Below are 70509 nucleotides of genomic sequence, written 5' to 3'. Positions count from 1 at the left end.
TTTTATTCTCCCTAAAATCTCTTCAAACAAACACATTCTTAGCTTATGTTATTAACTGATTCAAATGTTACCATCAAAGGAAAAAAAAAAAAAAAAAAAAAAATGGTTCATTTGTTAAATTTTCAAGTTTTTATGATTTAAAGTTGTGTATGAAAAATAAGTCTATTGATCGAATAGTAAATAATATCCAATTTGAACGAAATTTGATATGTATGCTAAGAACATAAGAAATATGAAATGCAACTGTTAGATTTTCAAAATTCAAACCCAAAAAAGAGATATATGATAAATTTAAAGAGTTTCTATTCAAATTAATTTGAAGAGAAACTTTATTCTCTGTGTGGTAGGTACATACAATGTACATGTAAGTCGGTCACTCTACCTCATTCATGGGTTAGAGGAACGTAATGAATTCCTTTGGTCCATTCAGGAGAAAGCTGCAGTGGTTGTAGAGTGGTATCATGTGAACATGGTGTTGTTGTACTCATTAGTTCCACGATTAAAATTCAGTTTCTAACAATTTTAAACAATGTCGTAATATACTAATATCATTTTAAAAAATTAATATCTACTAGCCTCTAAGCACGTACGTGAAGCTTTTCTATTTTTTTGAGAAAAAATTAATAATTTGCATCCATTATAATTTGAGATTACTACATTTTCTAATCACAAAAAAACCTAGGAGTGTGATGAAAAATTATTTCACCTGCAAACGCATAATACTCATCACACCCCTAGGTTTTTTTGTGATTTGAAAATGTAGTAATCACAAATTATAATAGATATAAATTATTAATTTTTTCCCAAAAAAATAAAAAAAGCCTCTGAGCGGGGCTAGTATTCATTATTCATATCATATGACAAGGTCTTCCTTTGGAACCGGAACCAGTAATACAATACCGTCACTTCTATATTTGTTCTATGCTATAAATTCCATTTGACATATAGATTCATAGTTACACACACCTATAGTAGAATTTTATCTTGTATCAACTATCAAAAAAAAAAAATGCGTCTTTTTATTTTAAGTTATTTTTCGGGTGAAAATATAATGTTCCATACTAGCAGAGAAAAAAAAAAAGGCATATTATTAATATTTCCAACAATGTCTGCCATGTGTTAGTTCTAATCAAAATTGACCCGCTTCTTATATACTAGTTCAAATGTATTGATTTTGGATTTATTAGTGTAAAGGTCATCACCATAAAATATAAATGCATCTAATTTGACAATAAGATCCGAGAAGCTAATCACTCACCAAATAAAATTATTCCTACCAATTATAACCATTTGAGCTAAAACTATCCCATGTTCTATCCAAAAAAATACCTACCTGGCCACCTTTTTTTTTTTTTTTTTTTTCAGATTCAAAGTTTAAAAACAGTACAAATTTGTGGATAACTACACGTTTAAAAGTTTATCAAAAAAAAAAAAACTACATATTTAAAAATTTCGGATTAAACTATTTTTTTTTTTTAAATCCCACTATTTGTTAAGTTTAAAAACAATACACGTTTGTCGATAACTACACGTGTAAAAATTTTGGATAAAACTACCCGTCTCCCATGTTTGCTTAATGTATGATTTATACATGTGGGTTGAAATAACACTCCCCACGTTAAAAACTTCTCATTTAATTCTAAAATGTTGTGTTTTAATCCTAAAATTTAGTCATGTACTACACATCCATAACAAAAAGTTAAAATAACATATATTTAAAATTTAGCAACTACCATTTTTTTTCTTTTACGGCAAAAGGCTCAATTTTAATCCTAAAATGTAGTGTTCTAATCCTAAAAGTTAGCCACTTACTACACATCCATAACAAAAGTTAAAGACTTTAAATTTCAAATATATTTCTTTTACTGTAAAATGATAAATTTTAATCCTAAAATGTAGGGTTTTAATCCTAAAAGTTAGCCACTTACTACACATCCATAACAAAAGTCAAAAAGAGTTTAAACATTATAACATTGTTGAGGTACAAATTTTCGGGCTTTGATTTTATTAGCCCACTCACAAAATACCCACATGAGCCCACACATTATTCTAAACCCACATAAATATTCCCATATATATATTACCCAAATATTCTCTATGCTATTGGGACTTCACAAATACTCCATACACAAGCCTATAAATTGCCTTGGGCCATCTCACAAATATTACCCATTATTTCCCACATATTACCCAACTAGAATTTTTCACAAAAATACTCATCATGTTACTTCCAAAATCGGACCACAAAATTATGCCATCCCCACAAAAAATCCCAAGCTCATTTACCTTGTGGGCAAAGCCCAAAAAATGGCCCAACAATATCATTTACTAAGTCTGTTGTGACATGGCATCTCTAAAAGCCTGTTGCTACACGGAACCTTAAAGCCCGTTGCTACACGGCACCTTAAAGCCCGTTGCTACACGACACCTCTAAAACCCGTTGCTACACGACACCCTAAAGCCCGTTGCTATACGGCACCGTAAAGCCCGTTGCTACACAGCACCTTAAAGCCCGTTGCTACACAACACCTTAAAGCTCGTTGCTACACGGCACCTCTAAAGTCTGTTGCTACCCGGCAATACTTTACAAAATCTCAAAATCATTCTTACAAAGCCCAAATACTTATTTGGCACTATTTTTACAAAGCCCAAATACTAATTTGGCAACTATCTTTACACTATTCCATAAAACCCAAATATTATTTTGGCAACTCTTTCACAAAGCCCAAATATTAATTTGACACTATTTTACAAAACTCAAATACTAATTCGGCACTATTTTACAAAGCTCAAGTACTAATTTGGCAATTATCTTTACACTATTTTCATAAAAGCCCAAATGCTAATTTGGCATCTATTTTACAAAGCCCAAACATTAACATTCGGCACTCATTTTACAAAACCCAAATTCATTTTAGCAATTAACTTACAAAGCCCAAAATAATATTTTGGCAAAAACAATCACTTTATACTCAAAGCCCAAATGTTAATTTGGCACTTATTTTACAAAGCCCGAATATTCTTTTGGCAACTATCTCATAAAGCCCAAATGCTACTTTGGCACATATCTACTAAATTTAAATATTATTTTGACACTTGTTAAATCCCTAACTCATGGGAAATACAAATTACTCATCTCTCAAAAGAATATTTCTTTCACAAAATTTTATGGGAACTATGTCTATTATTTCCATAATCAACTAACTATAAAGCCCATGAATATCACCAATGGCAAAACTACTCATCTTGTAGGGTTAACTAAGCCCAAGCAAGCTTATCTACAAAGCCCAGCTAGGTCAGGCCAACCCACACACAAATCTCAGCAACTGGAAAACACGTGAACTAGTCAGCCAAATTTCAGCAACAATTGTACAGCTGGAGCCCTTTCCTATCAGGTCCCAACTTGTCTAATCAGATCAGAAAACAGACACGTGTCCACCAAGGGATGAATCCTTTCCCCATAAGTTGAAATCCTATCATTTCTTAAGTGACATAAAGTTGAAGGTAGTGTGACAGAAAGCTGGGAAAGCTTTTGCCAGCTGTTACTTCTTTCTCCTTCAACTCATTTAGTCAAGAACCCAAAGCTGCCATGACTAGACCAGTGAAGCTCCTGAAACAACACAAAATCAACTCATTTTCATACTAAAAATATGTATTCTCTAGTTCATGAACCAAGCATATGAACCCCAAATGGGGAAACTTAGGGAAATGTGGTTTGAAGGGCACCAAGGGGATCCCAGCAGAGTTCCCAACAAGGGCTCCAAGGTTGGCACCTAGCTTGGGGTGGTTCAATCTGTCCTAGGAAACTCTGATTCTAATTGCAGCTTAACCAAGATCATTAGCTTAAAGCATGCTCTAATCCCATCAACCAAGGCTAATCAGCATTCAATACTAAAGCCAGAAACCCAGCTGTCATTACCCAAAACAACAAGAGCCTTCTAAAGTTAAGCTCACTACTCTTAACTAAAAATATTAAGAATGATTCTCTAAGGATTTTCTGGAGATTGAGGAAGATTTAGCAAAGATTATTTGCTAATCACCTCTTGAAAACCCTTATATAAATAGAACTCTCCATTAATGCTTAGGGAACTAACAATACACTAAGACATACACCAGAGAGATTCTTCCTTAACCTCTTTGCTTAAGCTTTCTCCTAGCTTTGAAAAAGTGTCTGAATTCTTAGTTTCAAGCCTAAAAACTAAGTTCCCTAGCTCTTAACTCACAATTTTTTTCTTATAGCTCTATTCTTATACACTTACTTGCCCCAGCAGAACATTCCAGCAGTACTACTATACACTCTCACTCATTACTCATACTACTCACAAATGATTCTCTCTACTCACTACATACACTATATTCACAAGCATGCTATGACACCATAATGATCTTGCTGCGCTAGCTGGGATCTCTCTCTCTCCCTTCATCTTATACTAAGTCTCTCTATTATTTGTTATTATGAAACCCATGATATTTACTTATTCATTTACTATCAATGGTTATGATGTAACTGTTACTATAGAGCTTTTCCCTCATATTGTTGTACTAGAAGACTCCTCTCCAGAGTTAATGGATGATGAGTCTGAAAATGTAGATATTTCCCTTAGTCTGTAAAGTAACTAACGGCTGGAGACCTATCTTGTTTTGTTTTACTTTACTGCTGGGCTATTTTCTGCAGGAACACCTTACCGCTGGGCCCTTTTTTGCAGAAACATTTCATTGCTAGGTTATTTTCTTGCAAAAACACTTTACCGTTGGGCTGTTTTCTGCAAAAATACTTTAACGCTGGGCTGTTTTCTACAGAAATACTTTATTGCTGGGCTATTTCTTACAGTATGTTTTTCAACCGTGCTGACGTGTTCGCTGTAGGGATTGTTCATGGGTCACTCTTGTCAATTCCAATCTGAGCCCAAGGCATAAAATATAGTGGATTTCTTAGACCTTCACCGATAGCCTTTGGGCCATGCATCGAAGCCTATCGTCGAGTTTCGGTTTAGACCTCCAACCCAACTTAAATCTTATTTGTCGAGAAGGAAACTTTTTTGCCCCCAACATTTTGGTGACTCCACTAGGGAGTCTACTGAAGCCAAGAGTTCACCATGCCTCTTAAGTTGCAGAACAGCCAGCAAGAGGGGACTAGAAACACCAGTCTCCCAGTAGCACAAAGCCATCACAGTCATGCTCCACAAGGAGATCAAACTGACCAACATAAGGTCAACCAAGAAGATTCTGACTGCCGATTCTCTTTTCTCTTGGAAACATTACAAGGAATGCAGTAAGCTCAATTCGAACTCGCTGAATCGTTAAAGGTCTTAAGAGCGACTCAAGGGTCAACGCCCCAATCATTACATGAAGAACCAGATCCTAGAACACAGCAGGAGAGGGGATCAGCCGTTGGGAATCCTCATTTTGGTGAGCAAAATGCCTCTCTTCCTTAATTTGTTACATTATCTGATCTTACTACTTTGCTGGAAAGGGAAAGGCTTAGCCAGCCAAAGGAACCAAGGCATTTTGTCCGTAGGCCTCCCTACCCAGCTGGGTTACTAAGCAAGCCATACTCGAAGAAATATGAAACTCCCACCTTCTCTCTTTACGATGGGAGGAAGGGAAATGCAATCGAGCATGTCAATAAGTTCCTTGATTCTATGGGACCTTTTGCTGGAAATGGTGATCTTTGCTTAAGGGAATTCTCAAAATCTCTTACCGACTGTGCTTACACATGGTACTCCACTCTGCAGCCAGGTTCCATTGCCATATGGGATGATATGGTTGAAAGTTTCTGTTCAAAGTATTTTTATGGAGAGGAAAAGGTTATCATCTTCACTCTTCACAATACCAAGCAAAATTCCTTTGAAGGACTCCTTGATTTCATCCGGCGATTCCGAGATTCTGCTCTTGATTGTTATGGGCAGTTCAAAGAGCAAGAGTTGGTTGAGATTTGCATTGGCAAAATGTCTCATGAGTACCGAGCTTATCTAGAAAATCTTGATATTATTCAGTTTGCCCAGTTGCTCCAGAAGGCTTGTAAGACAGCCGTATCAGTCAAACCTTTCACAGTTGAAAGGCCCCAGTCAGAAAAGAAAAATGCTCCTTAAGCTCTTGCAGTCTCCACCAATGAGCCAATAGTTGGGGAGAAGCAGAAAAGGGAAGAGGAGGAAGAGTATCCTCCCATACCATGCACTGATGAAGAAATGAACGCCGTCATTGACAAATGGATGGTTGATGGAGTACTTAGGCCCTTCAAGCCTATCCGTGAGCCTACTCAGGAAGATATGCAAAAATCCCTTTATTGTCGGTATCATTGATATGTGGGTCATGGAACTAGAGATTGTAAAGCAATCCGGAGAACATTTCATAAGAAAATTTCACATGGCACTTTGAACCTCACTTGTGAACAAGAGGTCCAGCGGAACCCACTGCCTCAGCATCACAGAGGGAAAGCTACAGCCACTGTACTTTTTCATAACGGGGCTGATGAGAATGAAACTGCCAATGGTACAAGCATGCCTCTAATAACTATCTCCACTCTTCAAAGAAGCCCTACCTTTCGGACTTTGTTCAATCAGTTGGGGCTCAAGGAGGAGTCAAGGAGATCAGCGACCGAAGCTCTTGTATCCATTGCTACTAGTTCTAGAACCCACTACCTCACAGCTGAAGCTCATGCTAGCCGTGCCTTCCTAGAGACTACTAATGTCATCACCTTCACCGACGAGGATATGGAGGTACAACACCCTGATCATAGTAAACCATTATATATTACTGCTCAGATTAATGATGTTCATATAAAAAGAGCACTAGTCGACACTGGTGCATCACTTAATCTTATTCCAGCCAGCATACTCAAAGCAACTAGGATCCCACTCAACAGAATAGCTGGGGCTCCTATTGAGGTTTTTGGTTTTGCTGGAATTCATGAATGTACTATTGGGAGTATACAGCTAGTTCTTAAAGTGGGGCCCATTGTCGCTCTCACCATATTTCATGTTATCGACTCACCGGTTTCTTATCATGCTCTACTTGGGAGGCCATGGCTCCACAAACACAAGCTTGTGCCATCTACTTACCACCAATGTGTCAAGAGGAGGTTTAATGGTAAGCCTATACGCATCCCTACTAATCCTACACCATTTGATCTATCCGAAGCACACTACTTTGAGGCTACTTTCTATGATGAGTTCACCCCAAGTGGGGAAGATTCTACCTTAAGACCGGTTGGGATTCCTTTACCTAGCTGGCAAGACATTGAGAATAATTCCGAAATAGACATGAGGTCTTTCCTTGATCAAAGAAAAAAGAAAAGAGAATGTGGGGAAACCTCCAGCGGTGCCTCACAGCCATGTTGTGTACAAGTCCAACTGCTGGATAGTCGTTTGGGGTATTGTTTATGACGGTATGCGGGGCCTAGCTGTCTCAAACAGAAGTGTCCCAGACTGAATAAAGCAAGCACTACACCAACATGTTGTTATACTCAAGAAAAAGAATCACCAGTGATAGAAGAAAATCTGCCCAGCAGTCTGGTAGAACTGTTTGAAGAGCCCCTAGCGGTAACTAATTTCTCACTTGATGTGGAGCTAGAAACCATAAATCTCAGTGATGATCCTAATGTCCAACGACCAACTTCAGTAAATGCAACTTTGCCACCACTGGAAAAGGCTCAACTCATTTCACTATTAAAAGAGTGCATTGATGTCTTCACTTAGGAGTACCATGAGATGCTCATTTTGGATCCTAACCTAGTAGCACATGCTCTTAACGTGGAACCAAGGGCAAAGCCAGTAGTACAGCCCATGCGGACCTTCCATCCTGATGTTGAAGCTCAGATCATTCAAGAAATCCAGAAACTTCTCACAGCTGGGTTCATCAAGCCTATCAGCACCCAAAGTGGCTTTCAAATATTGTACTGGTCAAGAAAAAGAATGGGCAGATACGATGTTGTGTTGACTTCCAAAATCTTAATAAAGCATACCCCAAAGATGAATTTCCACTTCCTAACATGGATATGCTCATTGATTCAGCTGCTGGGCATGCTCTGTTTTTATTCATGGATGGCTTCAACGGCTATAATCAGATCAGAATGTCATCCAAAGATGTAGCCAAAACAGCCTTTCGAAATCCTATTGGTAACTTTTATTACACCATCATGCCCTTCGGTCTCAGAAATGCCGGAGCTACATATCAAAGGGCTATGACCGCAATCTTTCATGACGTGATGCACAAAAAGATCGAGGACTATGTGGATGACAATGTTGTGAAGTCAAAAACCAGAGGAGATCATTTTGCTATCTTATGAAAGGTTTTCAAAAGGTGTCGACTTTACAAGCTTCGCATGAATCCACTCAAATGTGCTTTTGGAGTTATGGCTGGGAAATTTCTAGGATTTCTTGTACATCAAAGAGGTATAGATGTTTGAAAGTTCAAAAACGTGTACAAAAACACTTTTGAACGTTTAGACCCCCAAAAACCAACTTAATCAACACAAGCAATATGTTAAACAACTAGTGTGCGGAAACTTAACATATGCTATAATATGGAATTGGTTAAACAACTATCTAAGCCACAACAAAATAAACCACAGCAGATAATGTAAAGGCAGAGATAGAAGGAAGGAAGATGCAAACACAGAGATAACACCAGATGTGTTATCGAAGAGGAAACCGAAGACCTCGGCGAAAAACCTCTCCGCCGCCCTCCAAGCGGTAATCAATCTACTAGAAAATACAGTTGGGATACAAGGACAGCAATAGACCCTCCAAGCCTAATCTACCCAATGCACCTAAGCCCTCCAAGCTTCTTGCTCCAACGAGGTTGCGCCGAACCTTTTTCTTTTCTAGCTTTCCGGATTCCGCTACTACACCGTAGCATCAACCAATGAATATTGGCTCCTTCCTAACTGCTTCCCAGAACTCCAAACGACTGTCTCACAGAGATGATAATGGTGAGAACCAGGTTTGGTATAATGCCTCTCAAGGATTTGACAATGGAGAGGAAGAGAGTGAGGGAATTTGATGAGACTCTAAGGTAGAGATTGTGGGTGAAACAATCTGGTTTTTCTTTAGGGTTTCTCTCTCAAAATTCTCTCTGGAAGCTCTCTTTCAATCGTGGGTTAAAAGGGTATTTATACTGGAGTGAAGAGGAATGCGAAACGTCAGGTTTTTCCAAAACAGGGGTGGCTCGCGGCTTGACCTCGCGGCTTGACCAAGTCGCGAGATCCAGTCGCGAGTTAACCGTATGGCCAGTTGTCCTGTTTTGTCCTGTAGTGCTCCAGCTAGCATGACTGTTCATCTTCCAGCATGCTTGGCACGTGTGCATCTTCTGGCGGGTTGAAGCCGCGAGTCCACCCGCGAGTCCCAGCCGCGACACTCTGTTTTCTTGCACACTCTTGAGCAAACTTCACTCTATCTCACTCACTACCCTTACAACAATCCCACCTAAATACAGGGTTACTAAATGCTGAATTACAAGCAAATTTGGCACGGAATAAAGCCAATTAGATGGTTGAATAAATTCAACCTTACAATCTCCCCCTTTGGCTATTCCGTGACAAAACCCTAAAACAGACTCTAGACTTAACATGTGAGTTGGGAACAGTTGAATAAAACTCACTCACACCTAACTCTAGAAGCTGTGAAGCACTTGAATCATATGAACATAAACTCCTGAAACACAACAATACACCATGATCATTGTAAGCAGAAAATTATAAATGCATATGAAACAGGCAATATGAGATCAAGCAAAAATGGAGTTAATAAACAAACCATGGCTTGATCAACCAAGTGAACACCACAAGGTAGTGATCACAGTGCTCATTCACACTTGGAATGAACACAAGGGCATACAAGTTAACAAGCACAAGGCAAGACACTTGTATGCTCAACACTCAACCAATGCATAGTACACAAGGCATATGCATCTAGGAACAATCCTACAAGGGCACAAGAGTGACAGTACATAAACCAAAATGCAGAACATTTAGATTAAGGTACTGATTTCAACATAGCATAAAGGCTGCACTTAAGCAAGGTACATACCATAAAGCCTACAAACTATGCATAACACAATAACCCTAAAAGCTTACAAAAGCACATGGGTATAAACACATTATATTGAATAAAAACTTAAACAATATAAACTAAAAGTGCATAAAGTTTCTCCCCTTCAAAGTGATGAGAAACTGTGATGCACTTGGAACATATATACTTGTAACCTGAAACACTTGCACAAAACACATTAGACCCTCAAGGTAAATCAAGTAATAAAAGGACAAGTATAATGTAACAAGCAAATTGCGATCAAGTAAACATGATGTAAAACATATGAGCAACTTGATCAAACACCAAAACAGTCATATAGAAATGACTACAATGATCACATAGCAAATCAATTGATCATCCGAACATGCATTCAATGAAGCACAATAGCATAAGGAAGTATGCATGTCCAAAACAAAAGCATGATGCGAAGAGAATCACAAAACATAACTCAAAGCACCATAAAGCCTGTGCTTGTTCAATACAAAGTTTTCTTATTATCTCAATGTCTTCTCCCCCTTGGTATATGCATCTCCCCTATGGAATATCTCTCCCCCTACAAATGTGCATGAGAAATAGAATTTCTCCCCCTAAGGATGTGCACAAGAGTCATATAGAAATGACAAAACACTCCGACATACTCATTAGAGTATACTCTCCCCCTTTTTGTCAGGAATAGACAAAGGGTCAAGGAGAAACGAGGGCAAGAGATGAAGGTACGAACAATGCCAATGATGCATGAGGGGAAAAATGAAAAAAAAAATTTGAAAACAACTTTGAAAATAACCCTCAATATGCAAAACACGCGATTTTCGCGACTTGATTAAGTCGCCACACAGTCGCCAGCTCAAGCCGCCAAAGCACTCAAGAACAAAATTTTGAAAAATTTTTCTAAGTGTTTTTCGCGACTGGAAGGTCTACCCGCGAGTGAGTCGCGAGCTGAGCCGCGAAAATCTCTGAGAGAACCTCGCGACTGGGCCTTCCACTCGCGAACAAGTCGCCAAAAATGACCCGCGAAGACGCGACTGAGTCTTGCGACTTGACTTACCCGCGACTGGGTCGCCAAAACAGGGCAAAACTGGGTTTCTTGAAAAAATTCAGATTTTTTAACAAAATACTTTCCAAAAACACCTAAAACACTCAAAAATCTTTTTGGCTTGAATTAACAAAGATTGAGCATGTGAAAACACATTTCATCAAGTACAATCACACAAATGAATATGGCATTTATTGAACATAAACTTGTGTGTTGTGTGTGGATATCAACAATGAAATAGTCCTTAGTCTAATGTGAAGCTTCAATGATCAATTCAACCAAGGCATACACAATTAGCACTAGATCAAGTGATCCATCTCAATTATAGAAATATGTATATATGACCTCCCACAAAACTTGATAACATATCTTGGAGCTTTACATTTGACTCCATAACATTTGATCATTTTGATCTCTTGAGACAATCGCCTCTCATTGTGAGAGTGATATTTGATATTTCACTTTAATGAACAAGCCTTTGGCTTTTTGAATAAACATTCTCTTTAATATAAGGTCGCTTACCCTTTTTCCTAGTCGAATACTAGAATGTGCGACAGGCTTTTGCAGCTCAATATCTCTTTTCATTTGGAGATTTCCATTTGGTGAGCTCTTCTTAGCAAAAACAAAAATAAAGAGTGGGAAGATATATAGACACAAGTCTATGCAAGTTTCAAGATCAACATAACCATTCACTAATCATTCATGACAAGTTTGAAGATCTATTTACAACAATCACATAGATTTCAAGATTTCTTCCACAGTGATATGAGTGCAAAGAAACAAGCAATGCTCGAAAATGCACAAAGCCATTAGCACAAAGGTACAAGGCAAAACAAGTTTTGAGACAAAACTCAACAACGTCGATCAAGCTTTTTGATTTTTTACTTTTTATGTGGTTTTGGATTTTTACACACACAAACCAAAGACATAAAAGTAAGATCAAAACAAAAACAAAACAATGCATATAAAGATATGCATGATGCACAAATGCATGACAATGAAGCATCTAATGCATGAAGGGTCCTACAAAGATCGAAAGAATTAGATCAAGGATCAAAGGAGCAAAAGCTCAACCATAGGAACCCTTCCTCATCCAAACAGAACAATTGTTTGGAATGAGTGTCTCATGAGAAGTGAGACGAGGGTTGGAAGAATGAGAACCGGAGATGCACATAGACAAGGAGTTAAGAGCATTAAACACTTTCTTTAACAACATGCTATTATCACTCAAATCCGGTTTATCCTTTTTAGCACAACTTCCAAGAAGCTCAAGTTTTTCTTTTCTTTTGATTCTTTTAAAAGCATGAAACTTAGAGCATTGAGGTCTTAGATGACCAAAGGCACCACAATGGTGACACACAATGTGTTTAGGTCCACTAGGCCTTTTGGGAAGGGATCTAGCAATATGGTTTTGTTCCCTCTTCAACTTATGACATTGAGGTCTTATATGACCAATCACACCACAATGGTGGCAAGTTGGAACAAACTTAGATCCATCCAGAGCCTTAGGTTGAGACCTAAATAGAGGCTTTGACTTAACAGTCTTTCTCTCCACCTTTTGATTTCTTTTATGTGGAGGAATGTACACCGATTTGTCCTTTAAGGTAGAACACACACTAGGCACAAAATCGGGTATCACAACATGATTGCAACAAATATTTTCATCCTTTTTAACAATAGGTTCAGCAATCAAACACTTGGCATGCATCTTAAGAGATTCATTTTCACATTTAAGATCATCAACAAGTTTGTTAGACAAAACAAGTTTAGCATCCAAGTCCATATTCAAACATTCAAACTCTTTCAGCTTTTCAAGAGAAATTTCAGCAAGTTTTTTATATTTCTCAACCAATTTGTTGGATTCATTGAGCTTAGCAATCAAATCATCCTTTTCACAAAATAACTTGTTCAAATTCTTTTGAAACTTCTTAGCATTTTTCTTCAAGAGTTTGTCAACAACACCCATAGATTCAATTAACATGTCATCACAATTATGAGGATTAGCACTCATAGAGACATTTTCACAAACACGTGGCATGTTACATTCATCACCAACCAAATCATGCAAAGAGGCATACAAAGCACAATCCATGGCAAATAAACAAAAGGGGTCAAGGATCACACTTAGGTATTTAAACCACAATAAGTGAACCTGGCTCTGATACCAATTGAAAGTTCAAAAACGTGTACAAAAACACTTTTGAACGTTTAGACCCCCAAAAACCAACTTAATCAACACAAGCAATATGTTAAACAACTAGTGTGCGGAAACTTAACATATGCTATAATATGGAATTGGTTAAACAACTATCTAAGCCACAACAAAATAAACCACAGCAGATAATGTAAAGGCAGAGATAGAGAGGAAGGAAGATGCAAACACAGAGATAACACCAGATGTGTTATCGAAGAGGAAACCGAAGACCTCGGCGAAAAACCTCTCCGCCGCCCTCCAAGCGGTAATCAATCCACTAGAAAATACAGTTGGGATACAAGGACAGCAATAGACCCTCCAAGCCTAATCTACCCAATGCACCTAAGCCCTCCAAGCTTCTTGCTCCAACGAGGTTGCGCCGAACCTTTTTCTTTTCTAGCTTTCCGGATTCCGCTACTACACCGTAGCATCAACCAATGAATATTGGCTCCTTCCTAACTGCTTCCCAGAACTCCAAACGACTGTCTCACAGAGATGATAATGGTGAGAACCAGGTTTGGTATAATGCCTCTCAAGGATTTGACAATGGAGAGGAAGAGAGTGAGGGAATTTGATGAGACTCTAAGGTAGAGATTGTGGGTGAAACAATCTGGTTTTTCTTTAGGGTTTCTCTCTCAAAATTCTCTCTGGAAGCTCTCTTTCAATCGTGGGTTAAAAGGGTATTTATACTGGAGTGAAGAGGAATGCGAAACGTCAGGTTTTTCCAAAACAGGGGTGGCTCGCGGCTTGACCTCGCGGCTTGACCAAGTCGCGAGATCCAGTCGCGAGTTAACCGTATGGCCAGTTGTCCTGTTTTGTCCTGTAGTGCTCCAGCTAGCATGACTGTTCATCTTCCAGCATGCTTGGCACGTGTGCATCTTCTGGCGGGTTGAAGCCGCGAGTCCACCCGCGAGTCCCAGCCGCGACACTCTGTTTTCTTGCACACTCTTGAGCAAACTTCACTCTATCTCACTCACTACCCTTACAACAATCCCACCTAAATACAGGGTTACTAAATGCTGAATTACAAGCAAATTTGGCACGGAATAAAGCCAATTAGATGGTTGAATAAATTCAACCTTACAATGTTGATCCTAGCAAAGTGCAAACCATTACCACCATGAAGCCAACTGTAACACTCACACAGCTCAAAAGTTTCCTTGGTAAACTCTCATACATCCGACGGTTTATTCCGGGTCTTGTTGCCTTCATAGCTACCTTTGCACCACTGCTAAAGAAAGGAAAACCCTTCCACTGGAATTCCAGATATCAACAAGCATTTCTCTAGCTGCAGCAACTCATGACCAAACTGCCAACCGTATGTGCGCCCGTACTAGGGAAACCACTCAAGCTGTATTTAGCTACCAATAACGAAGCAATAGGAGCACTCATAGCCCAAGATGATCAAGAAGGGATTAAGCGACTAGTTTATTATGTTAGCAGAAAGTTAAAGGATGCAGAAACCCGCTACCAAATGGTTGAAAGGGCTTGTCTTGCTCTAGTATATGCTGCCCAGCGACTGCGCCATTATCTGCTAGCTCACACGGTACAGCTTTTAACAAAATCTCATCCAATCCATTCACTCTTAAGGAGACCGGTTCTTTCCAAAAGGTTAGCACAATGGCTCTTGCAATTATTTGAGTTTGAGATCATAACAATCACCCCAATAGTTGTAAGGGGTCAAGCCATCGCTGATTTGTTGGCAAATTTTCCTGGCGAAGACAGCTGGGACATTACTGATGATGTACCTGGAGAACTGCCAAGAGTACTTGAGAAACAGTGAGTATGTCATTCAAGCTTGATTTTCCATGCACTAACAATATGGCTGAATATGAAACATATCTCATGGGCCTAGCGGTAGCTCGTCAAATGGGTATCAAACACTTTCAAGTAATTGGAGACTCAAATATGGTTGTTTGCCAAGCTAGAGGAGATTTTACACTCAAGGAACCATCTTTAGCTCCATATAGAGCTATGGCTCAAAGGTTGGAGGACTCTTTTGAAGAATTCAATATTGAACACTCTCTAAGGTCCGACAATCGCTTTACTGATGCTCTAGCCACATTGGGATCAAAAATCATATTTGAAGGTGCAACTACAGATGTTACTATTGTGAAAAGGCCAATCCCAGTGGTGCAAATGCTGAAGGAAGAGTTCTTTGATCAACCGCTGGGACATACAGACTAGCGGTCTTCCATTAAAGAAGCACTATTATCATCGGATGAGAAGGATTATTTGAAGGTACTCAAAGATTATGCTCTAATGGCAGGGGAATTATACAAAAAGCTACCTGGAGGAGTTTTAGCTAGATGCTTGAGTCTTGGTAAGTCCACTAAGCGATTAAAAGAAGTTCATGAAAAATCTTGTGGCCCTAGCAGTTCTATCAGTCTCTACAGACGCCTCCAGCGATTAGGCTATTACTGGCCAGAAATGGCAAACAAGCTGCCACTGTCCAAGAGCAATGTATTGACTGCCAAAATCCTCTTGATAAGATGAAATCATGTGCAGCCTTTACCACCAGTGATTGGTATGTACCCTTTCTTGAGTATCTCATAGAGGGCATCTTGCCAAACAATCATGAAGAGGCCTGCTGCTTGAGAAAGTTGGCCACTCGCTATTTTGTGGAAGGAGGTATTCTTTTTAGGAAAGGGTTCAATAGGGAGCCTTTGAGATGCTTAGGGCCCCCTGAAGCACAATCGGTTATGCAAGAGGTGCATACAGGTGAGGGTGGTAACCATCAAAGCAAAAGGCGACTTCTCCAGCAACTGCTCAATCTGGGGTATTTTTGGCCCACCATGAAGCAAGATGCAGCTGAATGTGTGAAGACATGCCATACTTGCCAAGTCCATGGGAATCTCATACATACTCACCCCACCAACCTTCAAAACATGATGACTCTTTGGCCATTTCACACTTGGGGGCTCGACCTAATAGGCCCAATCAATCCACCATACAAGTGTCATATTTGGATATTAGTGGCCACTGAATACTTTACAAAGTTGGTTGAAGCCATCTCCCTAAAGAAGGCTATGTCCAACTGTTGCCAATTTCATCTGAGAGCACATAATCTACAGGTTGGGTATTCCTCATAAGATTGTTACAATAATGGCACTCCCTTTGTCAACAAAGATGTTCGAAAATTGCTAGACCATCGCCACATCAAGCATTGCAAGTCCACTCCTTATTATCCACAAGGAAATAGTCAAGTGGAAACCACCAACCGAGTGTTATTAAGAATTCTTAGCAAGATGGTGCATGAATATGAGGGTGGCTGGACAGAACACCTATTAGAAACTCTGTAGGCATACCGAAGCTCAAGCAAAACAGTCACCGAACTATCACCATTCTCTCTTGTATATGGTACCGAGGCTACAGCAAGTCATTGAAGGAGTACACGATATGATTGCAATTGGACATATTAATGCTGGCCTCTTGCGTGTGTACAAAAAAATCAACTTTATGATTCAACACTTCTGTCAACTGTGGTTATTTTGTTTGCACGTAATTTTGAATAGCATTTTCCTTTGAAACTGGTGTACTCCTTCAATGACTTGCTGTTTCAATTGATCTCTAGCGCAACCCAACTACCCCCCCACCAAAAAAAAAAAATTTGCCATCAAGGTATTGGCATCCATAAAGATTTTATGTCTGTTATTTATTTCTTTCTAGCAACACATTGCAACGTGCCAAGAGTTATTCTAATGTGATTTCTTGTATTTGTGAAGTCAAGTTTGCTCAACACCTCCACTTCCTATGTTTTTCCGAAATGATTGTAAAGGCTAGATAAAAGCCATGCGACCATCTCTCAATTTCTCATGCTCTTTATTATTTTTTTGCTTTTCCTTTTGATTGACATGAAAAAGAAAAAGAAAAAATACAAGTCAGTCGCTCCTACAAACTTGATACTCACATTTCCTTAACTATAAATTGCATCCCACACTAATGGCATTAACTAAGTATAACTATTGCGTTATTGATAAGGTTCAGAAAAACCCATTGAAAAAAAGATGTAGAATTCATACAAATGTTCATATGCGGCAACATACTTGCCAAGATTAAAATAAAAGACAAGTGCAACATTGTCAAAAACCTAAGATTAAAATAAAGGCGAAAAGCACATTTTAGTCCCTACATTTTCAGGCTATTCCCATTTTAGTCCCTACATTTTATTTTTACCGCTTTTAGTCTTTATCCTGAAAAACGCTTCCCGTTTTGGTCCCTGCCGTTACATCAGAAACGGAGAAAGCTGACGTGGCAAACGACAAGAATAAATAATACTAAATTAATGTACACATGGCTAAATTAATAATAAAAAAAATATTTTTTGGCAAAAAATGCCACATCAGCATCTAAATTAAAAAAAAAAATTTATTAATTTTAACTAAATAAAAAAAATTAAAAACAGAATTAAAAACTAAAAATCATATGAATTGAGATATAAGTATGTCTTGAATAAGAACAACAAGAATACAAACCTAAATCCATAAACACAAACACAGAAATAAATAAAAAATAAAAATAAATAAAAATAAAAACCACGGCCACAATTCCTCAACAAACCCAAAAAAAAACCCGGATCCTCTATGCTTCTCTCTTTCAGATCTGGATCGATAGACCACCCAATCACTACCGATTGGCCATGGGGTTAAAGAGAGAGACAAAGATGATGAGTTAGAGAGAGAAAGAACTAGACATCAAGAGCTTGAACTAAGAAGATGAAAGATCTGGGTTTTAATCACAGAGCGAGATCTTGGTGAAAGCTCTTCGGGACTGAGATTGTAAGAGCAATCCATGTTAGCAAACTCTCATCCTAAAGTTCTCTCTATTTCTCTAGAAATTTTCTTGCTTCTGGATATTTTCTTGTTTCTAACACTCTCATTCGTCCCTCATTTCTTTATTTTATTGTCTTTGTGGGACATTTACACTTTGGTACACAATGCACGCACCATCACAGGGTCACAGCACACATTCTAATTCTAATTTATATGCATGCTCCGATTTTTGCTCACCTGAACACAAAGCACACAAGCACAAAAACCCAGCATTTGAGCAAGTGTTCTTCACGCGCTTCCACCGCCGCTGTGGTTCGTGGTCGGCTCGTGAGGCCTTTAGCCTTCACACCTTCATTATGTGGCTCATGCGCCGAGTATGGATCTCCTAGGTAGTAGATCAAAGCTTGGAAGTTTGAGATTGTGGGTTTAAGAGAGTAGCTTTTGGTTTGGGTAGAGAGAAAGAAAATGAGATGAGAGAGCTTTGGAAGCCATCCACGGGTGGTGGTGCTTGATGTTTATCGTGGAGGAGCTGCTTCATTCCGTTTAGATCTGAGTGTTTGCAGAAAGTAAGAGAATCGGTCTGAGTGATTGGAGTTTCTGTGTTTGGACTTTAGATAGAGAAGGTGAGAACCACCTTCGTGGTGGTGCTTGCCATTTGGATTAGAGGGACAAAATGGGCTTCTGCCCTTTTTGGGCAAATTAATTAGCATTTTGCCCTTCTTCTCAAACTAAATAAGGAAATGTCCCTCTTTTGGAAATCGAGTTTCTCAAAATCAAGTTAAAAAAAAAAAAAAAAAAAAAAATCTAAAGCCCTATAGTGACCTTTTTAAGGACCTATAGTGATGTTTTATAACTTGATATTCATGAAATCGAGTTATAGGCAATAAAACGTCACTATAGGTCCTTAAAACGTTACTATAGAGCTTAAATCGATTTTGAAAAACTCGATTTTCAAAAGAGGGGCATTTCCCTATTTAGTTTGGGAAGAAGGGTAAAAGGCTAATTAATTTGCCCAAAAAGGACAGAAGCCCATTTTGTCCTGGATTAGAGCGAGATCTGGAATTTTTTTTTTTTTTTTTAATTTCTAAGTTTGTGTTCTTGGATTTGAGTTTGTGTTCTTGTTGTTCTTGTTCAAGACACACTTAAATCTCTATTCTTTTGACTTTTAGTTTTTAATTCTGTTTTTAATTTTTTTTATTTAATTAAAATTAATAATTTTTTTTTTTAATTTAAATGCTGATGTGGCATTTTTTAATACCAAAAAATATTTTTTTATTATTAATTTAGCCACGTGTCCATTAATTTAGTATTATTTATTCTTGCCGTTTGCCACGTTAGTTTTCTCCATTTCTGATGTAATGGCAGGGGCCAAAACGAGAAGCTTTTTTCAGGATAGGGACTAAAACCGGTAAAAATAAAATGTAGGGACTAAAATGTGTTTTTCGCCTAAAATAAAAGACAAGGTGCACAATTACCTTTTGGTACAACCGCTAGCTTTAGGAACAATTTGTTGAATGCAAAATTAACCATTGCTACATCTCAAAACAAAAGTCTGATATGCTCTACTAGGGGCCAAAATTGTGATGTATACAGTATACCTAAATTGTCTCAGCAAATATTTTCTGGTTCCCAAACAGCTCAATTGAAAAAAACCAATTGCTAGGAAATTTGAACCAGAAATACCAGTTCAATGACACAAATAATTGAACTGTAATATATGGAAGAGCATCAAAAACAGATCATTTTACTTCTGATGAATCACCAAAAATGAATAATTAAAAATACATCTGCTTGTAGAAGAGTACGATTATGTTTCTGGAGTCTCTCTCTTAAGATTGGAAGCTGAGGCAACATCTGACTGGGCCTGACCAAATACTGACCTGCATGATGTCCAAAGCCACAACTATAATCAAGAGAGGCAAATCAATGATAGAACTAACCTCTCAGAAATGCAGAGCAATTATTGTTTGTTTTTCCCAAAATAACTATTTGGCAAATTAATGATGTCCAAGGCAGAAATAATTTGATTCACCTAGAGAACTATTTTTTTGACACCAAAGATCAAGAATAGCAATCTACAGTGACTGTTTTCTCTTTTCTTTCTTTTTATTTTTGGCTAAGTTTGCACCAAAAACCCAACCACTAATTCATTTTAACTTACCTTCAGGTTGTAAAGCATTTCTTCCTGCAATGAAGTCATGGTATTTTTTCCATCCATGCTGTTGTCAACCATACTCACTTTATCATGCAGTTCCACAGTGGCCTAACTAAATAATATACTAACAAATTCTCCTGTCCCCATCTCAAACTCTTGAAAAAAGCCCAACGTAGAAATTCATCACAAACTGTAATAGGCTTCACCATCCAGCTACTGGCAACCCCCATATCCTATTTGGAGAGCAGAAAAGATTTCTCACTCCCTTGAACCCTCAAGTCTGATGATTCAAGACCATATCTCAGGCTTAATCAGAAAGATAGCCTTTTGCAATAGCATTAAGGATATCCTCATAGCAAAATATTCTTTTAGTTTCTTTGTGATTTTATACTTAGTCTGGTAAACTATCACTTGTCCAAAAAGTTTAGATTGTTAGGAAATGGTGAATTTAATTACTTAACCATTATTCTAACTACTACCAATAGGTTTAGTTTGATTATAAGCAGTGACACTATTGTAAGCAGCATGTCATAAACATCATAATACAACTTAAAATATGATATATCTACTCACCCACAGGTTGAACATTTCTTGTGATGCTTACAGAATATGGACAAGCATACAGAACATATGTAGCCCATGTCTATTGTCTTTTTATGGCAAAAGCACCTGCAAGTTTCATAGTCTCAATAAGGTGCAAGGAATTCAAAAGGTGGGTGTGTGAGTGTGCATGTATGCTAAATTATTGCTAATACATATTACATATGGGGAAAACAAATTAAGATTTTTACTGCTTCAAAGTGATAGCAAATGAGATTGAAGGCTTTGCTTTGATTAAGAAAACAGCCTATCATGACTGATATTTGTAACCCAAGGGTTGTTTCATCACTTCCTATGGTCTTATGGAAGATGTTATATTGTGACAAAACTACATATTGTGACATTCTAGTATGTTAGCTGTATCCACTATTATTAGACACCCAAACAAAATCATCAATCTAGATCCAAAAGTAAAGTTGAGAACTACCCTCTAATGTTTAGCTTTATGTAAAAAAAAATACAGATAATCAATTGGCTCTAAGAAACAGAAGCAATGCACATGCATATATAAATTGGCCTTGCCAATTGCTCTGATCAGGCCAGCCACATAAATCAATCTGGATGATAATTCACATGAGTTTGGTAAAATACATGTCAACTTTGGATGATAACGAAAGCTGTTTAAGTATCATATCACCAAGAACATCACAACAGGTCAACATTCGTAATAAATCAAGAGTTTGTAGAATCAAAAAAGAAAAAATTCCGTTTAAGGTCTTAATGGCGCTCGCATTCATTGTCAATAATTACACTTTTTAGTGCATCAATGACCAGCATCATCTTTACATAAATTTTTGCAAAGGCAGTAAAGAAGGAAACATAACAAAAACACTATAGGAATCACTAACGGATAACTGTACTTTTTAGTTTTTACAAACCTGAAAAAGGCTGTAGTAGCTATTAACATATCACATATTTTCTAAAGTTGTTTTGTCAAATAATAAGATTATTATAGCACATGCATATCATCTTGGAAAACAAAATCCCACAGCTCCACGATACATGGGCAGTTAAATGAACAAAATAAATATCAGCATCCCAACTTAGCAAAAACCGTAAGAATTAAAAACAGGGACGAACCCAGGAGGGGGGCAAAGGGGGCTCAGGCGCCCCCCCCCCCCCCCCCGGGCCCAAAACAAAAAAATTTTAGCAGCTAAAATTTTCCAAAAAAAAGAGAAAGGAGCTTGGGCCCCCCTTAGTTTTAGCTTAGGCCCCCTCCCAAAAATATGAACCCCTGTCCATCATCTGGCCAGCCCATGACCCATGTAAATCTAAAAAAAAAAAAAAAAAACTCAGCTCTCAGCAGTCCAAAACCAAACCAAACGGAGAAAGCAAAAAAATGAAGGAAAAAAAAGAAAAGAAAGGAAAGTGAGACTTGAGAGCTGAGAGGCGAGACAGAGAGATCAGAGATAGAGAGGCGAGACAGAGAGACCCACCCCGAGACACCGTCGCCGCCACCCACTTCAAACCCACTTGCCGCCGTCGCCGGTTGCTCGAGACCCACTTGCCGCTGCCGCTCACAAGTATTTACTCTTATCTTTTCCTTCAAAACTTAATAAATATAAAATGTTTGTGATCTGATTTGAGAATCTGAGATTCACAGCAACTGTGCTTGTGCCTTGTGGACTGGTGGTGATTCATGTTTGTGTTTTTACTGATGAACTGAACTGATGTTGGTGATTGACTGATTATGAATTGAATATGTGCTGCCTGTGGTAATTTTTTTTTTTTTTTGGGCTTTTTGGCTGTGTTTGCAACTCTCTATATAGATAAGAGAGAGAGAGAGAGAGTAGAGCTTGTAGTTGTAGAGATTAGTTTTTTCTTTGTGGACTGGTAGTTGGGCATAATAGGGACAAGTGGAGTTGGGCAACGGACAAAAGGTAAAGTTACAGTCTTTAACTTTACCCTTTTTTTTTTTTTTTTTTTTCTTTTGGAAGCTCAATTAGTGTCGGTAGTGGCCAGTGGGATTCATTGGGTTAGTGGGTCAATGTTAGAAAGAGGGAGACAACACAAAGACATAAATAAAGGCAGACCAAACACAAAAAGAAAAAAACAAATCATATAATATAAAAAATTGTCACACAAATTTAAGAAAATAATGGTGATTCTTATATGATTCTTATTTTATTGGTAGATCATGAAAAAATCAATTACAATGCTTGATTTTTTCAAAAGAAAAGGTTCAACTTCAAATTCTTCAAAAGTCAACATGGAATAACCAATCAAGGTGAAAATTTCATAGTGATATATATTTTTGAAAAGTGTTGCCAATGAAAATCTCTAGCTTTGTAGTTTTGAATGAACATTTCATAATTTGAACTGTTGCCATACTTCATTATGTTGAAAGTTATATAATTTATAATGTTGAACTTCATGTTAACTTTTTGTACCATTTTCTAGTCGCTCACATATGCTATCTTTACAATTACTATGGAGCAAAAGAAAGTTGCACGCTTCGTAGCCAGAGTAACTAATGAAGACATTGGTGATGACAACATATGTGCAAAACTGCTTCTAGTGGATCTCGCTGGTTCTGAATGTGCAAAACAAACGGGTGCAAATGGCAAGCTTCTTGAAGAGGGTAGTATGGTACAGACTTGGTCTTGGGGTTTCAATTTGTTACAATATGGTTAATAAAATAGTGGCAAGATGAACATCTATAGCTTTGTAGTTTTAAATTATAAAATAGCCATCTGTTGTGAATGTGATATATGGAATGATAAGTATGTTACATCATTTAAATTGGAGTTTTCCCCATTTGTGTTTGTTTTAATAGTTTATTTAATGTAGGAAAACATATCAATAAGGGTTTATTGGCACTTGGCAAAGTGACAAATGCCTTGGGAGATAAAAAAAAGAGATCACGTTCCGTATCGTGAGAGCAGGTTAACCCGCTTGTTACAGGCAAGTGAATAAATATTTATTTTTCTTATTTAAATTGTAAGTATAATTTATCAGAATTTGCTTGTACCAATGAAATTCGATTTGGTCATGGATTAGTACATTATATTTTACATAACACAAGAACACATAGTAAGAAGTTGTAATATGGAGGCTGCCATAAGTACCAAAATAATGGAATAAGGGTTATTATTTACATTTTTTGGTATTTAAAGTGAAAATTTGACTGATTGTAAAAAATTCTCTCATTCCAACTTCTTACAATCAGTCAAATTTTCACTTTAAATACCAAAAAATGTAAATAATAACCCTTATTCCATTATTTTGGTACTTATGGCAGCCTCCATATTACAACTTCTTACTATGTGTTCTTGTGTTATGTAAAATATAATGTACTAATCCATGACCAAATCGAATTTCATTGGTACAAGCAAATTCTGATAAATTATACTTACAATCTAAGTAAGAAAAATAAATATTTATTCACTTGCCTGTAACAAGCGGGTTAACCTGCTCTCACGATACGGAACGTGATCTCTTTTTTTATCTCCCAAGGCATTTGTCACTTTGCCAAGTGCCAATAAACCCTTATTGATATGTTTTCCTACATCAAATAAACTATTAAAACAAACACAAATGGGGTAAACTCCAATTTAAATGATGTAACATACTTATCATTCCATATATCACATTCACAACAGATGGCTATTTTATAATTTAAAACTACAAAGCTATAGATGTTCATCTTGCCACTATTTTATTAACCATATTGTAACAAATTGAAACCCCAAGACCAAGTCTGTACCATACTACCTTCTTCAAGAAGCTTGCCATTTGCACCCGTTCGTTTTGCACATTCAGAACCAGCGAGATCCACTAGAAGCAGTTTTGCACATATGTTGTCATCACCAATGTCTTCATTAGTTACTCTGGCTACAAAGCGTTCAACTTTCTTTTGCTCCATAGTAATTGCAAAGATAGCATGTGAGCGACTGGAAAATGGTACAAAAAGTTAACATGAAGTTCAACATTATAAATTATATAACTTTCAACATAATGAAGTATGGCAACAGTTCAAATTCTGAAATGTTCATTCAAAACTACAAAGCTAGAGATTTTCATTGGCAACACTTTTCAAAAATATATATCACTATGAAATTTTCACCTTGATTGGTTATTCCAAGGTGACTTCCATGTTGACTTTGGAAGAATTTGAAGTTGAACCTTTTCTTTTGAAAAAATCAAGCATTGTAATTGATTTTTTCATGATCTACCAATAAAATAAGAATCATATAAGAATCACCATTATTTTCTTAAATTTGTGTGACAATTTTTTATATCATATGATTTGTTTTTTTTTTTTTTTGTTTGGTCTGCCTTTATTTATGTCTTTGTGTTGTCTCCCTCTTTCTAACATTGACCCACTAACCCAATGAATCCCACTGGCCACTACCGACACTAATTGAGCTTCCAGAAGAAAAAAAAAAAAAAAAAAAGGTAAAGTTAAAGACTGTAACTTTACCTTTTGTCCGTTGCCCAACTCCACTTGTCCCTATTATACCCAACTACCAGTCCACAAAGAAAAAACTAATCTCTACAACTACAAGCTCTACTCTCTAGGTGAGTTTGGTTCAGTTTTTTGAAAAAGTGGAGTTTTGTAAAAGTGCATAATAAAAAAGTGGAGTTTCAAAAAGCTGAGTGTTTCGTAAAAACTGTTAAAAAGTGCATAATGAAAAAGCTGAATGTTTGGTAAAAACTGTTAAAAGTGGCTTTTTGAGGGGTAAATGACCAAAAAGGACAATGTATATATAAGGGAATTTATTTCAAACATTTTTTTTTTTTTTTTTTTTTTTGTGGATGTGAGTTTATTTCATACTTATTAAATCATCTATTTCATATACTTACTAAACAATAATAATAATAATATTAATTAAATCTAAATAATTTCCATCAACATGAAGCACAAAATAAAAATGTAAAAAGATGATAAAATATACACCAATAATCTAAGTTTAAATTGTACTACATAAAAATGTAAAAACATATAAAATACATATCAATAATCTAAGTTTAAATTGTACAACACAAAAATGTAAAAAAAGATGATAAAATACATACCAATAACCCAAGTTTAAATTGTACTACATAATATTTCCCTAGAAAAAAAAAAATTCAATTGTTTTAACACACTCATATAATATGTAATTATAATGAATAATTGATTAACCAATTACAATAGGCTCTTTCTAAGGAGAGTTAGTCATGCATATATACATATTACAGAGGTCATGAACATCAAACATATCACAATCAGGGTAATAGAAGGTATGAGAAAGCATATACATGTATGATAGAGAGGGACAGCACACATCTAATCACTTGCCTATGTCATCAAAATAGCACACTCAGTAAAAAAAAAAAAAAAAAAAAAATTCAGATCAGTGTTATATATTCATAGCAAGATCCGAAATTTTGTTATCCTGGTAAGAAGACAAACTAACTCCTGTTAAGAGCTAAACAAAGAAAAGAAAAAGATATAAACAACTAGTACATTTACGACATAGGTGTCAAAGATAAAAAGTAGAATTTTGGCATCCGGACTTTTAACAAAGACATAAGTAGGCTAGCACTTTTGTGATTGCAAGGGTCTATTGGGCCTAGAACTTTTTGAGCCATGTTTTAGAAATTCAAATTACTAGAGCACCAATTATTTAGGGCGCTTAACCAGACACAAAAATCCAAGCCTTGCAATTTGTTAAAGGTAAGATAGAATCTGTTTCTTTCTTTTTTTTTAGAAGAAGATAGGATCTAAGTTGAATGGATTTAGATGGGAGAAAAAGCATCCTTCAATGGGCAGATAGGAGTACTCTAATAAACCGCCTAGCTCAATCCATTCTATCATTTATCATGTCTTCCTGCTACCTAACAAAGAAGATATGCCCTAAACTGAATGTTGCAAGCAAGAATTTTTGCTAGATTTCAAGCAAATCAGATGGGAAATTGCTGGATTGGAAGTTTTGGAACAGATTATGTCAATCTAAAAAGTTTGTCTTCCCAAGATATGAAGATTTTAGACTAAAATACATTTTTGGACCTTAACATTTGGGATTATTTTTATTTTGACCCTTGATGTTTGATTCCTTTTTAATATTGGTCATGCTATCCATTTTCACTAATCTAACCAACAGACACCCTTTAGATTTAACTATTTCATGGAATACTATCTCTAAAATGTTGTGGAATGCAAGAATTTAATTGTAGGTAGAAAAACTTATAATGGATGATCAAATTACTAATGGAAATAGACAGTAGAACTAATATGAAAATGGAATCAAACATAAAATGCCAAAATAAAATTTTGAAACGTACAAGGCCAAAATAAAAGCAACTCAAAATTTTAAGGGTCAAAAGCGTACACTAATCAAGATTCAATTAGGAGATGATACCATCCAAACAACAATTGAGTTGTATAAAAAATGTTCAAAGGCATATTTGTTATTCCAGTAGACAGTGTACCCAATACTTAATGAAAACTAGTGTTTAACCCGCGCAATGCGCGGGGTCATTTTATGATTTAGGGTCAGCTTTACAACACTCACCATAAAAATCCTTTGATAGGTTTGGCCTTTGTCTTTCGTATAAGACATGCAATATAATACCCTATATTTATGTTGTTGTCGTTAAAAATTTTGAGTTTGCATGTCATCAATATGTGTTGCAATATAAAAGAAATTTTTTAAAGAAATGTAAAGGTTATTATAAATTTTTTAAGTTGTATAAGTAAAATTGATACCTTTGTCTCTAAGTTCCATTCCAAGTCTTCTATTTCAGTGAAATGTTACCTTTATAAATTTTCACAATAGCTTAAATGACTATTACAATGAACGATCCTTTATATGTTTTGTAGAAATCATAATCTTTCTTATCTACCTTTATTGCTTTTACAAAAACGTGGAAAAAAAAAAAGGTATTTAGAATGGATAAGACTCTAAAAACTAAATTTCATTTACTGTATGTATACCAGTTTAACAATTATAATTATCTAAAATCCAAAAAAGCTTGTTGTGTTTAAACAAATGAACCGTAAAAACACTTTTGAACTTTGTTTAACACCAAACTCAATTTTAACTATTTAATTTAATATTTCCATTCATATTAGAGTGGAATAATGAAGTCACAAAATAGAGTATATATGCTTGGACAATGAAAATAAAACTGAACATTATCTTGATGAAGGAATTAAAGAAAAAAAAGAACCATAAAATTCCATATTCAATCATTTTGACAGGAAGCCAACTTATTTGGAACTACCACCTAAAAATTAAAGAATTAAGATACCTACTTTGGCATTATAGGATATCTTAAGAATTTCAATATCGTTGGAGTCTTAAATTTGCTCACAACTGTAAAATGATGTAAAAAATATTTTACATGGTACTAACATGCGGTGCGGAGGAACGAAACCTATCGTAAACAAAGATGACCAACAATCCAAACATGTGTGATCATAGCTAGAAAAAATAAGTACCAAAATAGTTCTCATCATAGTCAAACTTTCTTTAAAATGTTGATTTTCAATTGGAAATCTTATAAATTATATGTTAGCAATACTATTAACCACTCTTCAATTGGCATATCTGATCCACATATAAGGAAAAATGTACAATAGAGAAAACATTGAAATTAGAGACTATGTATAAAATTGGATAAACAATAGTTAACATTACTATAACAAAGCAGTAGGGTTCAGTGAGTGTTCATGCATTGCTTCATTTAAACATCTACAATAATAATAATCTCTAAGAAAATGCATCAATTAACCTTTTTTTAACCACAGTAAAACAAATATGTACAATCTGCGAATCTCAACAATAATAGAGGATTTAAGAGTTCTCTGACCAAATAGAATAACATCCCAAAACAATAAATAAATATATCCTTCTATGTAACTCTTGTAGACGACATCCATCCCATATAGCATCTTGCCAAAAACAACATGGCATTCCATCAAAGGGGAGAAAAAAAAAAAAAAAAAAAAAGACATCATGGCATTCCATCCAACCTTTTAAAGGAAACAAAAAGCAAGTATGTAAGGAAAGAAAAAAAAAATCCAGGTTATAAAAAATGTGCACTAAACAGATTGTGTAAATTACCATTGTTCAAATACATTTTAAAAATAATATAAAAAATCCTCCACATGTTGCTAATTCAGCACATAGACACTCAAATTCATGTAATGAGTCTACCCACACCTAAATATGAAAAAAAGACCTTGATCTACCTTAATCAATAAAATCTTCAAATTTGAACTTGAATCAAACCATTTACTTACAAACCAACAACTTTAAGTACAACACTACTTATTTAATAGGAAAAACAACACCTGGAGCCTATATTCAAAAATTAATGAAATTAAGATGGATGCATGGAGTTCCAAAATAACTCTACAAAACAAAGTATTCAATAGTATGAAAGATAGAGACTAACAATTAAATAGATGCAATAGAGAGAGAATTTTGAGTTCTTAGGCTTCTTAGATTTTACTGTTCTCTCTTCATACCATAAATTGAACCACAATACACACATACATAAGGTGAGCCAAAATTCCAAGGTTCAGTTAATTTTCCCATATGAATTTTAAAATATGGGGACAACATTAATAACATGAACAAAAATGGAAGTCAAGTTTTTTCTTTTTTTTTCCTTGTAAATTTAAGTCAAGTCATTTACTTGGAAATTCTTCACAACCACTCATTTTCTGACCCATGGATTCCTTGAGGAGCAGCACAACAATTGGACCCATCTTCTACCAAAGTATCATCTGTACTTACGTTCAACCTAGTTTCTCCAAAGGAATGGCCCATGTCAACATCGATATCTAATAATCAAATGTGAATTGAAAGTTTTATTTTCAAATTTTTAAAAAAGAATGTTTAAAGAACTAATAAGTACAGAGTGGTAGAAAGAGAAGTGAACCTCTTGACACATAAAAGTTTATACTTGTACCAAGTGAATGCAACAAAGAGCAGTCATGAGTTATTGCCATTCTATCCCTGCTTTTTTTCCTAGCCTGGGTAATTTTATTTTGTAAACTATCTTTTCTTTCATGCCATTTTCTTTTGGATCGTTTCTCAAACATTAGCATTCGTCTTTTTAGGTGTGCTTCTCTTGCATTTTCCTTTCTTTTTTCTTTTTTTCTTTTTGCTATCATATCATGGTAAAGGAAAGAAATAAGTTTTAGCATTTATTTTTAGAATCAAAGAGTCCATATTTGATATGTTTAAAACTATTTTACTTTTACTTCTTTTTTTTTTAATCAGTCATTAACAAAGGACAAAGAGTTATAAACTAAACAATAGCTACAAAGAAAAATTAGGCTTTCCTTACCTTTCAATTTAATTCAGTAGTTCTTCTCGAATAGTAGCCAAAAGTCTTATAAGTCAGGGATGACTAATCTGAATTAACATGTGAGGGAAAATATGTTATTATAAATACAGAATTCCTGATAAGAGTCAATATAAATGAGGTGCTAGAAACTAAGATCCTATAAAACATGTGATTGTGTGTCATATAATTAATTATAATTATCTAAAATTCAGAACACATGGCAGTTTTATATAAATGAAACATTACAAATTTTGAATCAATACCAAACTCAAATTTAACAACATAAAGTAATATTTTATGCTCTATTTTGTATATAATGATTCTGCTTTTGGTTTTTGGTCAATTTCTGCATTATCTAAAGCAATTTAATACCTTAGTTTACAATAATAAAATATACTGTTAGGATTAACTATGCTTTCTAATAAGTTTGCCTAATCTGTTGCAATAAGCACATTCTTTGACGCTCGTACTCATTCAGAAAGCAATTAGAAGGAATTGCTAAGTAAAGGCTGAGGGAGAATTCGGGTATGATCATCCAATGGGTGGTCTCACAATTCCTTGCAGTGAAGACATCTTCATTGATCTCACTTCTCGCTTACATGAATTGTGATATGGTGCCTCTAAGATGAAACAGTAGTGACAATTTTGTATATCTATGTAAGTTCTTTCTTTCTTTAGGCAGAAGAAGAGATGGGGATTGTCCATCCACAAAAGATGTTACAATTAGAAATTCTGTAGGCCTTCTCACATTCTCCAAAGAAATGTAAAATTGAGTCATCTTTTTGTTGGAAGGGGTTCTTTTTGGTTTTATGATATTTCTTGTCCTTTTAATTTGATTTAACATGCCAAGGATTTCTTTGGGTAATAGTGATCTGTGCAATTATTCTCTTTAGAGACTATGATATATCTATTCCCTTTAATTTAATTTAACTTCGCATGATGTTTCTATGGATAATAGTGATCTATGCAACTTTTTTCATCTGAAAGTCATCCTCAATGATTTATTGGAACAACTTTTTTTTTTACGTACTTAAGAATGTCCTTCCATTGGTCAAAGAATTCAGTTGAAACCAAATAATGAAATCATCTAATTGAGTTGGTTTTTGGTTTGCACAGCATGTGAAACCAAAAAATGACATCTCTTAACCATTAGAGCAGAGATTGCAAACTATTTTTCTTGTTGCATCAAGTACTGTAGCCTTACTTCCTACTTTTAAAGTCCTACAACAGAAGGTAAGATCCAATTCATGTCTAGTGGAATTTCAAGTGCATTGTATCATGCGTGTGATGTGTAACTGGTGTGCTCTATCTTTTACTGCTTTACAGGTGCAAGGTCTGTGCAAAACATCTTCCTTAGCTCCACTATTCATAAGATTTTAGTTTCAAGTTTAACACTTTTACTACTGCTTTGGTATCAGTTTATGTATTTTTGGTTTTCTTTCTTGGCTGTGGTGAGCACTTTTGTATACCTAACTATTCTTAGTAAAACTGCAAAGAGGACAATCCACATAATTGCAGCCATTATTTTTGATTGCTCAAAAAAAAAAAAATCATAGCAATTTTAAATTGCAGCAGAGAAAGATGAAAGAAATACCGCAAACGAAGCCTAAGAAAACATTGAAAATATGGGTTGAATTGTAAAAATTAATGCAGCAGTTCAGTGACAATTTAAATCTGTAAAATGAAGGTTTGGACCACAACAAATCAAACCTTGATTCTGCATTTTTTAGTGGTTCATGTACAACCCAAAATTCAGATAGCTACAAAATCTATCCTTGTAACAATAACAATAAATAAATAAATAAAAAGTTATTCCGTACTAGAGTTGGACTAAATACACTAATTAACTTAAAATTTAAGGAAAAATATATATAAAAAGCACAGGTGAGAAGTTCCAAGAAAATCATGCGTACCTTCCTAATACACACTTGAAGAGAAGTGATGGGGGCAGACAACTAACAGAGCAGAGAAACATAACCCTAAACCAAAATCACCGTTGAGGCTGTGATTGAATGGAGTCGGAGATGGGTGGTGCTGGACCAAAAACGTAACCCTAAATCAAAATCAAGTCTTTCAAAAGACTAAACCATATTTAAAATTGAGAAAAAAAACATTTTGATAGAGAATCCAAAAACCAAAAACAAAAATGAATCAAATCTAAACCTATCCAACAAAAAAACATAATTAAAAGTAACCTTTCATACCCAAATCTGGAAACTGACTCATCAAACTGTTCCACAATTGCATCCCCAAACCCTACCCGTAAGTGGTTCTCCCTCTCTGCCTCTCTCTCAAGACCCCAAAACCCTAACCCTTGAGAACTCAATCTGTTGTGACTCTAAACTGTCCTGATGGCAGAAATCTAAGCGGGCAGGTTTGCACTCTGTCGCAGAGAAGAAACAGAACAGAGCGCAAAGCAGATCGGCAGGGAAGGTTTAAAGAAATATCAGCATAACATTAAATTCTATACTTATCCCAATGATTTTGTTCAGATTAGAAATGGAAGTACAAAAGTAAACCCGAAATTTCATGGAGAAACTATAAAACGGTGCAACTGAGAGAATAGCATAAAATTGAGAAAAAAAAAATTTCGTAGATAACCCAAAAACCCAAAACAAAAACGAATCAAAGCCAAAATCAAAAATAAACCTATACAACAAAAAAACTCAATAAAAAGTAACATTGCATACCCAAATCTTAAAAATAAATAAATAAAATGTACCGGTGCCGGTTCCGACAAAATAGCTCAATAAAAAGATAGATTTCATACCCAAATCTAAAAAAAAATGAGGAAAACGTACCGGAACCGGTTCCGACGATCTGATGGTGGCAGATATGTAGCCTAACGGTGTTGATGCCCATAGATTTTTCTTCCTCTATGTGCTTGCAGCGGTGCTCTACGTCTGAAGAGGAACGGAGAACCCTCTACTTCTTTCTGTATCCAGCGCTTTTTTTTTTTTTTTTTTTTTTAGTATTCCAAGCCTAAATTGTATTTGGGCCGGTTTTTTTTCTTTTTATGCGAGAGAGGTAGAGCTATCATACGGTGTGTTATCTTTGGGAAACAATATAATGAATCGCTTTTTAAAGTTACACTTGTCTGAATTTTAGGTAGGGACTTTTCCTATTTGTCATTATCTCCTTAATTCTAGGAATTCATTTTCTCTCAGTTTCTGCTTTTATATATAGATATAGATATCAAAAGCTTGTTCCAATAAGATTATTTAGCTGACTTAACAAACATCAGTAACTAATGAAGAAGGTCCTTCAAGTATAATTTCTTGCATCAAAGAATCCTTACGCCATTGTACAGCTTATATCATGAACTTACAAAGCAACAACTTTACGATTAGTATCCTGGGGAATTAAAATAATTTAATCATATAACCTTTGCTAATACTTGCTTGAACTGCTTTGACATCAGTAAAGGAAAACACAGAAAAGTGAAATCTAAACGTCCATTACAGGGAGAGGCGAATAAAAAATAAATTGTATCATTGATCTAGACGTTAAATGTTACAAACCAAAACACAAGCTAACACAACTGAAATATATAAGTTATTCGAAGAGTACAAAATGTTACAACCAGTCTGTGAAGCATAACAATATCTCCAAGTTAATACACATTCATAGCAAGATCCGAAATTTTGTTATAACAAAACAAATAACAAAAACACTTCATGAGAACATGTATATATTCCAATCAGCAAGATCCGAAAACAATACCCATTATATATTCATCAAACTAAACACTTCATTATATATTCCAATCAGCAAAAACAAATAACAAAACAAGTAAAGGAACAATACCCATTCATAGCAAGATCCAAATTTTTTTTCCCACACTCGGTAAAAAAAAAAAAAAAAAATTCAGATCAGTGTTAGTACCTGGTTTTTGGTAGCAAATCAGTGTTTTTGGTACCTGAGAAATCAAAACCCACACACCAAAAGTGAGAAATCAACCAAAGAACAAAGAAATCAAACCCAGATCCATGAGAAATCAACCAAAGAACAGAGAAATCAAAACCAAAAAAACCCAAATCAGACCCATAAGAATCAACCCAGGTTCGGTCCAAATCAAAACAACCCATACCCATGAGAAATCAACCCAAAGAACACACAGAAAAATCATTACCCATAAAACAAACCACAATCCAAAACTACAGAAAGACTTACGGAGAGGAAGAACCAGAAAGAAAGAAAGAAAGAAGAAGAGGAAGACGAAGCGGAAGAAGAAAAGGAAGACAAAGAAAAAAGACAGAGAGTAGAGAGACTTACGAAGGCAGAGCAAGGCAGAGAGAAGAGATGGAGGCGTCAAATGCGAAGGGAGAGCAGAGATGAGAGATGAGGGACGTCAAACTGCTGGGTAAAATGGTCTTTTTGGTTATTGCAACGGTAATATAACAAAACGCGCTTGCGCGTTTTGATTTATAGACCGCTGCCTCACCATTTTCCTTCCGCGTTTTGCCCTCAGTTTTTTCTAAAAGTTCAAAACGCAACTTTTATAAAAAAGTTGCGTTTTGAGCTTACCAAACGCAAAACTGGGTTAAGCTTTTTTGAAAGCGCTTTTTGGGCTTCAAATGCTGAACCAAACGGGCACTCTCTCTCTCTCTCTCTCTCTCTTATCTATATAGAGAGTTGCAAATACAGTCATAAAGCCAAAAAGCCCAAAAAAAAAAAAAATTACCACAAGCAGCACATATTCAATTCATAATCAGTCAATCACCAACATCAGTTCAGTTCATCAGTAAAAACACAAACATGAATCACCACCAGTCCACAAGGCACAAGCACAGTTTTTGTGAATCTCAGATTCTCAAATCAGATCACAAACATTTTATATTTATTAAGTTTTGAAGGAAAAGATAAGAGTAAATACTTGTGAGCGGCAGCGGCAAGTGGGTCTCGAGCAACCGGCGACGGCGGCAAGTGGGTTTGAAGTGGGCGGCGGCAAGTGGGTCTCTGGTAGCAAGATCAACTGATCAAGATGGGTCTCGCTCACGCAAGCGTCATGGTGACACGGCGTGGGCATGGGCGGCGGCGACGGCGTCTCGGGGTGGGTCTCTCTATCTCGCCTCTCTATCTCTGATCTCTTTGTCTCGCCTCTCAGCTCTCAAGTCTCACTTTCCTTTCTTTTCTTTTTTTTCCTTCGTTTTTTTGCTTTCTCCGTTTGGTTTGGTTTTGGACTGTTGAGAGCTGAGTTTTTTTTTTTTTTTTTAGATTTACATGGGTCATGGGCTGGCCGGATGATGGGCAGGGGTTCATATTTTTGGGAGGGGGCCTGAGCTAAAACTAAGGGGGCCCAAGCTCTTTTCTCTTTTTTTTGGAAAATTTTAGCTGCTAAATTTTTTTTGGGCCCACGGGGGCCTGAGCCCCCTTTGCCCCCCTCCTGAGTACCCTAGGCCCAACAACATTACACGAGGCACCCCATATAAGCTAAAATACTTAAATCAAGTGCAGAGTATGACGGTGGGCTAAGAAGTTCATATTTTGTAGACATTCGTAGTAACACTTTGATGGATGGAACACAGTTAGTGGACAATAGCTATTGGACGAATAAGGATTGAACGCCCAACTTTCTTATGGGATAACCGAACTAGGCTTCTAAGTTCTAGGGATGTGCAATTGGTGTGATGGAGTCAAGACTTTTGAGCCCAATTAATCAACCAATTCAGACTCCCTTGATGAAGCAACAAAACTTGCTACTCACCAATTTTTTGTGTATCTAGGATCATTTTGAAGACGCTTCTTACTGGCAAAAGTGTTGGCTTCCAATCCGATGATCCAAACACTAGGAAAACCCAAAACTAAAAGGCTAAAACTTATTACACACGTGTGATGTGTGTAACAAACAGTGCTCGACCTAAAAACCAATTAGCTATACGGCTATGCCTATGTCACAATGTGTAATAGCATTACAAAAAGGTCGGACTTACCCAGTTACCCTATGAAATCAAGCAATTATTTATTTATTATTATTCAATAGTTTTTTTTTTAATAATATTTCAATCTTATAAGGACAAAAAATTATTACTAGTTAAACTCACTTGAACCCACTTTTATTATTCAATAGTTATGAAGGAGGGATTTAAACTCTAATGTCTCCATAGAAAATACTAAAAAGTATCAATTTTTTTTTTTTTTGGGATAAAACTCTTTTTCGTCCTTACATTTTCACACGATTCTCACTTTGGTCCCTATATTTTATTTTCACAGCTTTTAGTCCCTAAAATCAAAAAGGCAATCTCATTTTTGTCCCTACTGTCAGTGCCCTAACGGCAAAGTCCTAGGTGACAGACGGAACAGCCTATTAACTAACGTGGCGCTGATGTGGCACTGATGTGGCGATTAAAATATTATTAAAAAATATTATTTGGCATTAAATGCCACGTCAGCATTTTAATTTTTTTTAAAAAGCCATGTCAGAAAATTTAAACTAAAATTTAAAAAAAATTAAAAAACAAAACTTAAATCTAATTAAAAAATGGTTTCAAAAAGAAAAAAATCTAATTAAAAAACAAACACAAACACAAACACAAAAATAAGATGGAGCTTCCCAAATCTCAGATCAAATTCTCTTCTCTTCTTTCCCTCTTTACACTCTTACCCTCAGTAAATCCCCAAATTCATAGCCCTAAACCCCTAAATCAAAAAAAACAAAGAAGAAAAAGAAGAAGAAGAAGAAGAATGTTGAGCAACACTGCAGCAGCAGCAATCAAAACCAAAACCAAAGATCCTCTACAACAATGCCACACCATCCTCCACTCCCTCGCCTACCTCCCACGCGCCGCCCAACACCGCCTCCGCCCTTGTCAACTCATCCTTTGCCTTGGCTCCGTCGACTCGACCCTCGCCGCCGACCTCGGTCTTCGCCTCCTCCACGTGGATGCCTCGAGAGCAGAAGAGATCGCCAATACGGTTATGGCCCTCTTCCTTGGGTTGTCGAGAAGGACTCATCTGCTCTCGCGGCATGCTCTCTCCGCTGCGGGTTGGCTTGGGTCTGTTCAGCCGCTTTGTAGAGGAATGCGATGGTGCCGTGGCTTGGTTTTGGGGATTATTGGTAGATCTACTTCAGCTAGGTCTTTGGCTACGAGATGCTTAGCCTTCAAGATTAGCGTGCTCTATTTTGATGTTCACAGGGTTTTTTTTTTTTTTTTTTTTCAAATTTCCTATTATTCACTTCTCTTTTTCACTGTGATTTGTCTATGATTTTTGTGAGAGTTGGATTTGAGCACATTGTTGCTCATTTTTTTGGATTTCATGATTAGCATTTGAGTACTGAAGTGATGTGTGGGTATGAGTGAGTACATTTTGTTCGAGAGGATGTGGAATTTTTTGATTTTATGGGTTTTTTGTGTGTTTGTTTCCCAAGAAAATTTTCTGGGTTTATGGGTTTGCTAGAGATTGGGTTAGTTACTGTGTTTATGGGTTTGTTTCTTGGATTTATTTTTTGTTTTTCTGGATTTGATGGAGATTGGGTTTGGTTGTTGGATTTGGATTTGGGGTTTGCTAGAGATTGGTTTGGTTGCTTCTTGGATTTGGGAAGAACATGAAGAAAATTTCCTATTAGTATTTAATTTAATTTTTTCTTCTTGTTTTTGTTTGTGTTCTTCTTATATGGGTTTGAGTTCTTGGTTGCTGGGTTTGGTTTGTGAAGAACACGAAGAACAAGCTGCAGAATAGGAAGAACAAGTTGAAGAACATGAATATTAAGAAAAAAAATTTTAATTAAAATTTTAAATTAATTAGATTTAAGGTTTTTCTTTAAATTAATTTTTTTTTTAATTTCTGACATGGCTTTAAAAAAAATTAAAATGCTGACGTGGCATATAAACATGCCAAATAATATTTTTTAATAATATTTTAATCGCCACATCAGTGCAACATTAACGCCACGTCAGCTAATAGACTATTCCGTTTGCCACCTAGGATTTTGCCATTAGGGCACTAACGGTAAGGACAAAAACGAGATTGCTTTCTTGATTTTAGGGACTAAAAGCAATGAAAAAAAAAGTTAGGGATCAAAGTGAGAATCGTGTGAAAATGTAGGGACGAAAAAGGGTTTTATCCATTTTTTTTTGTATCAATTGAATTGCAAACTTTTGAAAAATCAAGCAAATTATGTAAACTATTATGTCATGAACATGCAATTACATACCTGTCATAGCCTTAATTTGATTCCAACCCCCCCCCCCCCCCCCCCCAAAAAAAAGTCTAGTTGAAACATTCGAAGCCATTGTCAAACAAGTGGGTCATCTATATACTATTACTATTAGTATCAGAATTCTCTGTTTGAGTTTCAACATTTTACATATTAAAATATCCTCACACAAATTCTTTTACTCTCTAAAATATCCCTATCTTTTAGTTAAATAATTTTAAATTTAAAAACTTAAACTAGTTAAAAGAGTAATTTATCATTTTTTAGAAAGTTCTAAAGTTTTAGGTTTTCAAACTTTTATCAATTCTTAACTAGAGAAATATCTTAAAAATTTGGACACTATTTCTATCTAACTTTTAAGCATTATTTGTTCCCTAAATCTAAAATAAAAAATAAAAAAGACCCGAGCGCAAAGCGATGAATGTAGTTATCTAAAACACGTATCTTTCCTCCTAACCAAAAATCATTATCATTGCTTGTTGACAAAGTAATTGCTAATTAAGATAAGGCAAATAGGCGGTGATGGAGGGCTTGTTTTTGGCCTAACTTCTCATTCTCCACTCGCTTACTTCTCCTAGATATTCGGAAGAGCATCAGAGGAAAAAATCCAAACAACACCAACACATCCCACCAAAAAAAAAAAAAAACCAAAACAATAACCATGGCAAGCAGAGGTGGTCCGAATCCGAATGGAGGGTGGGACTTTCGGAGTGGAGGCGTTATCTCTCCTGATGGAAATTGGAACTACAATTGGGGGGCTGGTTCAGGCTCTGGTGGCACCACTTTTGGCTTTGGTTCTAGTGCAAGCTCTAGTCCTAATGGTGGTGGGTTTGGGTTTGGGTTTGGGTTTGGATCGGGTAGCTTTACTTCAATTGGAGCTAGCAGGTTTGGGTTTGGTGCTGGCAGTGGTGGTGTTAATGGTGCTGCTAGTGTCAATTTAAACAGTGAATTCAGATTTGGATTTGGATTTGGTGGAAGTATTAGGTACCCAACAGACCAAGTCAGGTCTAATGGGGTTCGTGACACTAACGTTTACAACGGGAACAATCATGCTGCCAATGGCAATGGAGCCGCTGGGAGCCGTTAGATATTTAGTGGTGATTGTAGGTAAATTGTATTAGTATCATCATACATCATCATATAATAATGTCAATGTCATACTGTAATGTAAATGTAATTTTTCTTATTTGAATTGAAGCATGTACGTGATGTTAATTAAAACAAGAAAGATGCGTATGGAATATGCCAATTTGGAGTGGATGCCACTAGTTTTAGTCCATAAGACTTAATAAATTAATAATTAGCCAAGGTTAATGTGCATCAATTAGTATGAGTGCTTTAATTAAGTGTGAAATTCGTAGTCATTATTATTATTATTATTATTTTTTTTTTGAACCGGAAAATTCTACAACAAACTAGCTGCAAATAGAGGCTAAATTGAAAATAAATAAAGGATAAAATTTAGTTGATTGTAGCCTTATGCTACAACCTTACTCAATCTATTTTTATTGGTAGTGAATTTTGACAAATTCACCATTGAATTACACGTTTTTCTTATATTTTCCATGCTTGCAAAATTTCTAGAAAATCAAAGATCAATAGTTATGTCATTAATAAATTGTTTAAATTGCAAGTTTTTGTAGTTTAAAATTATGTATAAAATATAAACTTATAGATAATATAGTAAATAATATATAATTGACATAAAATTCAACATGCATATTAAAAACGCAAAGAACATGTAATTTAACGGTTAAATTTTCAAAATATATAGGGTATGTTTATTTTATTGAGTAAGGTTGCCGTCTTAGGCTACAACAAATTTTCTAGCTAAACTTTGTTCATAAATAAATAAGTTCTTTCTCACTTGGAAAGTTCCATAAACCAAAATTCTTGCTCACTGTTCTACAAGAAAACAGCTGCAAATTAATCAAATCAACGGTAAAATAAATAGAAAAAAAAGGTTTTTAATCTAACTAATTAAGCAATTCAATTCACAGTGGAACTGAATTAAACTAATTACGTAATTAATTATTGGAAAAACTAGTTTTGCATCTCATACAAAACCCATAGCAGAAGCAACATAAGAATCTACTTCATTCACGTGAAATAACAAGGAATATTTAGAGTTTTAGAAATAAAGATAGAAAGGTGTACCTTAATGCAGTGAAATTCAAAACAAAAGAAGATCGAACTTGGGAAGACCTTCAATTTTCACTCCAATTCCACTTGTGCCCAAAATGTGGGTTGCTTCCAACAATTTTATTTTTTGATCGTAAATCATTAGAAAGCAGAATAAATGTGTTTCATTTATTTTCTCTTTTGTTTATTTTATTCACATATTTCAATTAGGTAGTCAAAAGAAATTTGGCTGGTAAAAAGTATTGTTCTTTAATGCCAAATGTTTGCTTGAATTGGAAGCCTTAAGGAACAATTTTCATGAACAAGGAACTCTCATTTGTTTGGTATATTTTATGTTCAACTAGCCTTTGGTGTTACTATCAGTTACATATGGCTTGGTCTTAATGAAAGATTATTTCAAGGCAAAGTAAGTGGGGTTTCTGTACTGCTATTTATCTTTGAGTTGAGGACTTCTTTCATTGTAATTTTGGATGGTTCTTGCTTCATGTTGAACAAAATTTCTTGAATTTGTTGCAATCCTTGATGGGTATTGCTTAATGAAAAGTTATTTGTGTCGTATATGTGGTCAACTGCAACTATCACGGCCATCGCTCTTGCACATGAAGGGGTAAGTCCATATGACTTCAATTTTTTTTTTTTTTCATCTATCTTTTATAGCAAGGTTAGCAATCTGACACTGACCCAAAAAACATTGAAATAAATATGATTCTAGGCTTACTTTGTCTTGAAGATTTTCAAATTTTTTTTTTAAAATGTATGTGATATATGCTCACATTAATGATTTTTTTATATAGTGGATAATCCATTTGTGTCTTTTTAAGAAGTTTCAATGAGTAATATAATATTTTTTTATAAATCCATTCCTATTCAAGAATTATAGGAGCATAAGTATAGTGATGATCTTATTTTTGTTTCAAATGGTAATTTGTTTAAGCTTGAACATTTTTTTATAGGGACTAAGGCTTCACAATGTTGAAATTGTCAATTTGAAAGAAGCAGACAAGAAGAATTTATTAATTCATAAGAAGCTATATTTGGTTTTTGATTTAGATCATACGCTACTAAATTTTATTGAGCATACATATATGACATCAGAATAAGATATTTAAAGAAACAAATAGATTATTTGCAAGGTATTACTGTTACATTTATATTTTATTACTTTTGGTAGTGTGCTTAGCATTTTGTATATCATTTTTTTCATGTATCATGGTGACATTGCTTCTGTTTTTTTTGCTATTGTAACATTGTCATTTTGTAGAACTTTTAGAAGTCAACATGAATGATTATCGTTAGGTTCTAAATCAATAGTTCTGAATCTGTTGATGAAAGTTTTATTTGAGTGCTTTCAGTTTGTCAATGGAATGTTTTTTAAGTAAAAATAATAATAATAATAATAATAATAATAATAATGTATGATCAAGGGCGGCTCTACATTGTAGTCAGGGGGTTCAAATGAACCCCCTGACCTGAAATTTTTTTTTAATATATATAATATTTTTATTAAAAATTGTTTTGAACCCCTGACAATACAAATTTGCACACCCTCACCTTCAAACCTGACCCATTTTTATTTAAAGCCCAACTTAAACTCTGAAAAAAAAAAAAAAAAAAAAAAAAAAAATCCAATAGAAAATTTTAGTCTTTAATTTCAGAAATACAAAGTCCATAAATAAAATTATGAAAAAGCATAAAAATAAGGCCAAATAAAACCTAGTAGTTGTCGCTGCGTAGCCTCAAAAATTCCCACTATCCTTCTTCACTCTACAAACTCAAAGGAAAAAGGCTGCCTATGTTTCACACACAAAATCTGCCATTGCTTAGCCCCACGATCTGCAGCCGCTGCCACTTAATTGCCGCTTGATATGCCGCCTGAATCTGGTTTTGACAATCTATGTTCTTAATCGCTGCCTCCATATCTCTCTCTCTCATTGTGAGTGTGTTTTTGCTTTGTCTTTATCTCTATTCATGTGTCTTCTTTGAAGCTCCACCTCTTACTCACATGTTTGATGTCTTGTCATATGGAATATATGGGTTATAGTGTTTTGTATTTTTTAATTGAGTTTTGAGCCATATATGTGTCTGATTGTGTAGTCACTGTTACTATAGTTTCTATGAATCTATGTGTAGTCATAATTGAGTTTGTCTTTTGCACTTTGATTGAATTTGTGACTTGTGAGTAGTTGTTAGCTATGTGGGTGGGTTAATACATTAACACTAAAGGACAATAAAAATATAAAATATTTAAAGAATTGTAAACTTATAAATTAAAAAATTGCAAAAAAAATCAATTAACAACTGATGATGCCGAAAATATCACCAATAGGTCACACAGCACTCTTGACTCAAAGCGAACCTGCACAACAAAAATAATCGAAAAAACCTTAGAGAGCATCAGTGTGGTGCCGGCCAAATACTCTCCGAAGGTTAAATTAGAACTATTCTCACAACTCTAGAGTGCTAGAGAGGGTAAATTATGCATACCTTGATTTGCGAGGGTATTAGGGATTTTATAATAGTAGAGAGTCAGCTTTTCCTTCTTGGTGTAGAAGTCTTTTCCATATGGGACTCTATTTCAAGTCTTTCCGAGTGTGGTGAGCAAGTTTTTCCTTATAAAGGAGATCTACTTTCAGCGTGCGTGTCTTCTAGAATCACCCTTGTGCTCGAATTTCCATATTGGGATTTTAGGGCATTTCTAGGCAATGAACGATAGAGATCTCAGATCATGGGCCCTTACTGTGTCCTTCAGCGATGAGCCTTCAATGAGCGTTGGATCATCTCTACATCGGCCCAACAGTTCCTATCCGGCAGGCCCATTACCATAGGCCCGTCAGGCTTATATTTTATCCTCTTCAGTTGCCCCCTTCACCCCAAGGGTCTGTCAGCTTAGGACAAAGGAACCATGAGGTGACGACCCTAAGGTAAGGGCGTGACAGATAATTTTTTATGACGGAATGAGACCAATAAGACAAAAAAGGAGGTTTTAAGGTTATAGTTACCATGGGTTGACGGATTCATGCAAGCTAGGATGACGGTACAAACGAGGAGACCGTCGACCATACCAACTATAGACAGGCTGTACGAAAGTCATTAATGATGATGACACGTGTCGTAATCTGATTAGGTTTTATCTCGGATCGAAGCGACGCTTCGACTTCCGTGCATCTCCCTTATAAATAAGGGAGTCTTCCCTCTCATTTCTCTAATTTCAGCAAAAATTAGCTTGTCAGAGCTTACCCGTCACACCTGTCAGAGCATACCCGTCACGTTTTATTAGGGGCTGAACCGTCCAGTTGCTTCAATCGTCAGTGCTATACTTCCTCGTTTCGTTCATAAAATTGGTAAGTGTTCTTCTCAAAGCCACTCTTGTTTTAATTTTCCTTACAATCCACACCCGTTATGGACATACAGACCCGTCAGAGTCTTAGGCTCTTGTCGTTTCGTGTAGGAAATGTCTAGTGCGTCCAGTAATCAGTTGGTTGTTCGTGACGGGCTGGATTACAAGGAAGTATATCCGTCCGGTCATAGAGAACAAGATAGTCCCGGTGATGATAGGAGTCTGTCCTCCTCCTCCTCGTCCTCAACATATGAGGATACGGAGGTGGTTGAACAAGACGAGGACTTTGATGACGGTGAGGAATAGATTGTTAGATCCGTCGTTGGTGCTGATGGGCTCAGGGAGTTCGTCATGCTACCGGAGTGGACGGTGAATTACTTCTCGTCTGTCATCAAAGAAAAGCACTTTAAGACATTTAGGGATAACTATCAAATTCCAGACAATGTTTCCATCCGTCTACCCTATAAATCAGAGAGATGTTATTATGAAGGGGTAGAGGGTGTCGGGGTGTATGAGCAAATGTTGAAGGCCGGATTCAAGTTCCCATTGAGTTTGCTTCACCGTGAGCTCCTCCGATATTTGGGATTATCCGTGAATCAGATTTCCCCTAATACTTGGAGGGTCTTCATAGCGATGGAGATTTTGTACGGTGCAATGTCCAACGGCGCCAAGAGGCTGACGGTTAGGGAGTTCCTTCATTGCTACCGTCCGGACGAAATTGATAGGTCTAGGGAAATATATAGCTTCATCCCCAGGAGTCCACTATTGAAGGTCATCTATGACACGCCGGACTTAAATAGGGATTGGAAGAGCCGTTACTTCTTCCTAGAGGGTGACAGTTCGATGTGTCGTCCAGGGAACACAGATTACATGCCCGTCGACACCACTTGGGGCATATTACACCCGTCTAGTATGGACCGTCCTCAAAATTTTAACTTTTATTTCATTATGTATGTTTAAAACAATCTAACCGTCCTTTCTTCTTTGCAGTTAGACGACGCCCCCAAGTCGATATTGAGGAGTTCGCCTTCCTTGAGAAAATCTTCTCAAAGACCCAGCCGGAGGAAAGGACTTGGGCGAAGTTGGTGACACTTAAGACCATTCATTGGTATTGTGACGGACCAAAACCAACACCAGCAGCCGTCAAGTACGAGGCACAGATTAGAAGGTGTAAGTTCGTCACCCTATGCTTGATAAGTTACATATCTTATTTTGATAAACAATATTCCCGTTCACATTCCAAAAATGGACGACGCCAAGAGGAGAGCTTTGATTAGATCCAAAGCCGCAAAGGAGACTGGCGATGTTCCTCCCTCGGTGACGGGCCCAAGCAATCCATCCGCCAAAAGGAAAACACAGCCCAAAGTGGATCGTCAGGCCAAGAAGGCCAAAGTGTCCTTGGAACCCGTCGTGGGACTTATGGCGGAGCCTCCGAAGACGGCCACTCCAATCAAGCACTGGGTCGGCAAAGGCCTCATGAAGGGGCCGTCGAAGGATCAGGAGAAGCCGCCCGTTCTTCTTCGGGAGGATTCTAAGCATGCCTTAGAACAGATTTCCTCCATCATGTCGGTGGAGGATTATGAAGACCTAGGCAACCATTCGACGGAGGCCATGGGTGAGACGGGCCTTTTTGCAATTACACAGGTAAGACAACCCGTCTACTTTACAAATGCAAATTACATCTTTTTTGCCCATAGTTCGTTTCATAACTATCATTGTTATTATTTTTTAGGCAATGGTCATGATGAAGGGATTGATGGGACGGTGCCTTAGCCATGAGACGGCCCTGGATTGTGTACGAGCGAAAGCGGAGCAGACGGAGGAAGAACTACTTCAGTTGAGAAATTGGAAACCCAAGATGGAGAGGAAGCTTGAACTTTCCGAGAAGGCAAGGAAAAACCTTGAACAGGTGACGGAAGAGGCGATGAAGACTCTAGAAAGCAAGGACAAGGAGATAGAAGATTTGAAAAATGAATTCCGTCAGGCTAAGGATGTCGCGGTTCGTGAGTACCGTGACTCCGATGCCCTGATTACTGAGCTAGGTGACTCCTTCCATCAAGGTTTCATGGATGCCATCCGTCAGGTCAAGCAAGCTTATCCGGATTTGGACGTTTCAAAGTTCAAGGTTGAAGACCCAGCTCAGACATCCGTCATACCTGCTGCTTCAGAGGATACAGATGACCTCTTTGCTGATGACGATGCCCTTGGTGATGGGGAGTTAGCACCAGCAAAAGTTGCACAAGCTCAGCCTGACATGAAAACAGTTCCTCAGTCCGTCGTCAATGAGGACAAAGTTCAGTAGCTAGTTTTTTTTTTTTTTTTTTTTTTTTTAATATTTTTTTTATGTACTTGGGGAACAATTTTCATCCGTTGCTGATGATATGTAAACATTGCCCTTTAAGGGCCTATTGAATGCATCCGTTCACTCCATTTTATATGTTGAATGTTTTAATTTTCTAATTTTGCGCTTGAATTCTGTCATTGTGGGACCTATTTACACCCGTCGAATTATTTGTTACTATTGGGTCCGGCATGTATAGGTATGTTTTTTGTCTTAAGAATTTATTCTTTGGAAACCTGTCCACCCCGAGTGATAGCTTTAAGTCCGTCCGAGTTAATCATTAAATTTCATCCGTCCATTTTTTGGACTTGCTTTTATATCCGTCCACTTTGGACTAGACTCGTCACCATCGTAGGATGATCCGTCCACTTTGGACTAGACTCGTCACCATCGTAGGATGATCCGTCCACTTTGTGGACTTATTTTGGATTCGTCCATTTTGGACTTCTAATCGTCATCCTCGTGGGATGGGCCGTCCATTTTGTGGACATGTTTTATATTCGTCCATTTTGGACTTCAAGTCATCATCCATGTATGATGATCCATCCATCTTGTGGACTTATTTTGTATCCGTCCATTTTGGACTTCAAGTTGTTACCCTCGTAGGATGATCCATCCACTTTGTGGACTTATTTTGGATTCATCCATTTTGGACTTCAATTTGTCATCCTTATAGGATGATCCGTCCATCTTGTGGACTTATTTTGTATCTGTCCATTTTGGACTTCAAGTTGTCATCCTCGTAGGATGATCCGTCCACTTTGTGGACTTATTTTGTATCCGTCCATTTCAGACTTCAAATTGTCATCCTCGTAGGATGATCCATCCATCTTGTGGACTTATTTTGTATCCGTCCGTTTCGGACTTCAAGTTGTCATCCTCGTAGGATGATCCGTCCATCTTGTGGACTTATTTTGTATATGTCCATTTCGGACTTCAAATCATCATCTTCGTGGAATGATCTGTCCATCTTGTGGACTTATTTTGTATCCGTCCATTTCGGACTTCAAATCGTCATCCTTGTGGAATGATCTGTCCTACTTTGTGGATAATAATAACAAATACATGTAGAAAATCAAAATTGTATCTGATTATTATTCTTAATAGAAATGCGTAAGGGAAAAGTGCTTGCCCCCTTGGGCTTAAAAAGGCACGAATAGATTGTAGCAAAAAATAGTTGAAGAAAAACTAATAATTAAAAAACTTAAGATAAACTGGTCAATCGGGGGGGGGGGGGGGTCGTTGCTGTTCGCCGTGTTACTATTACTGGTAGTACTTTCTCAAGTGCTCGGCATTCCATGGATGCGGCAGCTTCTTTCCGTCTGTTGTCTCCAGGTGGTAGGTTCCTTTCCTTTGTCATGACGTAACTCGGTAAGGTCCTTCCCAATTGGGGCCGAGCTTTCCCTGTGTAGGGTCTCTAGTTGCACCCATGACCTTCTTGAGTACGAGGTCTCCTACTTGGAAGTCTCTGTGTCGGACCCGAGAGTTGTAGTGTCTGGCCATGTGATCTTGGTATCTAGCGAGCCTTTGCTCCGCCGCCGACCTAACCTCGTCTATCAGGTCCAGCTGTAGCCGCATTGTTTCGTCATTCCTACTCTCGTCATGGTTGTGAACCCTGTAACTTGTGAGCCCAACTTCTACCAGGATGACCGCCTCGCTCCCGTACGTTAGTCGGAATGGCGTCTCTCCTGTTAGGGTCCTCGCCGTTGTCCTGTATGCCCATAGCATGCTTGGCAATTCTTCAGGCCATATGCTATTTGCCCCCTCGAGCCGAGTCTTGATAATTTTAAGCAGGGATCGGTTCGTGACTTCAACCTGGCCATTAGCCTGAGGATGGGCGGGTGATGAGTAGTGGTTTTTTATTCCTAGCTGTGAGCAAAAATCCCGGAAGTAGTCGTTGCCGAACTGCCTCTCGTTATCTAAGACAAGGACTCTAGGAATACCAAACCTGCATATGATGCACCTCCAGACAAAACTTCTAATGTTCTTCTCCGTAATGGTGGCCAAAGCTTCTGCTTCTACCCATTTTGTAAAGTAGTCAATACCCACTACCAAGAACTTCAGCTGTTGTACCGCCGTTGGGAAAGGTCCCATAATGTCTAGTCCCCACTGAGCAAACGGCCATGGAGCCATCATCGGGGTCAGCTCCTCGGTTGGTTGTCTAATAATATTGCTGAATCTCTGGCATTTGTCACAGCTTTTAACGTAAGACTCGGCATCCTTCTGCATGGTTGGCCAGTAATACCTAGCTCGTACCAGTTTGTGCACCAACGACCTCGATCCAGAATGGTTCCCGCATATCCCTTCGTGTACTTCCGTCATTACGTAGTCTGCTTCTTCGGCACCCAGGCATCTTAGATATGGACGAGAGAAACCTTTCTTGTACAGGATGTCTTTTATTAAGACGAACCTTGCCACCTGGACCTTTAGTTTTCTTGCTGCCTCCTTCTCGTCTAGCAGTAACCCGTTCTTCAAGTATGAAATTATCTGTGTGGTCCAGTTACTTTCGAAGCATATCTCCTGCATGTTGCCAGGGTCTATTAGTAGAGAAAGTTGAACAAAAGAAAGTACATTACCCAGTGTTATCATATGATCTGCTGAAGTGGTTTTGGCTAGCCGGTCGGCGAGCTCATTTTCTCCCTTGGGGATTTGGATGACCTTGGCTTCTAGGTCATCGATTCTTGCCTTTACTTGATCAAGATATCTCTTCATCCTTTCCCCCTTGCATTCATAATCTCCGTTCACTTGATTGGTCACGACCTGAGAGTCGCAGTAAATGACTACGCTCTCGGCTCCTGCGGCTTTGGCTAGGTCGAGGCCTACTACCACTGCTTTGTATTCCGCTTCATTGTTGGTGGTGGGGAAGTCAAGATGAACCATACATTCAATCCTGTCTCCTTCAGGTGACAGCAATACGATGTCGGCTCCCCCGGCTCACCTATTGGATGATCCGTCGGTATATATGCTCCACTGAGGGGACTCTTCTGCCCCCTTGTAATTCTGCTATGTAGTCGGCTACGATCTATCCTTTAATGGCTGCTCGTGGGTGGTACTTGATATCAAATTCGCTCAACTCTATCGCCCACAACGTCAGTCGACCTGCAGCTTCAGGATTGCTCAATGCCCTTCGCAAGGGCTTGTCGGTCATTACGTTCACGGTATGGGCTTGAAAGTAGGGCTTGAGCTTGCGAGCCGCTGTGACTAATGCAAAAGCGAGTTTCTCCATAGGTGGGTATCTTTCTTCGGCACCGCGGAGCGCCCGGCTGGCGTAGTATACGGGCTTCTGTACCTTGTCCTCTTCTCTAATTAAGGCCGCGCTGACTGCGACAGGGGAGATAGCCAAGTAGAGGAAGAGTTCTTCACCTGGTTGCGAAGGGCTCAGTAGAGGTGGTGAAGATAGATAGGCTTTTAACTCCTCGAATTCTCGCTGACACTCGTCTGTCCACTCAAAAGACTTCTTTAACATGCGAAAGAAGGGCAAACACTTGTCCGTGGCTTTCGACACGAATCTATTTAATGCCGCTACCTTGCCGTTAAGGCTTTGTACTTTCTTCACATTTCTCGGGGGGGCCATCTCTATTATGGCTCGGATTTTATCCGGGTTAGCCTCAATCCCCCTTTGAGATACCATGAATCCTAGGAATTTTCCTGCTGTTACGCCGAATGCGCACTTTCCTGGATTGAGCTTCATGTTATAGGATCGAAGCGGGCCAAATGTTTCCCTAAGATCTTCTAGGTGGTCTTCCTCCTTCCGGCTCTTCACTAGCATGTCATCGACGTAGACCTGGACATTCCTCCCGATTTGCTGCACGAACATCTTGTTTATCAGCCTTTGGTATGTTGCTCCCGCATTTTTTAGGCCGAATGGCATTACTTTGTAGCAGAAGAGGCCATGACTGGTCACGAACGAAGTCTTCTCCTGATCAGCCTCATGCATGCGGATCTGGTTATAACCTGAGAAAGCGTCTATGAAGCTTAGTAACTGGTGTTGAGCCATCGAGTCTACTAGGACGTCGACCCTTGGAAGGGGATAGCTATCTTTGGGACACGCTTTGTTAAGATCGGTGAAGTCCACGCACATCCGCCACTTGTCGTTCGCTTTTTTAACCATTACTACGTTCGCCAGCCAATCGGGATAGTAGACTTCCCTAATGAAGCTTGCCTCTTATAGTTTGCGGACTTCTTCCACTATTGCTTGATCTCGTTCTGGGGCGAACACTCTCTTCTTCTGTTAGACGGGTGGAAAGGAGGGCAACACATTCAATTTATGTACCATGACCGAGGGATCGATTCCTGGCATGTCGTCATGACTCCAGGCGAACACATCTTGATTGCTCCTCAAGAAAGTTATGAGCTCTTGACGGATTGCGGGTTTGGCGAGCGTTCCGATCTTGGTTGTTCGATCCGGATTGGAGCTGTCGAGAGTAATCTCCTTTAGCTTCTCTGTTGGTTCCGCCACCGTTCGGTGCTCTTCTATGTTCAAGGCCTAGAATTGTACTTCCGTCTCCATCATAGCCACATAGCATTCCCGTGCGGCCATTTGACTTCCGTGCAGCTCTCCTACTCCATAATCTGTAGGAAATTTGATCATCAAGTGGTAAGTTGATGTCACCGCCTTCCACGAGTTGAGCGTGGGTCGTCCGAGGATAGCATTGTAGGTGGACGAGCAATCGACCACCAGGAAGGTTACGTCCCTGGTGATTTGCTGGGGGTAATCGCCTACCGTCACTGATAACGTGACCGCACCCAAAGGGAATACCCGGCTCCTTCCGAAACCAACGAGCGGGGCGTTCGTCGGCATTAATCGCTCCTTCTCAATTCTCATTTGCTGGAACGCCGGATAATACAAGATATCGGCTGAGCTGCCGTTGTCGACCAACACCTGGTGCATGTTGTAGTCTCCTACCCGCATGCTAACGACGAGGGCATCATCATGTGGATGGTGTAGGAGTCATGCATCTTTTTCTGAGAACCCGATAATGGGGCCTTCTCTCCTTGCTATCTTCGGCACGGTGCCCGTCAGCTGGGCGCTCTATACCATCCGAAGGTACGTTTTGCGAGCCTTTTTTAAAGACCCGGCTGCAGCTGTTCCTCCGATTATCATCCTTATGTCCCCTATGGGGGGTCTTGGTCGCTCGTTCGCTCGCCGGGGGTGTTGTTCTTGTGGGGGTGGATCTGTTCTCTCCTTGCTGACGAATTTTTGCAGTTTTCCTTATCGGATAAGGGCTTCAATTTGTTGCTTCAAGTCGTAGCAATCGGCTGTGTTTGACCATGGTCACGGTGGAAGCGGCAATATTTGTCCCTAGATCGTTTGTTGGGATCACTCTTCAGCTTTCCTAGAAACGTCAGGGCCCATTCGTCCTTAATCTGTATTAGGACTTGGTTTATCGGGGCTGTTAACGGGGTGAAACTTGTGAATCTTCCCCCCATGGGTTTAGGGTGTCTCTCCTCCCTTCGGTCTCCTATCCTGCCTTTCTTCTGCCCCTAGTCTTGTCGAGAGTCTTCTTGCCTGTCTCTTTTCTTGGGCCTCTCTTCTCGGGCCAACAACGTGTCTTCAGCGTTCATATATTTGGTGACCCTGTAAAGCACCTTTGACATGGTCTTTGGGCCGTTTTTGTATAGGGAGAACAAAAACTTACCCCCCTTCAGCCCATTCGTGAATGCTGCTACTAGTATCTTGTCGTCGGCTTCGTCGATCGAGAGCGCCTCTTTGTTGAAGCGTGATATGTAGGCCCTTAACGTCTCCTCCTCTCGCTGCTTGATATTCATTAAACAAGCTGTGGACTTCTTATACCAATGTTCTCCGATGAAGTGCGTAGTAAATTAAGCGCTTAGCTCCTTGAAGGTGCTGATGGAGTTGGGTGCTAACCGGCTAAACCAAATCCTTGTTGCGCCCTTTAGGGTTGTAGGAAAGGCCCTGCACATAATCGCGTCTGCCACTCCCTGAAGGTGCATCAGGGTCTTGAAGGTCTCTAGGTGATCTAGAGGGTCCTTGACCCCGTCATAACTATCCATATGTGGCATGCGGAACTTACTTGGCAGGGGGAAGGAGTTGACGGTTGTCGTAAATGGCGAGTCAGTCCGGTTGACAAGGTCGTCAAGATCACTGGACACTCGTCCCTTGAGAGCGTTCATCATCACTTCCATCTGTTCCTTCATCGCCTGCATCTCCGCGATGATGGGTGGTGGAGCCGTATCTGCAAGAGAAGGAAGGCTCGTGTCCCGTCGTTCTGGTCTGCTTGGGGCGTTGCTAGCCTGTGGTCCTTCGTGATTCCTCCTTTCAGCGTTGGTCCCTTCTTGATCTGCTCCTTGGTTATTGGGAGCCGCATTTTTCTGGTTCAGCTGCTCTTCTAAGTCGTGGTTTTGTTTGGTGACGCGCTCCACGGCTGTGGCGAGCATCCTAACCTGTCTCTCAAGAGTAGTCGTAGGGGCTTCTTCTTCTTGAACGTCGTTAGTGGTCGCCATTGAGCGAGTAAGTACCACGTAACTCTTTTGTCTAGGAAGCGATAATGTGCTACCATTCCCACAGACGGCGCCAACTGATGATGCCGAAAATATCACCAATAGGTCACATAGCACTCGCGACTCAAAGCGAACCTGCACAACAAAAATAATCGAAAAAACCTTAGAGAGCACCGATGTGGTGCCGGCCAAATACTCTCCGAAGGTCAAATTAGAACTATTCTCACAACTCTAGAGTGCTAGAGAGGGTAAATTATGCGTACCTTGATTTACGAGGGTATTAGGGCTTTTATAGTAGTAGAGAGTCGGCTTTTCCTTCTTGGTGTAGAAGTCTTTTCCATATGGGACTCTACTTCAAGTCTTTCCGAGCGTGGTGAGCAAGTTTTTCCTTATAGAGGAGATCTACTTTCAGCGTGCGTGTCTTCTAGAATCACCCTTGTGCTTGAATTTCCATATTGGGATTCTAGGGCGTTTCTAGGCAATGAGCGATAGAGATCTCAGATCATGGGCCCTTACTGTGTCCTTCAGCGATGGGCCTTCAATGAGCGTTGGATCATCTCTACATCGGCCCAACAGTTCCTATCCGGCAGGCCCATTACCATAGGCCCGTCAGGCTTATTACCATAGGCCCGTCAGGCTTACATTTTATCCTCTTCAATAACAATAATTAATATGTTTATTACATTAGAAAAAAAATGCCAAATGATCTTATAGTTTATTTTTTATTTTTTTACTAGAACTATGGACAAATTTGTAATAATAAACTCCGTAGACCGCAAGATTCATCTCTTACTCAAGATTTATCTTCTACTGAAGTTTCTTATTGACCCCCCTAGACAAAAATCCTGGAGCTGCCCCTGTGTATGATAGTCTATCATCCTAATATGATGCCACTCAATTTATTTGGTAGTTTAGACTTTAGAGATCATTCATGATAAAAGTCTTTCTAATTATGACTGAGATTATGCTTTGACAAGTTTCCAATTATTTGAAGTATGTATAGTTTCATTCTCAAAGGTTCTTGCTTCATCATATTGAACTTGACCTGTTTGTGTTTTGAAATTAACTTGAACTCTTATTAAAAGCTTGGTTTTGTATCTACTCTATGTGAAACACTGTAAAGAAGTAAACTTTGACTTTTTAGTTTTAAATTATAATTTTTAACTTCTGTATTCAAACTAAGAAGGGTGAAGGAAAAAGGCTTATGGATTTTATGAGATGTATATGTGTTGATTGTGATTTTTATGTTGTAGAATGATGAAAAGAATTGAGAAGGGAAAAAGGACCCTGTTTAGGATCCACTTGAAATAGGGCAAAAGCCTAAAGGTTGCTTCTAATGTTGCTGCACTTGGATGATTCAAAAGCTATGTAGACATGTGCTTATGCATTATATGTGATGTTCTGTTTCGCAAAATTTACATTTTTGAGGTTCTTCAATAAATGATTTTTTTTTTTTTTTTGGAGTTATGTGGATATGTGTAATTGTTATTTATCTTAATTCTTACCAATCAAAAACATATCATCTATCCTGATACTGGAATATCAAGATGAAGGATTTGCACTTGATCCATTAAGACCAAATTCGAACATGCAAGTGATTCTTTTACCCAATTTTGTAGTCTAATTTGCAAATGATTCTAATTGTAAAGCTTGACAATTTGTAACTTGCTTTGGATCCAATTAATATATATATATATATATATATATATATTGAGTTGATCTCATTTTTAGTAGTTTTCCCGTGCATCACACGGGTTAGCGACTAGTTATTTATAACATAATGTCATAACATAATATCATACACAGTATCGTACAATAGGATTTTAGGGCACTAATCCTAACATTAACTACTAACTATTTTTCATCTTTGGGCTTTTATATGATATGCTGAACTAGTGATATATATTGAGTCCAGAGAGTTTTCAGGCTTCCAAGGTAAGCCCATTTTCCATTCCCAATCAAAGAGATTTGGCCCATTTGCAGTTAAAAAAAATTAAAAAATAAAACTAAAATTGGTTTCCATCTGTGTCTGTGACCATATCCAATTCCAGTGTTATAGCAAAACCTCAGTCTCCTTTATACTTTATAGCTAAATCAAATACTATAATGTTTGGTTCAAATACTATAATGTTTGGTTAATGTGGTGCAGTAGGAGCAGTTTCTGATATTGGTATTCGACTTCGTCAATGTTTGGTTTACGATTATGGTTTTGAATGTTATGTTGGTGTCTCCTTTGTGCAGTTTCATGGTTTACATCTGCAATGCATTAATATCGGAGGAGGAGAGGGAGAGATTCCAGACAACAAGCGTCTGAAGACTACTCTTCAGCACATTCATGGAATTGGCCGCTCCAGAGCATGCCAAATTCTTAGCAGGCTAAACATTGAGAACAATCTTACTAGGGACTTAACAGGAAGAGAACTATATGCTCTCCGCGAGGAACTTAATAATTATATGGTCCAACAAGAATGGGTAAATCTCTCTTGCTCCCCCCTTCCTTTCCTCTCTCTCAAAATTCCAGTATCTGGGGTGTTTGCACCTTGGCAAAATAGGATTTAGGCTAGTGCTAATGTAATTGATGAAGCAAAATTAACTCAATTTTGAACTAGTTGGGTGTACATGCAGTTTATTTAGATTTGATAGTAAACAAGTTTATTGTACAACAAAAGAAGGATTTGGTTTACAATTGCTCTAATTATGAATGCTAGAATATTAAGCAATTGAAGTTTAAAATTTATCATAATATTCACAAAATTTGGTTTTTGGTTTCAGAAGAATCAAGTTAAAAAGGATATTGATAGTTGAAGGATATTCAGTGCTATAGAGGAATAAGGCATAGTCAGGGATTACCTTGCAGAGGACAGCGCACGCACACCAATGCCCAGACCTGGAAGGGTAAGGCAGTTCCTATTGCAGGAAAGAAGAATGCATAACTATGTTGGATCATTCTCTGTTTCTTAGATTCTGGCCTATGAATCAGTTTGGAGTATAAATTTGTTCATTTTTAGTTAAAACTTTTTTCTTTTTCTTTTTTTACATTTTGAAGGTCTTTTATTTGTTCCTCTTTCTAAAATCTAATTTCTTTAGGTTTTATGCTATGCAATTTTTTATGTCCTTGATGAACAATAATTTTTTCAAGTGCATAAATTTACAGTGCTTTGAAAATAGTTAGCACTCACTAGTTTGGCATGAAATTTTGTATGTTTGCATAAATGGCATTGGGTTTGAAATCGACAGGGCAACCATACTTTGAATGGAGATTGTTTTCTCCAAATATTTTCCGGACTTTCTTTAGTGGAAATGAATTCAAGATAATGTAATTAAGGTTTTATTTGTACTGTTTGAATTTTTTTATTTGCGAAGTTACTTTTCTTCTTGTAATTATTCCCTTTTTCAATGGATGTTAGATGCTATTATATTGAGATCTATAGTCAGCCTTAAAATTTTAGGACTAAGACTAGGTGGTTGTCGTTGTATGGAAGACTCTTATTTTGACTTGACATGAAATTTACCATTGTCCAGTCTGCTATTGATAGGATTATTTAGCAGAGTTAGCTGTGAGCCAATTGGGGATTGCCGTTTTCATTCACGGACATAACTACAACAACCTTGGACATTGCCTCACCTGTTTTTTTGGATTGTTAGTTTCACTTTCATCTTTGCTAGTTATACTGGGTCTTTCATAGAGTTAAGTACAATAACATCCCGGGAAAGTCTTCATTGGTGCACAAGTAGCCAACTTTCTAGTCTCTGATAACAGATCAACATTGGTATTGCTGTTGGACAATGATTTTTGCTGTTAAGGAGCTTCAGACAATAAACTACTAGCAGAATTCTACAACATTGGCAGTTATTGGAAATTGACCAGTCTGCCCAGCCTAATGGTTAATTGGCTTAAATCAGGTCCAACCTACATTTTTCTTATTCTTGGTTAGACAAAGACTCACTTTGAAACTTGACTAGGACTGTCTTGACGTAGAAACAAGGTTTTCATCCAAATTGAAGGAATTCCCCTTATTTGATGATTTATTTAACCATCCATGTGTATTGTAAGGAAAAAATTCATGAAATTATTCAAATAAATTATGTGATTAGAAGTATCTATAGATGGTCATTTCAACTTGTCATGTATCGGATTGGAGGAAGTAAATTTTGTTCATCCACATATTTATTTAGGCATATGATTCATAAGTTATCTATATAAGTGTACATGATAGAATGGGCTGGTTTTTGATGGATAAGGCACTAAATCTTTACCATGACATTTACATAGCTCATGGATGCTAGTGTTTGGTAATGGGAAAATACAGCTAAAGAAAAGGAAAATGTAAAATTAAAATAACACAGTTTTTTACATTGAATTACCTCTTTTGGATCCTCCTCCATCATCCTTTTGTAGTGGTAGGGAGGAAGGCATTGTAGACATACATTATTTTCTTATTAGAGAAGGACAATGTGTTGCTTTCTTTTTGCCTATTGCAGAATATGTTGTCTTCTTATACGAGTGTTGCTCGGGAGGATTTGTTGCTTTCTTGACAAACTAGCCTTTTGCCGAAATATGGCCAAAATTCTACTATTTGTAATTGTAAAATGGTCCCTAATGTGCTAACTGAAGTCTCTCACCTATAGCTGGCATTATCCCCAAGGCTTCTTGTCATGTAGTTGATGGAGTACCTGATCAAAGGACTTTTGCCTGGGGCTAAAGGCTGATAGCCTATGACTATTGTCTACGTAAGTTTGTCTCATGGCTATATGCTTTCTTCAATGTCTAAAGGTTAATAGCCATATGCTTTTGAATCCGTATAATAAGTTGTATAGGTATTAGCCAAAGCCTTGCAGCTTAACTATCACTTCTTTATGTGTTTTCTACTTACATGTTTAGGGTTCAAATTCTTTCTTCCCCAATTATAATTGTTGAGATTTATCACTAATAAACTCAAGAAGAAAATACCTTATCAAATACTTTGTAATACATCTTACCACACTCAAATAGAATATATAAAAGAGCTCTCAATATTATAAAAAAAATTAAAAATAACGATACTTATAACATTACACACACTTTGCTATGCACCACACACCATCCTTTTATTTTTATTTTTTATTTGATAGAACCACACACCACCCTTAATTCTTATTTCTCCTACACTTATTTGCTTTCTAGTTATCTTACACTTGGATGTTTGATCCATAACTTTAGGAAACCTTATATAACAAACCAATATTACACTAAGGACACAAAAAAAAATATGTATGGGCTTGGGCCCGTTGGACCAAGAATGGCCCACGTGACCAAGGCCCAACACAATAGGGATAGGATTAGTCCACTGAGAAAATGGGCAAGAGTCAAAGGATACTGTTCGGGGTAAACTATATTATGTTCAGGCCAAGTTGGGCCCAATATTAACTAGTAAGCTAAAGGGAAGTCGGAAAAGGGACAGTCAACTTAAGGCCGATAACCGAGGATTATCAGTGCCTTTGGGGAATCCTCTACCGAGCACTATTTGACATCTGAAACAAGTTCCAAGAGAACCCTCTGAAGTTGTGAGGATTCCTTGAGATTCTAACAGACGTGGAAATATGTGCGAAGTGGGAAGATGGTAATGATGATAACCTCACTAACAAGAGACTATAACAAAAGGAAGAGGGTCAATAGAAATGGGGGAATTTTGGAAAAGATAGAGAAGATGAAGATTGAGAAAAAGCGGAACCCTACTAGAGAGAAAGAGAGGGAAACAGTGGGGATAAAGGGAGGAAGGTTTAGTTTGGATTGTCCAGGTGAAGTTTAGAGCTCAATTGGTAGGATTGAGATAAAGCCCACTTATAAATTAATTAGGGCCCAAATACTACTGAAGAAGGTTTGGGTACTACAATTGGCACCGTTTGTGGGGATCCTACTCCACTCGAGGCTTTGAGCAAGCTTGGTACTGTCCAATTATGGAAAATCCTCATGTTGGAGAGGGTTTTGCGGGGGAAAATTAGTCGAAGGCCTCTTCAAGGGGTCATAGAAGGCAGGAATAGGAGCATAGAAGGGAACAGTAGCACATGCATAATGGGCACGAGACCAAAGTAGACTATGATGAGGGATCTTCACAGGGGGAACGAATTGTATCTTACATCCCCGAGTGGTCTTGTCTCAGTAATTGAGTGCAAGAATTGGAGAATCTAAGGAAGCAAGTTAATGATTTGGAAATTAAGCTGAGAGGTCGACACCGCAGAAGAGATCGAGAGGATTCATCTGATAATCCCGACTATATTGCCGATGAGTCATCTCGGGGTAGTGGCTCGAGTTGGTCGAAAGACAGATCTTGTGAAACTATGGGGCTTTATCATGAGTCTCCCCATCACAAAAGGCACGGATATCGTAATGCCACTATGGATGCAATGAATCGAGCATTGAGGAGAGTTGTCCAATCACCATTCTCTGATGAGATTAAGTGTACGAAAATGCCAAGATGGTTCACACGGCCTCTGTTCACCATCTATGATGGAAAAACTTATCCAATGGAACATGTGAGTCATTACATACAAATGATGTGGCTTTGTTATCATAATAATGGGTTGATGTGTAAGGTGTTCCCATCTAGCCTTAGGCCGACATCAATGAGGTGGTTTAATGGTTTGAGGGAGGGGTCTATTCGAAGCTTTGGGAAGTCGATGTAAGCGTTTGAAGCCCGATTTATAACGTGCAACAAAGTTTTCCAACCGATAGGTTCTTTGTTATCCATGAGGATGAGAGGTGGTGAGATCCTCCGATCTTATACGAATAGGTATTGGGAGCCATACAACGAGATAGGAGGGGGAAATGAGCAAGTAGTAGCCAACACCTTCCAATTGGGTCTCCCCGAAGAGTCAAAGTTGAGAGATTTTCTAACCATGCGACCTTTCGAAGACATACATTAGCTGATGAGAAGGATTAAGGAGTATAAGAGGCTAGATGACGATCGGTTGCAGGGCAAAGGTAAAGCCCCTTCCTTATCACAATATTGTAAAGAGTATCGCCCCGAGAAGCTCCAGTAGAGAACTAGGAGAGAGCCAAGGCCCCCAGGAAGGGCTCAACACAGCATGCCAAGGGAATTAATGTGACGTTCAAGGAGCTCTTTTATAAAATCCTTGAATGCATTAAGAATGAGCCTTATTTCCAATGGTCGGGATAGATAGGTGGAGACCTAGAGAGAAGGAATCAAAGCTTTTACTATACCTATCACCGAGAAAAAGGGCATACCACCAAGTAATGCCGCGTGTTGGAGGATCACTTGGAGTAACTAGTAAAAGCTGGGCATCTCAAGGATTTTTTGGTTGGTTAAGAAGGAGTGAATGTCAGCCAGGGATCGAGAAATCGAAATGATCGTGCCCTTCCTCCTCCTTTAGGAGTCATTAAGGTTATCCATGCAACCTCTCGGGGAGTAAGCTTAAATAGTCAGAGGGGCATATTGAGTGTAGTGACTCCACCTGAGACTGATGTTGTTGATCGACCTGAGAAAAGATCCAAGAAGACCTTAGTCCTGATCACTTTTAGTGAAGCTAACTTGAAAGGAATGTCTCAGCCACGATGACACTTTAATAATGACTTCTCGGATTGACAGATTCTTGGTAAAGAAGGTAATGATAAATCAAGGGAGTGGAGTCGAGATTATGTACCCTGATCTCTTTATAAGGAACTAGGGCTGAAGCTGGCGGATTTGAGTAGATATGATACCCTGCTTATAGGTATCAATGGGAAAATTGTGACTCCTGAGGGATAGATAAAGTTGTCGGTTGTGACCGAGGGAAAAGAAGTGGAAGCTAATTTTATCGTGGTCAACGCCTACTCACCTTATACGACGATTTTGGGGAGCCTTTGGATCTATGCCATGGGGGCAGTACCATCAACATTGTATCAAAAGGTTAAATTCCCTACAAAAGATAGGGTCACGGTAGTTCGAGTTGATCAAAAGGTGGCAAGGTAGTGCTTAGTGGCAGCAATAAACCATGAAATTAAGCTGAAAGATCAAGTTGATCAAGAGCCATTATAGCAATTACCGATGACTGAGGGTCTAATGGGGGTAGATAGTGCCAAAGAGTTTATTCAAATACCAATTATGCCGTATTTTGACGGTATTTCCGAATAGGGAAAAGTTTGTCAGTAGAAGACCGAGTGGAAATTTTGTTATCATTGGTACAAAATTTGGACATGTTTGCATGGAGTCCATATGAAGTGCCTGGGGTTGACCCGACTTTTATCATGCATAAGTTAAATGTAGACCTCCTAGTCCCGCCAAAGAAACAAAGACCAAGGAGGTTCGCGAAACCCCATGTGGAGGCAGTAAAGGAGGAAGTGGAGAAATTAAAACGGTCAGGGGTCATAAAGGAAGTGTTCTTCCTCGAGTGGCTAGCTAATACAATGGTGGTGAAGAAGAAGAATGGAAAGTAGAGAGTTTGCGTTGACTTCACCAACCTAAATTGAGCATGCCTAAAGGACCCTTTTTCCAATGCTGAAGATAGATTAGTTGGTGGATGTTATAGTCGGACATTAAAGGATGAGCCTTTTAGATGCCTTTCAGGGCTACCATTAAATTGCTTTGGCTCCTGAGGATCAGGAGAAGACTTCTTTATAACGCCTGAGGGAAATTATCATTACACGGTGATGCCTTATGGGCTGAAGAATGTAAAGGCTACTTATCAGCGGATGGTCACATGCATGTTCAAGGGGTTGATCGGTAAAATGGTGGAGGTTTACATTGATGACTTGGTGGTGAAGACGAAGGAAAATGTGGGGTATGCCTCTGACCTGGTGGAGGTCTTTAATATATTAAGCAACATAAGTTACGCCTTAACATAGAGAAATGTACTTTCGGGGTAGGATCGACAAGTTCTTGGGTTATATGATGACCACACGAGGCATAGAGGTGAACCCTAACCAAATAACGGCTATTCAACAACTATACCAGCCTAACAATCCTAAAGAAGTCCAAAAGCTTACTGGTATAATTGCTGCTCTGAATAGGTTTGTGTCAAGATCAGTGGACATATGTAGACCGTTCTATTAGTTTTTGAAGAAGTGGAAGGGTTTTCAATGGACGGAAGAGTGTGATTCAGAATTTAAAGACTTAAAGTCTTACCTAGCCAGCCCACCCATTTTGTCCCGACCTAATCCCAAAGAGGATTTGTACATGTATTTGGCAGTCTCCAACCATGCCATCAGCTCGGTGTTGATTAGGCAGCATGAGGGGATCCAAAGGCCAGTATATTACCTTGGCAAAACTTTGGTGGATGCAGAGACTCGGTATTTGCCATTGGAGAAAATGGCATTGGCCCTCATACATACTACGAGGAAGATACCGCATTATATTCAAGCTCACATGGTATGGGTATTGACCGAGTACCCTTTGTAGTCACTATTAAGGAGGTCGGATTTCACAGGGAGGATAGTGAAGTGGGAGACAAGATTAGGGATGTTTGGCATACGTTACAAGCCGAGAAATTCCATTAAGGGTCAAGTGCTGGTGGACTTTGTGGCTGAATTCACTCCTTCTTCAGGGGTTTCTGTAGAAATATGCCAAGTCATAATTAGACGATGGAAAGTATATGTGGATAGTGCATCTAACGCAAGGGGGTCGGGGCTTGGGATAGTCATGGTGTAGCCCGAGGGTGTAAGATTGGAGAAATCACTCAGGTTGGGCTTTCGGGCTTCGAATAACGAAGCCAAATATGAAGCCCTCATTACTGGGTTGTGGGCAGCACAAAAGTTCAGACCTAAGGAAGTGGAGATGTTCTTGAATTCAAGATTAGTGGTGAGTCAAATAAATGAGAAATTTGAGGCACAAGACCCTCATATGTCACAGTACTTAAAGCTGTTTTGGTCTCTACGGGCGAACTTCCAGAAAGTTAGTGTAGTCAGAGTACCAAGAAGTTAGAACAATCATGCCGATTCCTTGGCTATGCTGGCATCCTCTTTAGATGATTGCATTCCTCGAATGATTCTTGTAGAACTATTGGAGCAACCATGCACTGAGCAACAGACAATGATAGCAGTTACGTCGAGGCAAGAGCCAAGTTGGTTGGATCCTTACATAGCGTTTTAATCCGATAGGTCTTTGTTGATGAATGACAAAGAGGCCGAGAAGGTGCGGAGGACATCGGTTCACTTTTGGTTGTTCGAGGATAAAAAGTTGTACCGGCATTCATTTGGAGGCCCATACTTGTTATGTCTTCATTTGAGCAAAATTTCTAAGTTGCTAGCTGAGCTTCACTAGGGGATATGTGGGGGGCACTCGGGGGGAAGATCGCTCGCCCACCGAGCTATGACCTAAGGATTTTGGTGGCCGAATATGCAATGAGAAGTAGCTGACTATGTTAAAATATGCGATTAGTGCCAGAGAAATGCATCTATCTTGCATCAACCTGGGGGAAATCTAAACCCAATCATTATTCCTTGGCCCTTTGCCCAATGGGGGCTAGATATAAACAGACCATTTCCTTGTGCATCGGGGAATAGGAGATATGTGGTGGTAGCAACGGACTATTTTACCAAGTGGGTGGAGGTCGAGGCCATGGCAAATATTGGGGACGAAGATGTGAAAAAATATGTACGGAAGAACATCATTATGAGGTTCAGAGTTCCCCGGGCACTAGTATCTAATAATGGGCTTCAGTTTGATAGTAAGATTTTCCGAGAGTACTTTGGTAGCCTTAGGATAACCAATAGGTACTCATCACCCGCGTACCCTCAAAGCAATGGGTAGGCTAAAGCAACAAACAAGACAATCGTTAATGGTTTGAAGAAGAGATTGGAGGGTGCAAAGGGAAATTGGGTCGAAGAGCTACCAAACATTTTGTGGGCCTACTAGATAACTCCTAGAAGATCAACATGTGAAACACCATTCTCCATGACTTACGGCATCGAGGCGATCATACTGATAGAGGTCGGTTTTTCAAGTATGAGGGTTGTCGACTTTACACGAAGCAATAATGATGAGTAAATGATAGGAAATCAGGATGCCCTGGAAGAACAGAGATAAATGGTATCGGTTCGGCTTGCTGACTATCAGCAAAAGTTGGCTCAAGGATACAACAAGAAGGTGAGGACTCGGGAGTTCATGGCAGGAGAACTTGTTTTGTGGAAGGCTGTTGGAAGTATAAAAGATCACAATGCTAGTAAATTGGCACCGAATTGGGAAGGACCTTACTATGTAACTGCAACAGCCGGAGCAGGATCTCTTTACTTCGAAGACATGGAGGAAAGACCCCTGCCTCGACCATGGAATGTTTGTAATTTGAAAAAGTACTACCCATGAATGTAATGTAGAATGTGGGATGTATGCCTAAAATTGTAGATTAACTTAAACAATGAAAGTAGAAGGAATTCAGTTACTTTGTGTTGTGTAGATTACAAGTAAAAAGAAAAGCATATACACATATAATTGGCAAAATATTCCTAAGGATAGAAATCTATTTTCGGTCTGACTTTCATCACCGATCAGGTGGAAACCTTGGCAAAATGTGGCTAAGGACAGAAACCTATCTTTAGCCTGACTTTCGTCACCGATCAGATGGAAACCTTAGCAAAATATTCCTAAGGACAGAAACCTATCTTCGGCCTGACCCTCATCACCAATCAGGTGGAAACCTTAGTAAAATATTCTCAAGGCCAGAAGCCTGTCTTCGGCTTGACCTTCATCACCAATCAAGTGGAAACTTAACAAGTATGTTTCTCATAATAGAAATCTAGCGCCGGGCTAACCATGGTCACCGACCAAATGAAACCCCTAAATGAATCTTTTATTCAGGAATCATTACCATGGGGAGCGTCTCGGTTAGTAGGATTAATTATTCGAATCCATAAGTTCATGGGATAATACCGAGCAAGAAGCTAGAGATTTTGTAGCATGATATCGACCATTTGTACTTAGGATTCGTTTTCTGGTAAGATTACGTAATTTAGTTGTGCATTAAAGGGCACCATGTATAAAAAAAATTTGGTCATACAACTACCCTTTAATTAAAACACAACCATAATAAGAGAAGTAGACTAAATGCTATAAAAAAATAATAATAATAAAGTGAATATGCCAATAAACAGCTTAAATTAGGTAATAATCATTTGGTTCAAAACAAGGCGAATGAAGTTAAGTACATAAACAGGGTTACAAATTGTCCAAAAATTAAAAAACCTTAGTCACTTTGTTAAAAAAGGAAAACATATAATAAAAGAAAATAAATAAATAAATAAACTAAGCAAATTGCTGGGCTAGGAGGTTGGATCACAGGACTCAATAGAGGCAGTGGTGGAAGCGACACTAGCCGATAAGGTGACTGAAGCAGGAGTGGACTGAGGGGCGCCTTGTGCCTGGGTGGGGGCAATAGTGGTTGGATTTTCCTCATCAAGCACAACCACATGGGCATCAATTTCTTGAGACAACTCCCTCATGCTCGGGTTGTCCTTTCCTTCCTCCTCCTCGACATCCCTCGATTGCTCTTCCACTTAAGCTTCAACAAGCGGGTCGTTAGGTAAGGGGATTTGGCTGGCATCTTTGAAGGCAAAACCCCCGGGTGCACCGACTGCACTAACTATTGCCATCCAACTCTCCGTGAACCCAAATTTTTGTGCTTGGAAGACAATTGCACCAATTGAGCTTTTAGCATCCTTGATCCCCATGTTGTAAAAAACTTGCTCACAGTTTTTCATTGTCTCTTTAAGACCAACAAGTTCTTTGTCTGGGGCTGAGACGATGCTAGAAACCTTGAAAAATTTTACTTCGGTCTAGTTAAGCTTCCCCTGTAGTTCCTCGACCCTTTTCTCAGCCAATTCCCGAGTTGTCTCTGCCATGATAGCTCGACGTTGAACCGAGCTTAACTCCAGGGTCTTTTTGTTCAGATTGGCCTCGGCTACTTATTTCAAGTCTTTTTTTCTTTGTCAGCCTCCTCCTTGATACCCTTAAACCGACCCTCCACCACGTGAGTCAATTGGGCAGCCTAGAACAATGGTAAAGATAATAAGGAAAGGGTCGGCGTGATCCGAGTGTTAACATTTAAAAAAATTGAAATCAGGTTGAAAGAAGCCAAGATTTTGTAACGAAAACTAAATGGGTAACAAATGCATTTGCAGCTCTAAGATGATGTCTTCATTCTGACAGTCTGCATAGTGGTTCATGTCGGCTAGAAGTAACAAAGCCTGGCCATGGCTATCAGAAATTTTCCCATCGAGATCATTCCGACAGGTTTGAAAGGAGGAGTCGACGGGAAGAACTTTTATCTCCCAGCTAAAAGGTGCATTCCCATCTGGAAGAGAATGTAGAAGTGGAAGCCACATGGGACCCGATCCCCATCGCTTGACTGGCTGGACTTGCCCCTTGAGTGGCCTTCTCGGGTTGGGGGATCGGGATGGTCATGGCGGAGTTCAGTGGGGGCTGATCGGTTGTTAGGGGATCGAATTCAGGTAAGGGGTCCTCGGCTACCCTCTTCCTCTTCCAAAGTTGTTGTTGCACAAGAGGGGGATTGGCTTGTTGAGGAGTTGTTTAAGGCACAACTTGTCCTTCGACAGGTCGTGCTAAACAAAATTAGCATTCTAAAGCCATGTTGCGCCTCTAAACCATTCCTTCAGCTAGATTTGGGGTGACCAGAATGTTTGTGACAGGGGCTTCAACTGGGATGTGCACTGCTCAGCCTTGAAAAACCGTGTCACTCAAGCCATCCCAAACTGGTTCAAAGGAGCCTTCCCAGACTCTTCTAGGTCCTTGGTGCCTGGCTTCCCCACTAGTGAGCTCATTCAAAAGGAATCCGAGTAGCCAAACGTCAAGATAAGACAACAAGGAGCTCCCAACTATAAGAGCTCCCGACAAGTCTTAGTAACTTGTGTACAAAGGAACACACCCAAGAATTAAGTGGGAAGCTCTCAACTGCCCGTCGTAGTGTATGAAAATTTCCAAGCGCAGCACAAAATTCAACTCCCGAACTCGTATGACGTTCAGGTCCAGCTGGAATTTTTTGGAATCTGTGACAAAGAACAGTAAAATAAATTAGGACCAAAAAAAAAAAACTCCTTAGGCAACATTACATATGACGAGGTACCGACCTATCTAGCAAGGAGAGGTTAGGCAGGTTAGTTTGCCATTTAACCAATTCCCGCTCACTCTCACAAACTCCCCTGCTGAGTTCTTATTGGAGTTGGGGAGGTAGGAAATCAGTCTAACCATGGTGTTTTGGGTCTGAAGATAATACCCATGCTTTAGACTCCCTCAAATGGCATACAGAAAATTTATATCATGATGGGTAAGGCTAAGGCCATATAGTCGGTTAAGACACCCCACACAACTAACTACCCTATAAAAGTTAGGTAAACATTGATCGGGGCAAAGTCCATAAAAACCCAGGGTCCTAAGTAGAAAAGGTTCTACAGGAAACCTAAGACCACCCTCTAATATTGACATTAAAGGAAAAAAGATTACATAGGGAAACCTTTGGTCTTCTATGTCACCCTCGTGACAATATGATATGTTCACGCCACGAGGAATGTTGAACCTAGTTCTGAAAGACTTAACGTTTGCGCTAGTTCTTAAGAGATGTGAAAAGCTCATTTTCTTTTCCTACCCAACCCACTAGAAGATTGACAGAGGGAAGAAGACTTACTGTGTGTTTTCTTGATGATAAGGACGAGCTCGGGAAGAATATGTGTGCTTGGGAGGAAGGATGAGACAAAACTCTTAACTTAAAAAAGAACTAAAGAAGATAATGGCGTGAAGTGTATCCGTATTTATAGAGATGAATGTCATTTAATGTGACTGCGAAATTCTAATTAATGCTTATCGTTGTGTCTTTTCACGCGTACCTCGGTAATCAAAGCGTTAGATCATCTTGACCGTCCGATGTCACAGATGCTACCACACGCACATAAAGGATGACCAGTTGTGTCCGCTGCATTGATTTAATGAAAGTTGATCTTCTCGAGATGCAACCGTCATTTTTGAAAAAGAGGAAGAGAGTGAAAACATAGCCGACCACCAAGCGAAGAACCCCGATCCTATCTCCACTACATGAAAATAGGATCTTTGGGGGCTATTGTAGGGACTTGGGCCTGTAGGATCGAGAATGGCCCATGTGACCAAGGCCCAGCACAGTAGGGATAGGATTAGTCCATTGAGAAAATGGGCATGAGTCAAAGGATACTATTCGGGGTAAACTGTATTGTGTTTAGGCTGAGTTGGGCCCAATTCTAACTAGTAAGCTAAAGGGAAATTGGAAAACGGATAGTGCCCAATTCTAACTTAAGGTCGGTAACCGAGCACTATCAGTGCCTTTACGGAATCCGCTACTGAGCACTATTTGACGTTTGGAACAAGTTCCAAGAGAATCCTCTAAAGTTGTGAGGATTCCTTGGGATTCTGACGAATGTGGAAATACGTACAAAGTGGGAAGATGGTAATGATGATAACCCCACTAACAAGAGACTATAAAAAGGGGAAGAGGGTCAACAAAAATGAGGGCTTTTGGAAAGATAGAGAGGGAGGGAGATTGAGAAAAAGAGGAACCCCACTAGAGAGAAAGAGAGGGAAATAGTGGGGATAAATGGAGGAAGGTTTAGTTTGGAATGTCCAGGTGAAGTTTAGAGCTCAGTTGGTAGGATTGAGAAAAAGCCCACTTATAAATTAATTGGGGCCCAAATACTTCTGAAGGAGGTTTGGGTACTACAAAATACAAGGAATTAAATCCAATCACCTAAAAGCAAAAGAGAAAGGTCATACCACCTATACGTTAAAGCTAAGATTTTTTATAGTGAAAGATTGCAACTTACTTATTAAAGAAAAAAGTGTTTTCTTCTTACCTTAAAGTCATGAAAAACATGTGTTGAGGTCCAAAATATTACAAGTATTAAAATCTAAAACTAGAGGGCCCTTAAAGATAAGAAAAGCCCAATCTGCCAACCAAAGCCCACTAAAAATGAGTAAAAGGAAGCCTAAGCCCATGAAAGGGTAAGACTTGGGCCTTAGAAAATGGAGGAAAAGGAAAAGAGAAGCTTGGCCCAGCCTTTGTGAGAAGAATTCCCATGGAGATCGGAAAGGAATTGGACCAGGATATTTTGGAACTGCTAGAACAAGGGGGGATCCTTGCGGAATGCAAGAAAGAACCAACTGAGATTTGGACAGCTTAAGGAAGCATGCTTATGGACACAAGGAATGAAGAAAGGCATGTCCCATCAGTTGTCTATGACTCAAAAATGGCTGATGATTTAGGAATAAGCACTTGATAAAAAGAAGCCTAGTACCTCATGAAACGCAGGAAGGTGAACTATGAAGGAAGGTTGCTGAGGATCTTTCAGCTTGACAGGGAGGAATCTACCTATTTAGAGATAACGACAAAAGGTGAAACAGCCAAAAAGAGGGGTCTAAAAATGTCCATCTAAAAGCTTTGGGAAAGAAGCTTGAAAGTTAGCCCTTAAAACCCCCTAAAAGAGGAAGGTCAGTTGGGGACTTTTTGGGGGGAAACCTAAAAAAAAGAATGTAGTGAGAAAATAAAGAAAGGACCAGCCACCAATATTGCTGACACAACATTGGTTTTGATTATAGTTGTCAAAATGTGAATCGTTTAGTGAATCGATTTTTATTTTTTTGTATCGTGTATCGTATCGTGTATTGTAAGATACACAAACACTTAATAAAATCTATAAAAAATTGTAGATATACATATATAAAGGGTATATATTCATTATAAATTTTGAATATATTCAACTAATGAGTAATTTATTCATCACTTATGTAATAATATTTAACAAGCTAACTAAATAAATCAAACTAGCACGTGTTTATAACATACACATTCAAATTGCTTAAATTCAAAAGTTATAATATATTACAAATGACCCAAAAATTAATTTATTTTATCATATTCATCATATTGGCTAATCAACCCCATCTAAGTCAATGCTATCATCACATTTATTATTTTGCAGATTTATTTATTCATTAACATTTTCTTCATCATCATTAACATTTACTATCTTTTCTTGTTCTTTTTATTTTAATAATTAAAAAAAAAAATTCTTCTTTGGTATTCTAGTTTCTTGGACTATAACAATAATGAAAAAAATAAAAAATAAAAAATAATATTTTCAATTAATATCTTATTCATAGTATAGAAAATAAATTTGTAAATATTAAAGTGAAGTATAAGTGTATACTGTGTAGTCCAAATTTTGTAAAAGAAAGAGAGAGAGAAACTTATGAATATGTTACTTTATTAGGTTAAATTAACTACCCTAATGATTTTATGTTAACTTGTTAGATTCAAATAAAAGTACAACTTTTAACAAAAAAAAAAATATCATTTTAAAGCATTTGTCTGTGTATCGTATGATACGTACAATTTTACGATACAATACGATTCATACGATACACACACTATATCATACGATTCACGAGCACTTACGATATGTCGATACGATACAAAACTTTTTACACACGATACGATACGTATCGTACGATACATATCGCGTATTGTACGATACTGACAACTATGGTTTTGATACCTAAGGCAATAAATGGAGGGAATCAATAGCACACCAAAAACCCTAAGAAGGTACTATAAAAGGAGGATCAAACCATCCGCAAAAGTCACTCAACAACAATTAATCAGAGCAAAAAGAGTCTTTAAGAAACTCATTTAAACCTCAGAAAAGAGAGAATAGGGTGTAAGGGATCTTGAGATAAGTGCTAGAGGATACACTTGGATTCAAGGGGATTCAAATCTCACAAGTCCTGGAAGCCTATAAAAAGCTATCTAAGTTTGTGACTTTTGAACTTATTTGAACTTTGTGACATATCCCCGCAAGAAATAGGGTCTAATGTACTAAAACTCAATATAATGACATATCACTTTATTTTCTGAGGATCCTTGATGTCTTTACTTGCTTTTTCTTTATTTCTTTATTGTTCCTTAGCCATTTACTTCACAATACGTATATATTTGTATGTATGTGTTGTAGGATCCATGTTTTTTAACTTGGTTTATAATCAGCCCAATAT

At 38.1% G+C, this 70509-nt stretch overlaps 1 protein-coding gene, 1 long non-coding RNA gene and 1 pseudogene across 7 annotated transcripts; 2 read left to right on the top strand and 1 right to left on the bottom strand.

Moving 5' to 3' along the window:
- Positions 1-19567: 19567 nt before the first annotated feature.
- Positions 19568-33948, bottom strand: LOC126698328 (uncharacterized). Of its 6 annotated transcripts, XR_007646430.1 has the most exons (7): positions 32875-33948; positions 31987-32126; positions 30074-30141; positions 29417-29524; positions 22222-28667; positions 20759-20854; positions 19568-19910 (listed from the first exon to the last, which is right to left on the bottom strand). It is a non-coding gene; the product is annotated as an uncharacterized LOC126698328 (long non-coding RNA). The 6 variants fall into 6 exon arrangements; XR_007646431.1 differs by lacking the exon at positions 22222-28667 and having other exon boundaries at positions 29417-29890; positions 32875-33293; XR_007646432.1 differs by lacking the exon at positions 22222-28667 and having other exon boundaries at positions 32844-33248.
- A 4944-nt stretch (positions 33949-38892) lies between these two features.
- LOC126701036 (glycine-rich cell wall structural protein 1-like) lies at positions 38893-39318 on the top strand. The gene has a single exon (XM_050399182.1). It carries the CDS (start codon positions 38893-38895, stop codon positions 39316-39318), a length of 426 nt encoding a protein of 141 aa, XP_050255139.1.
- Positions 39319-54652: 15334 nt separating this feature from the next.
- LOC126701035 (small ribosomal subunit protein S13, mitochondrial-like) lies at positions 54653-55859 on the top strand (annotated as a pseudogene).
- The last annotated feature ends 14650 nt before the right edge of the window (positions 55860-70509 follow it).

Source organism: Quercus robur, chromosome 9, assembly GCF_932294415.1.
Source record: "Quercus robur chromosome 9, dhQueRobu3.1, whole genome shotgun sequence".
Taxonomy (NCBI): domain Eukaryota; kingdom Viridiplantae; phylum Streptophyta; class Magnoliopsida; order Fagales; family Fagaceae; genus Quercus; species Quercus robur.
This window is presented reverse-complemented; position numbering and strand designations above follow the sequence as displayed.

Excerpts from the sequence above, each read along its gene's own strand:
- LOC126701036 (XM_050399182.1), top strand. The coding sequence starts at position 38,893 with ATGGCAAGCAGAGGTGGTCCGAATCCGAATGGAGGGTGGGACTTTCGG.